This window comes from Perognathus longimembris, chromosome 20 (genome assembly GCF_023159225.1).
Source record: "Perognathus longimembris pacificus isolate PPM17 chromosome 20, ASM2315922v1, whole genome shotgun sequence".
In the NCBI taxonomy this organism is placed as follows: Eukaryota; Metazoa; Chordata; class Mammalia; order Rodentia; family Heteromyidae; genus Perognathus; species Perognathus longimembris.
Genome location: NC_063180.1, coordinates 16,235,175 through 16,303,015, shown reverse-complemented (window position 1 = coordinate 16,303,015; position 67,841 = coordinate 16,235,175). Strand labels below are relative to the sequence as shown.

General features: G+C 55.5%; 3 protein-coding genes across 9 annotated transcripts; all 3 read right to left on the bottom strand.

Moving 5' to 3' along the window:
• Positions 1–14,160: 14,160 nt before the first annotated feature.
• Hpn (hepsin) lies at positions 14,161–24,720 on the bottom strand. Of its 3 annotated transcripts, none has more exons than XM_048329779.1 (14): positions 24,578–24,720; positions 24,000–24,069; positions 20,987–21,088; positions 20,762–20,800; positions 17,970–18,099; positions 17,750–17,872; positions 17,604–17,644; positions 16,379–16,544; positions 16,108–16,298; positions 15,453–15,548; positions 14,902–15,044; positions 14,649–14,813; positions 14,215–14,294; positions 14,161–14,184 (listed from the first exon to the last, which is right to left on the bottom strand). In XM_048329779.1, the coding sequence occupies exons 2-13, from the start codon at positions 24,028–24,030 to the stop codon at positions 14,256–14,258; spliced, it is 1,266 nt and encodes a 421-aa protein (XP_048185736.1). In that variant the 5' UTR covers positions 24,031–24,069; positions 24,578–24,720; the 3' UTR covers positions 14,161–14,184; positions 14,215–14,255. The 3 variants fall into 3 exon arrangements, with proteins under 3 accessions (XP_048185736.1, XP_048185738.1, XP_048185737.1); XM_048329781.1 differs by having other exon boundaries at positions 17,970–18,094; XM_048329780.1 differs by lacking the exons at positions 20,762–20,800; positions 20,987–21,088.
• A 1,686-nt stretch (positions 24,721–26,406) lies between these two features.
• Scn1b (sodium voltage-gated channel beta subunit 1) lies at positions 26,407–33,374 on the bottom strand. 3 transcript variants are annotated; one of them, XR_007208358.1, is made up of 7 exons: positions 33,220–33,374; positions 31,763–31,929; positions 29,659–29,899; positions 27,855–27,996; positions 27,177–27,248; positions 27,032–27,080; positions 26,407–26,558 (listed from the first exon to the last, which is right to left on the bottom strand). XR_007208358.1 is itself a non-coding variant. In XM_048329787.1 (6 exons), exons 1-5 carry the CDS (start codon positions 33,257–33,259, stop codon positions 27,182–27,184), a joined length of 657 nt encoding a protein of 218 aa, XP_048185744.1. In that variant the 5' UTR covers positions 33,260–33,374; the 3' UTR covers positions 26,407–27,080; positions 27,177–27,181. The 3 variants fall into 3 exon arrangements, 2 of the variants coding, with proteins under 2 accessions (XP_048185744.1, XP_048185745.1); XM_048329787.1 differs by having other exon boundaries at positions 26,407–27,080; XM_048329788.1 differs by lacking the exon at positions 27,032–27,080.
• A 2,779-nt stretch (positions 33,375–36,153) lies between these two features.
• On the bottom strand, positions 36,154–63,919 carry Gramd1a (GRAM domain containing 1A). Of its 3 annotated transcripts, none has more exons than XM_048329761.1 (20): positions 63,849–63,919; positions 62,664–62,951; positions 51,641–51,851; positions 51,478–51,498; positions 51,127–51,211; positions 50,910–51,013; positions 50,703–50,798; positions 49,744–49,824; positions 47,326–47,438; positions 46,634–46,781; positions 45,889–46,087; positions 44,352–44,495; positions 42,885–43,003; positions 42,005–42,147; positions 40,505–40,608; positions 39,861–40,034; positions 39,671–39,758; positions 38,081–38,188; positions 37,866–37,986; positions 36,154–36,605 (listed from the first exon to the last, which is right to left on the bottom strand). In XM_048329761.1, exons 2-20 carry the CDS (start codon positions 62,921–62,923, stop codon positions 36,513–36,515), a joined length of 2,412 nt encoding a protein of 803 aa, XP_048185718.1. In that variant the 5' UTR covers positions 62,924–62,951; positions 63,849–63,919; the 3' UTR covers positions 36,154–36,512. The 3 variants fall into 3 exon arrangements, with proteins under 3 accessions (XP_048185718.1, XP_048185717.1, XP_048185719.1); XM_048329760.1 differs by having other exon boundaries at positions 46,634–46,784; positions 63,849–63,918; XM_048329762.1 differs by lacking the exons at positions 62,664–62,951; positions 63,849–63,919 and adding an exon at positions 58,163–58,345 and having other exon boundaries at positions 46,634–46,784.
• Positions 63,920–67,841: the final 3,922 nt, after the last annotated feature.

Genomic DNA, 67,841 nt, shown 5'->3' with positions numbered 1-67,841 from the left:
AAGCACTCTTGCCACTAGGCCATATTCCCAGCCCCTGCCTGGCTTTAATCTCAGCTCTGCCCCTGGGACCAAGCCTTCAAATCTGTCACCTAACACTGTACAGGAGCTACCAGCCTTGAAAGTGGCCCCTGAGGGTGGGAGCTACATCTGGCATCAAGACGGGTCACACTTCAGTTTACAGACGTCCATGGTCAGCCAGGTGCTGGCTGTCATCCCAGCTACTCAGGAGGCTGAGATCTGCGAATGGCGGTTCAAAGCCAGCCTGGGCAGGAAAGTCCGTGAGACTCTGATCTGGATCCAATCAACCACCAGGAAACCAGAAGTGAGGCTGAGGCTCAAAGTGGTAGAGCGCATGCCTTGAGCTGAAGAGCTCAGGGAGGGTGCCCAGGCCCCGAGTTCAAGCCCCAGGACACACCCACACGCATGCCAAAAAAATAAAAATAAAAAGGTTGGAAAGACAGCGTGTGCTCTTGACAAAGACCAGTTGGCAGCAGGACAAGGACAGGGGACGTGGACATTAGTCCCTTGGGCACCAGACAGGACCCATTGCCACAGCAAACATCACCCCAACCTGGGCCAGGCAGTGTCAAGAGAGTGGGAGGGAGTGAGAGGCACTGCCCTGAGCCGGGCACAGCCTCAGAAGCACCCGAGAGGTTGTGGTGTATGCCCTGGCGCTCATCCTGTCTGGATGAGGAGCCGGCCTGGGGGGCATCCCGGAGAGATAGGGGGTCCAGGAATGAAGGCCTGATTGAGTCAGCCTGACTCCCACTCTGAGCACAGCAACTAGGTAAGCCTGCCCCAGGCTGACTGTGGTCGGTAAGCAGCAGGTAGAATGACGCTGCGGGGAGGGCATGCAGGGGAAGAACGAGGCCTGGGGCAGCTCAGCGCTGGGCGCCTCCAGTGCTGCCTGGGAGGCCACGCCCCTGGCCTTGCTGGAGGGGTCACGCCCCTGCCCCTCCTGGGGAAGCCACGCCCCTAGTCCTGCTGGGGAAGCCACGCCCACGACAATGCTGGGGAGGCCACGCCCCTGGCCCTGCTGGGGAAGCCACGCCCTGACAATACTGGAGAGGCCACGCCCCTCGCCCTGCTAGGGAGATCATCCCTAACTCGACAGGGGATAGCCATGCACTGGACCTGACCCAGGGTGGACTGTGACCCTTCTGAGGCTGGAGTTTGCATGGAATTCAGGCCTGGCAGGGGTCCTGGGATTCCCCCCACCTGGTTCCCATTCATCTGGCTGAGGCTGGGCCACCCCTGGGGGTGGAAAGTGGGGTGAGGAGGGAGCCAGGAGACATGGTTTTAGGAGCTTCCTCAATGGCAATATTATCCCAAGCACCCGGATCCTATGAAGAGCTCTCAGTTCCTTCCCCCTCTCCTGAGCCACACCATCAACGGATGGAGAAACGGAGGCACTGCTTGGCAGAAGCTAGGTCTGGGAGAGCCAAAGGCAAGAGGCTGTGGAAGTCTGGCTGTGGAGTCCTGGGCCACCCTGTGGGAAATGAACAAGTCCGGGGCTGCCACGATGTGAGGAAGCTCAAGTGACTCAGCCAGAAGATGAGCTGAGAGCCCCAGGGGGCCCAGTGTTCAAGACAAAGTTCAGATTCCTTTTTTTTTTTTTGGTCAGTTATGGGGCTTGAACTCAAGACCTGGGTGCTGTCCCTGAGCTCTTTTGCTCAAGGCTAGAGCTCTACACTTGGAGCCACAGTACCACCTGCAGTTTTCTGGTGGTTAATTGGAAATAAGAGTCTCACGGAGTTTCCTGCTGGGGCTGGCCTTGAACCACGATCCTCAGATCTCAGCCTTCTGAGTAGCTAGGATGACAGGCTTGAGCCACAGGCGCCCAGCTCGAGGTATCAGGTTTTTGGTACCATTCCCTCCTTTCCATCCTTTTGGTCTCCTCCAGAGGACTGGGCATCGTGGGGCAGGCACACAGGCCCTGTCCTGCTGTCTTGAATCACAGACTCCATTAAGCCCTAATAAAATGGCTGTTATTCTGCACGGCAGGAATCCAGGGCGGTTTGTTTGGTCGCCATGGGGCAGAAGTGTGGCTCATTTAGTTAAGTGCGTTTATTAAAACAGCATTGCTTTTTTATGCAGGAATTACAATCCATCTCCCTGCCTACACTGCTATTTGAACATAACTCCACGATTATTCCCGCATATAAAATTAATGGTTTTCACAACCCTGGTTAATCACAGTGGTTGTTCCTATTTACAATGTAATTACCAAGGAAAGAGAAACTACACATTTCTCTCCCAAGGCTCCACGGGCGAGAGCTGCAGGCGCGGAATAAACACCGGCAGAGCCTGCCTTCCCAGAGGCGGAGGTAAAGGCAGAATGCAGATGACAGGCCTGCCTGTGCTCCTGACACTGCCAGGCTCACCCCACCAGTGACCCAAATGTCAAACTCAGGTTCACAGAGACGTGGCCTTCCCTGCGTGGGGTTGTTGTGCCAAGTCGCGAAACCACCACCATGAAGACCACCGAGACTCAGACATTCCGAAATGCAAAAGCAAGGCAAGGCTTTATTTAAGCGAGCTGCAACTCGGGCCTCGTCCTACTCACCGACACAGCGGAGGTTAGGAGGGAGCCCCGAGCTGTGATTACACAGGGCTTATAAAGGCAAAGAACAAGGTTACAACAATCAGGTGTTCAAGCAAGCAAGATTAGGATACAGGTACAAATCTGATTGGCTCAGGGTTCGATTCGAGGGGTGGTCAGAGTTAAGCATTCCCAGTGGTTAGAGTTCTAGACCGACTGGGCCCTAATGGGCTTGTCCTGGGTCTGCTCACAGGGCCTGCTTATCTCAGGTTCGCGTGGTAAAGTGGGGTTCGCGTGGTAAAATGGGGTTCATGTGGTAAAATGGGGCCTGACTTCAAAGTCTGGCACTTCAGGGTGGCTTTGAACCCCAGTAGCTAGGATTACATTCAGCCCTTTTTTCTTTTTCTTTTTTTTTCTGTTTTAGTGGAGATAAGTCTCCTGGTCTTTCTTGCCTGGGGCTGGCTTTGAACCACAGTCCTCAGATCTCCGCCCTCTGAGTAGCTGGGATTATAGGCGTGAGCCCTGGCCTCCAGGTTGGGTCTCTGTGTGGTTGAGGGGCTCTCTAGGAAGCAGGTGTTTTGGTGGATGAGGCCCTGGTATCTTTATCATTTAAAGGCCCGAGCTAAGCCTGCCACTGGCAGGAAAGTCTCCTTGAAGAACCAGAGTGACTTCATTTTGTGCATAGACTCCATTTTGTGAGAGCCGTTTCCAGTAAAAACTGCGGAATGCTCGGAGACAAGGCCATAAACACTCACCAGGTCGCCAGGTGGCTGGCCAGATGGCGAGTTAGAGGACAAAACCTGTTAGCATTTCCCTAGCCTCAGGTCCTCAGCTCCTCCCACTAGACCCCAGACCCACCCATACCTAATGAGCCACTCCTACTCACTGCCTAACTACTTCCCCTTTACCCCCAGAGAGAGAAGCTGCCACCTGGATAAGGTGCAGGTGCCAAGTAGCTCCCTCTCCCGTGGGAACTATGGCCCCACTAATAAACCTCCTTATGAACCTTCTTCTCCCGCCTGTGATTATCTCTGCATGGTCCTCTGGGATGACTGAAACATATGCTTTCAAAACCAAGTTCTAGGGCTGGGGATATAGCCTAGTGGCAAGAGTGCCTGCCTCGGATACACGAGGCCCTAGGTTCGATTCCCCAGCACCACATATACAGAAAACGGCCAGAAGCGGTGCTGTGGCTCAAGTGGCAGAGTGCTAGCCTTGAGCGGGAAGAAGCCAGGGACAGTGCTCAGGCCCTGAGTCCAAGGCCCAGGACTGGCCAAAAAAAAACAAAAAAAAAAAAAACCAAGTTCTGCGGTTTCGCTCCGAACCCTGAATGTAACCCACCAACTATCTTCACCCAACTCAGTATGCTGTAAATGTTATCCAATCCTGTAACTGTCTGCTTGGAAAGCCCTTAAAATTCCTAAGACTTATTTGTTTCATAGTATAAAAATGCTGTTGAACCGAGGCTCGGGGCCTCTTAGCGTCACTGGTGTGATGTGGGGGGCAGATCTGGCCAGCAAAAGCGGGCAGAAGCTGACTCCATCTCCACTATCTCCCCAGCCCCCCTGCTCAGAGGCCTGGGTAGATTTCCTCTCCCAGTAAACAATAGTACCCCCTACCCCGTCCCCCCAATATGGCTGGATTTCCCTATCCCACAACCACTAAGCTAAGAAGTCCCCGCCCTTATGAGAAATGAGCACACCCCTAGCCAATGAGCCAGAGGCAGAGCTTGCCCTCGAACTAACCGGCCAGTCAAGTGTAAGCCCACGAAACCCCACCCAATCACAAAGCCATTGTCATGGTTATCCCGCCCACTACCCTATTGTCAATAAAAACCCTGCTGAACAAGGAGGCCGGGCTCACGACCGCATGGCCGCTGCCATCGAAGGTTGTGGGTTTGTGGGACCAGCTCCACCTGAATTAAACGACTCTCTCGTCCTTGCATTGGATCGACTCCTTGGTGGGTTTTGGGTGTGGGGGGATTGTCAGCCTCCCACATCACCGGCTACCAAGTGCGCGGAGGACCGAGCTCGAGCTTGCAAATAAACGCCCTTTTTGCTGCTTACATTGGTCTTGGTCTCTGGTGGTCTTGTGGGGGTCGCGAGCTCGAGCATATCATTGGGGACTCATCCGGGATACCCCCCATAAGCCCACCCAGACACCCGACCAAGGGGTCATGGAAATCTGGCCAGTAAGATGAGGCATTGCCGATATGTATTTCTTGTTACCTTGTAAGTTTTGCTGCTTGCAGGTTTTTTTTTGTTTGTTTGTTTGTTTTTGGCCAGTCCTGGGCCTTGGACTCAGGGCCTGAGCACTGTTCCTGGCTTCTTTTTGCTCAAGGCTAGCACTCTGCCGCTTGAGCCACAGTGCCACTTCTGGCCATTTTCTGTATATGTGGTGCTGGGGAATCGAACCCAGGGCCTCATGTATACGAGGCAAGCTCTCTTGCCACTAGGCCATATTCCCAGCCCCTGCTTGCAGGTTTTGTATTTGGGGTTGGCGAAGAGTCTTGGCGGACACGCTGTAAGACTGCCGACGGGATCTGCGGGAGATGTCCCCAGACCCCCTTTTGGGTAAATTGCTCTTCAGTACAGACATTCTGGAGAAATCCGTTCGCAGTACCGTGTGCCGCGATTCAGATGGATGTTAAGTGTTTGGAGGTGTTTTGTGTCTAAGTGTGCCTAACCTCCGCCACGCTGGCGGGAGCCATTCCTCTTAGAATCCTCATTGGGCCGGCAACAGAGAACCCAACCGGCAGAAGACCCTCCCCTCCCCCCCCCCCACCCATACCTGAAACTGTTACTTTTCTTTCTAGATCCCCAACAGGAAATTTTCTTACTTTCATTTTTTGTGGCCTTCTTTCTTTTAGGAATAGCAATAGCCATATAAATGATTCCTGATTGGACTTTTGAAGACCCTGAGTCACCTTCCTCGTGTTTAATCCCCGGCCCACTAGAGCACCCAACAGCAATTCCCGGGCGGGTTGACCTTCAGTGTGCCTACCCCTTGATTTCCCCGTTGTTGTTCGTGACCCACGGCTGCTGGCACCGTCCCCCTTCTGCACGCTACTTTGTTGGGACTCCGGTTTCAATACTGAGCGCCTGGAGGAGGTGGCCGGCTTTGTTTTACAGGCACCTGTGCAACTGCATTTGGTGTCTGTGTGGGAAAGTAGAAGAGTGCTTTTACTTTCACCAGAGCTGGCAAGCAGCTGAATTGGACTAAAATTTTGTAGAATTTAGCATTAGGATTTCGTTAGAATGCGACAAACCCATGCTACATCCCTGACCGTGTTGACTGACCATTTTCCAGACGTCAGGGAAAGAGGACATGACTTGAGCGGAGGAATTGAGAGGAAAAAGTGACTGTCTGTGCTTCAGAATGGCCCACTTTTGGAGTCGGATGGCCTCCAGAAGGGTCTTTTGATTTGGAGTATACTCTTGAAGGTCAAGACAACGATCTTTCTTCCAGGACACCCAGATCAAATTCCTTATATTTCGGTGTGGCAGGACTTGATCGAGGACCCTCCCTCTTGGTTGGCCCCTTTTATACCTCCTCCGTCTGCCTCCACAAAAGCCTTGGTTATTAAGGAACCTGGGCAGGGGAAGAGAGCAAAACCCAGAGAAGCCCTCGGCACCCCCTCGCCCTGTTCTTCAAGGAGGTGCTGAGAACCTCCTCCTTTTTTCGGACCCCGCGCCTCCTCCCTACCTTCCGCCTCCTTTACCTCCAAATCCACTTGAGGGGGCGGGGGTTGTGAGAAATGCCGCTGCCAGAGGAGGAGGGATGGGGGAAAACCTGAAAGGACCAGCCGGGGTGAGGGGGGGGACCCCGAGGACATGCCCATCGTACTGACAGTCCACAGCAGCCGGACACAGCAGTGGCTTTGCCACTGCGGGAGATTGGGCCCCCAGATGACACCGGGGATCCCCGACTTCAGTACTGGCCCTTCTCCACCAGTGACTTGTAGAACTGGAAGACTCAGAATGCCAGATTTCCTGATAACCCCAAAGACTTGATTTCTCTTTTGGATAGCGTTAGGTTTACCCATCAGCCTACCTGGGATGATTGTCAGCAGCTGCTTCTCATTCTCTTCACCATGGAAGAGAAAGAGAGAACCCATAGGGAGGCCAGGAAGCTAGTCCCAGGAGACCATGGGCAACCCACTCTAAACCCTGATTCAATCAATGCTTCCTTCCCACTAAGCAGACCACCTGGAGAGGACTGGGATTACAACACGGCAGAAGGTTGGGAGAGGCTACGGGTCTATCGCCAGACTCTAATGGCGGGTCTCCGGGCTGCGGCATGCAAGCCCACTAATCTGGCCAAGGTATAGACGGTGGTGCAGGGAAAACAGGAATCGCCTCCTAGTTATTGAGAAAGATTAATGGAAGCCTTTAGACAGTTTACTCCTATGAATCCAGAAGCACAAGAAAACCAGGCAGCAGTAGTGATGGCTTTTGTTAATTAGGCAGCCCTGGATATAAAAAGAAAATTGCAGAAACTAGAGAATTTGGAAGGGAAAACCATTCAGGACCTGTTAGGGATAGGTCAAAGAGTTTACAATAATAGAGAGGCCCCGGAAGAAAAGCAGACAAAGGCTACTAGAGAGATGACTAAGGTACTAGTTGCAGCAATAGGAAGAAATGGGCCAGGACAGGGAGACAGAGAGAGACAAGGGCCTAGAGACCGTTTTCTCAGTCGCCAACCTGGAATAGGACTGCGTAAAGATCAGTGTGCCTACTGCAAGGAATCTGGCCTTTGGGCCAAGGAATGCCCCCAAAACCAAACAAGAGGACCAAGACCCGACTTCTACCAACCCCAAAGACTACCCATCTTAATGGCAGGAGCCAAAGAGGACAAGCAGGGGCGTCGGGGTTCCGACCCCCTCCCCGAGCCTAGGGTAACTCTAAAGGTGGAGGGGACTCCGGTGGAATTTGTAGTGGACACTGGAACCCAACATTCAGTTTTATTAAAACCACAAGGGAAATTATCAAAAAAGACTTCCTGGGTTCAAGGAGTTATAGGAATGAGCCAGTGTTTGTTTGTGGACTACCTGAAGAACAGTGGACCTAGGCGTGGGCCGGGTATCCCACTGGTTCACGGTCATTCCAGACTGCCCCTACCCCTTATTGGGGAGAGATTTGCTCAAATTCACTTTCAGCCCAAGGGCACTTCTGTATTGGACGCAAGAGGGCGCCCCATCCAAGTATTAACTCTCGCCTTAGAGGATGAGTACCAACTTTATCAGGAACCCAAGTCAATGTCTCCTCTTGCGGGTATGGACTTTTGGTTGCAAACTTACCCTGAGGCCTGGGCAGAGACTGAGGGAACGGGACTGGCAAAGCATAGGCCTGCAATTTTCATTAAATTAAAGCCTGGGGCAGACCCGGTGAGGGGTCAACAGTACCCTCTGACAACGGAGGCTTGGGTGGGGATAACCCCTCACATCCGGCGTCTGTTGGAATTGGGGCTACTGAGACCCTGCCAGTCAGCCTGGAATACACCTTTGCTGCCAGTCCATGAGCCCCAGTCAAATGACTGCCGACCAGTCCAGGATCTAAGGGAGGTAAACAAAAGAGTAATGGACATTCATCTGACTGTCCCTAACCCGTATACTCTGCTGAGCACACTGCCACCAGACAAGCAATGGTATACAGTTTTAGACTTAAAAGATGCTTTCTTCAGCCTGCCCCTGGCACCCAAAAGTCAGAAGCAGTTTGCCTTTGAGTGATCAGATGCTGAGAAAGGCATCAACGGACAACTGACCTGGACCAGGCTTCCCCAAGGATTCAAGAACTCACCAACCATCTTTTTTTTTTTTTTTGGCCAGTCCTGGGCCTTGGACTCAGGGCCTGAGCACTGTCCCTGGCTTCTTCCCACTCAAGGCTAGCACTCTGCCACTTGAGCCACAGCGCCGCTTCTGGCCGTTTTCTGTATATGTGGTGCTGGGGAATCGAACCTAGGGCCTCGTGTATCCAAGGCAGGCACTCTTGCCACTAGGCTATATCCCCAGCCCTCACCAACCATCTATGATGAGGCACTCCATGTGGACTTGGGTGAGTTCAGGGAAAAACATCCCGATTTAACCCTCCTGCAGTATGTGGATGATTTATTGGTTGCAGCTAAGACAAAGGAGGAATGCATGCAAGGGACTGGAGCCCTACTTGGGACCCTGGGAGACTTGGGTTATCGTGCCTCAGCCAAGAAGGCCCAGATCTGTAAATCAGAGGTAACTTACTTGGGCCACCTGCTCAAAGAGGGACACCGATGGCTCACGCAAGCCAGGAGAGACTGTGCTAAAAATTCCGAAACCTCAGACCCCACGCCAAATGAGGGAATTCCTGGGATCGGCAGGTTTCTGTAGACTGTGGATTCCTGGTTTTGCCGAGCTGGCCAAACCCCTCTATGAAGCCACTAGGGAAGGACAGGAGTTTCGTTGGACCAAGGGAATGGAACAGTCTTTTGATCAAATTAAGACTGCCCAGCTGTCAGCCCCTGCCTGGGACTTCCTGATGTTACTAAACCCTTCTACTTGTATATTGATGAGCATGGAGGAGTGGCCAAAGGAGTCCTAATCCAGTATTTTGGTCCACGGAAAAGACCAGTGGTGTACCTGTCAAAGAAACTAGATCCAGTAGCCTCTGGATGGCCTTGCCTAAGAATGATAGTGGCTACTGCCCTGATGGTGAAAGATGCGGATTATCTGGCTTTGGGACAGGAACTGCATGTTACCACGACACATGCGGTGGAAGGAGTGTTAAAACAACCACCAGACCGATGGTTCAGCAATGCCAGGCTAACCCATTATCAAGGCTTACTACTTAACCCGTCTAGAATTTCCTTCCAGGCTCCCACAGCACTCAACCCTGCGACTCTACTGCCAGACCCCGACCTGGAGAAGCCCTTACATGATTGTACAGAAATTCTGGCACGGGTACATGGCATCCGTGAGGATCTCAAAGACCAGCCTCTGCCTGACGCCAACCTCATATGGTTTACAGACAGGAGCAGCTTCATTCAAGACGGTCAGAGGTATACGGGGGCGGCAGTAGTGACTGAGACTGAGGTGGTTTGGGCGGAGCCCCTAGCTGTTGGGGCCTCTGCCCAAAGGGCGGAGTTAGTGGCACTGACCCAAGCATTAACGCTGGGGAAGGATAAGAGACTAACTGTACACTGATAGCTGTTATGCATTTGCCACGGCCCATGGAGCCATCTTCAAAGAGAGAGGGCTGCTAACAGTGGAAGACTTATCAAAAACAAAGGAGAAATATTAGCCCTAATTGCTGCCATATGGCTACCTAAGAAATTGGCCATCGTCCACTGCCCAGGACACCAAAAATCCAAAGATCCTGTAGCAAAAGGCAACAACTTGGCAGATAAAACAGCTAGGGGGGTCGCCCTAAAGAGAGATGGCATTTTAGCCATCAAACTCCCAGATCCTGGACCTCGGGCACTCCCTGCTGCTCCAAAATACACAAAACAAGACCTTGAGTGGGGCTGCCCATGACCCAGTGCCTTGATGGATGGTGGCGAGACTCTCGATGTCACGTAATAGTGCCTGAAGAATTGGGAAACAGGATTCTGTGGAAAGTACACCGTTCCACCCACATGGGTATGAGAAAAATGCAGGACTTACTTAGACATGCAAAAATAAGAATTAAGGATGCCAATTCAAAAATCCAACAAATGGCTACCGCTTGTAAGGTTTGCCAACTAACATACAGGTCACAACTCTGCCAACCCAGGAAACCGAATACGGGGAGACCGGCTGGGAGCCTACTGGGAAGTGGACTTTACTGAGGTAAAACCTGGCAAATATGGATATAAGTATTTGCTAGTTTTTGTAGATACCTTTTCAGGATGGGTAGAAGCCTTCCCAACCAAGCGTGAGACAGCCCAGGTGGTGGCTAAGAAGCTACTGGAGGACATTTTATCCAGGTATGGCTTTCCGGTTATGATAGGGTCAGACAAGGGACCGGCCTTTGTGTCCAAGGTAAGTCAGGGACTAATGTCTATACTTGGGGCAAATTGGAAACTGCATGGTGCTTACAGACCCCAAAGCTCAGGACAGGTAGAAAGAATGAATAGAACTCTAAAAGAGACCCTAACCAAACTGACCATGACGACTGGCGGGGACTGGGTAGTCCTCCTTCCCTACGCCCTGTATAGGGTACAGAATTCCCCTTATAAGTTAGGAGCCACTCCCTTTGAAATTATGTTTGGTATTCCTCCGCCTATCACCCCAAGCTTGTCTGAGCATTTGCTTGCAGAATTTCATGACTCTGATCTCCCTACAAGCACTGCCACAAGCCCACCAGCTCTGTACGAGACAGGACCCCCTCCTCAGCCGCACAGCTTCCGTCCGGGAGACTGGGTCTACGTGAGGAGACATCAGCAGGAGTCCCTACAGCCTTGCTGGGACCATACGTAGTGATTCTCACGAGGCCAACCGCTCTCAAAGTCGACGGAGTCGCCACCTGGATCCACCACTGTCACGCCAAGCCAGCAGACCCTTTCGCTGTGAGGATCGACTTCCTCCAGAACCCGGACTCTGAGCGGGGAGTCTCCCGAGCACCGAACAACCCGCTGAAGCTCAAGCTGCACTGCAAAAACCTGTAATTATGAGTTGGGCTTTTGCCCTGTTTGCTCTGCACTGAGACTAATGCGAAAAAACCCTCATTACGCTTACAATTGGACATGGGCTATTAATAGCCTAGAAACAGGAAAATGGCACATCCTCTCAAGTCACAGATTGGCCCGGACCTGGGGTGGTTTCCGGACCTTGTGTTTGATCTCTGTAAAGTGGCAGGAGAAGGATGGGCAGGTAAACGTGATGGACAGACCTGGTAGACATGCTCCTCCGAGGATAGAGATTCAGGCTGTGGAGGCTCAAGTACTTATTTCTGTGCCTCCTGGAGTTGTGTGTCATCAATTAAGTTCTGGCCAGGATGGACCCCTCCTAAGCAAGACTTCGTTAAGTTCTCAAGAGTAATATATATCAATGAGCATGGGGTCCAAAAAGTTCACCTTTCCAAAATTAAAATAACTTTTACAAGTATGGGGGAAAAAATGGGCCGGGGTGGGACAGCCGGAAGACGTGGGGACTCCGGTTTTATGAGCCCAATGGCCACCACCCTGGCCTCCTCCTTCAGTTAAGGCGAATGAGAGGTCTTTCACTACCCCCTGTGGCTGTAGGCCCAAATGGGGCATTAAATCCACCCCAGAAGGTGACCCTACCCCCCATCCCACCTTAAGGACCCCTAAAGGAAAGAACCTAAAGTCCACTCAGGCACCACCTGAGCTGCCCGACCCGCAGTATCAACCCCTAGACCTAGAACTCACCCCAAGGGATCCATGATTGGCTCCCAAGTTCTCAGAAAGACCATAAACACTCACCAGGTCGCCAGGTAGCTGGCCAGATTGGGAGTTAGAGGAGGAAAACAAGTTCTGCGATTTCGCCCCAAACCCTGAATGTAACCCACCAATTATCCTCGCCCAACTCGGTATGCTGTAAATGTTATCCAATCCTGTAACTGCCTGCTTGGAAAGCCCCTAGAATTCCTAAGACTTGTTTGTTTCGTAGTATAAAAATGCTGTCGAACAGAGGCTTGAGGCCTCTTAGCGTCACCGGCTACCGAGTGCGCTGAGGGCCGAGCTCGAGCTTGCAAATAAACGCCCTTTTTGCTGCTTACATTGGTCTTGGTCTCTGGTGGTCTTGCGGGGATCCCGAGCGCGAGCATATCATCCTGAGACTTATCTCCAACTAACACCTAGAAAACCAGAGTGGCTCTGTGGCTCGAAGTGGTAGATCACTAGTGGAGCAGAAAAGCTCAGGGACAGGGCCCAGACCCTGCATTCAAGCCCCGTGACTAAACAAACAAAGTAATGGCCTAAGAACCCATACGGAGTAAGCAAGCATTTTTCCCCACAGAGCGTCTGGTTTTCATTGACCCTAGGCAGAAAAACCTTTTCTCAGTATGGGGGAGGCAGCGCCCCCTGGTGACCACCTGTGACATTGAGACAACCTGTGTCTTCAACTAGGCCCCAGTGGCTCACTCCTGTCTGTCATGCTTAGCTACTTCAGGAGGCTGAGATCTGAGGAACCAGGTTCAAAGCCAGTCTGGGCAGGGAAGTCCAGGAAACTCAACTCCAGTGAACTAGCAAAAAGCTGGAAGTGGAGCTGTGACTCAAGTGGTAGAGCACTAACTAGCCTTGAGCCAAAAAACTCAGGGACAGGGGCTGGGAATATGGCTTAGTGGTAGAGTGCTTGCCTAGCATGAATGAAGCCCTGGGATCAATTCCTCAGCACCATATATATATAGAAAAAGCCAGGAGTGGCGCTGTGGCTCAAGTGGTAGAATGCTAGCCTTGAGCAAAGGAAGCCAGGAACAGTGCCCAGGCTCAAGCCCCAGGACTGGCAAACACACACACACACACACACACACACACACACACACACACACACAAACCTCAGGGACAGCACCAAGGTCCACAGTTCAAGTCCCAGGGCTGGCACCAAAGATAGATAGATGATAGATAGATAGACCGATAGATAGATAGATGCTTAGTGAATGTTTCAGAAAAGGCAGGGAAGTGGGTGGGAGGCTTCTCCTCAAGAAAAGCTGAGACCCCACCCCAAGCCCAGAGGGAGCAAAGGGCAGAAGGGGCTCCCAGAAATATCTCCCTTTTCTAGACCTAAGTTTTCCTTTGGACAACCTCCTAGCTTCAGGCTACATGAGTCTCTAGCTCTGCTCCCCTCACCTATAAACCCGGGTGACCGAGATTTGATGAGAGGATCACATGACTCCTCTGTCCAATGAGGGCTCATCATATGATCCAACGAGAGCGGGGCTCCTTGGATATTTTTACCCCCCTGGCCTATAAGCCTTGGAATTTACATGGAAGTGTGTGTATGGGGGGAAGGATCTGTTTCAGTTTTGGTGGGGGAAGCTGCTCCGAAACGAAATGGATCAGCCGGATGGTGGTGGCTCACGCCCTGTCATCCCAGCTACTCAGGAGGCTGAGATCGGAGGATGGAGGTTCGTAGTCAGCCTGGGCAGGAAAGTCAGTGAGACTCTTATCTCCAATTAGCCCCTGGAAGTGGTGCTGTGGCTCTCAGGAGAGTGCTGGCCTTGAGCGATAAAGCTCAGGGACAGCGCTCAGGCTTTGAGTTCAAGCCCCATCTCCAACCACAACAAAAAAGATCACTGAGCAGTTGGATCCAGCAGCACCTGAAGCTGGATCCAGGTGTTTCCATTGGATCAACCAGCTAAGAAGTGTTTTTCTCAAGTGAACAGGAATTGGGGGATCACGTGTGCTGCCTGATTCATGCCAGTCCCCCAAGTCTCCTCTTCCCTCTCCCCGGTTTCCACGCTGCAGCTGCTTACATCTGTGAATGCGAAGGCCACATTAATCAAAACTGTCTTTATTATTTAAACAGCATCCTGTCACCAGGGTCCCCTCAACAAGGGTCCCCCGGAAGGCAGAATAATATTTACACGTGGTGCGGGAGGCGTGGCTGGGCGGGCCCAGGGCACGGCGGGCCGCCACCGTGGCACACAGGAGCTCACGGGGGTCCTTGGGTCCGTCCACTGGGCTTGAGAAGAAACACGGGCCATCCAGGGCCCCGCGTGGCTCTGATCGCGTGTGGCCGGGGGCAGCCAGGCGTGGGCCGGCACGGGTGCCGGAAGCACGGGCAGCACAGAGACGCCGCGGGTCAGAACTGAGTCACCATGCCACTGGCTCCGGAGTGAGTCTGGGGAGAGACGGCTGCAAGCTGTGGCCAGCTGGGCGCCCCCTCCCCAAGCTCCACCGCCAGAGCCCCGTCTGGACTCCCTGGCCCCTCCGAGGCAGTGATGGGGTCTCCCCGGAATCTCCGCCTCCTTGTGAGACCCACACGCATTCTCACAGGGCCAGTGGCTCACCCTGTCATGGTAGCGACTTAGTAGGCTGAGATCTGAGGACCAAGAAACCAGCCAAAAGCCAGAGGGGAGCTGTGACTCAAGTGGTAGAGCGCCAGCCTTGAGTGAGAGAGCTCAGGGGCAGTGCCCGGGTCCTGAGTTCGAATCCCAGGACTGCCACGCGCTGGCTCCCACGCGGCCTGACTCACCTTGATGGCCTGGAAGATCCACTCTCGGAAGTCGATGACTTTGGTGTAGACCCCTGGCTTTTGGGCGAGGGCGCAGCCGGTGCCCCAGCTCACGATGCCGCACAGGCGCCAGCGTGGGGTTCGAGAGATGCTGTCCTCACACACGAACGGCCCGCCGCTGTCCCCCTGCGGGGAGCGGGAGCGCGGCTGGGGTGGGGGCTCCCTCCACCCCGAGACCGGGTACCCCCCCTCCCCGGCTCGCGGCCCCCCTCACCTGGCAGGCGTCCACGCCCCCCTCGGGGTAGCCAGCACAGAACATCTTGGGCTTGATTTGGTTTCCGTAGAAGTCGGGGCCGTTGCAGACATCGTTGCTGATGATGGGAACCCGGGCCTCCTGCAGCACCCGGGCCTGCTGGCCTGCGGGGAGGCGAGGCTGGACGGAGCCGGGGAGCCGGGGAGCCCCCAGAGCTGCCAGCCCACTGCAGTGCCTGTTCTTCTTGCCCGCCCTCCCTCCCTCCCTCTCTCTCTCCTTTCACTGACCCCAGGGCTGGCGCTCAGGGCGCGTCCTGAGCTTTCTCAGGACTGGCGCTCTACCGCTTGGGCCACAGCCCCACTTCCAGCCTTTCTCTTTCTTTCTTTCTTTTAATGGTTACTTGGAGATAAGAGTCTCGCAGACTTTCTTGCCCATGCTGGCTTTGAACTAAGATTCTCAGCCTGGGCTGGTTTCAAACCTCGGATCTCCGCCTCCTGAAGGGCTGCCGGCTCCCCGTCCTCCCTCCCTCCTTCCTTCCCGCGTCCTGCCCTCGCCAGCCGGGGTGGACTCACCGTAGAACTGCGTGTTTCCCCAGCCGGTCACTGTGCAGATCTTGCCGTCCACCAGGGCCTGGCCGGCCGCGGGGAGACACACGGGCTGGATGAATTCTGTGAGAGAGACCATGCGGGTCCAGCCCTGCGCTGACCACCACGCCCAGGAGAAACCTGTCCACACACCCTCCAATCCGCCCTCCCTCCCAGACATGGAAACTGAGGCAGGAGAACGAGCAGCCGGGAAGTTGGAGACAAACCCTGTATTAGTGAGTCACTTCATTGGAACATATGGGTAACACCTTCCTGGTTCTGAGCAAAGAATCTGCCTGTGTGTGTGTGTGTGTGTGTGTGTGCGTGTGCATGTGTGTGTGTGTGTGTGTGTGCATGTGGGTCCTGGGGCTTGAGTTCGGTGACTGGGCGCTGTCCCCCAGCTTTTGTGCTCCAGGCTAGCGCTCTACCCCTTGAGCCCCAGCTCTTTCTGGCTATTTGGTGGTTCACTGGAGATAAGAGTCTCACACACTTTCCTGCCCAGGCTGGCTTTGAACCGCGATCCTCAGATCTCAGCCTTCCGAGTAGCTAGGATCGCAGGCGTGAGCCCCCGGCGCCCGGTGCCTCCTTTCTGTCCTGTCTCGGAGCCCCCTCCCCCCAACAGAAGCGTGACTCCCCAGCTCACCCGTGAGGGGCAGGACGCCGGAGAGGTGGACGAGGGCAATGTCGTTGCTGTTCTCGCCGCTGTTGGGGTCTCGGAAGGGGAGGTAGCCGCCATGGTAGATGATGGCCTGCACCCCCAGGTGCACACCATGGGTGGACGCCTGGGCCACGGCTCCCGCAAACACTTTCCACCGAGCCAGGACCCGGTTCCGCCTGCCGGGCAACAGGAGGGACAGCTGGTGGCTGCCTGGGCACAGCCCTGCCCCCCCAGGGGGCGCGGCCCGGGCACTCACTCTGGGAAGCAGTGGGCAGCGGTCAGCACCCAGTCTCCAGACAGCAGGGACCCCCCACACAGGTGCGTCCCGTCGTAACGCAGGCTGACCTGCCACGGCCACCGGCCCAGGCTGCTGTCCTGCCCGCCCACGATGCGATCCACAGGCAGCTTCCTGCGGCCACAGTCTGCGCCAGAGGGGTGTGCTTAGCCGGGGTGGGGAGGCCGAGGCCGGGGTCTGGCCCCAGGGGACCTGATACCACAGACCCCACCCTGACAGACTAAGGGGACCCAGACCCCACCCTGAGCTAACTGAGGGGACCCAGACCCCACCCTGACAGACTTGGGGAACCCAGGCCCCACCCTGGGCAAACTGAGGGGACCCAGACCCCACCTTGACAGACTGGGGGGACCCAGGACCCACCCTGAGCTGACTGAGGGGACCCAGGCCCCACCCTGACAGACTGGGGGGACATAGACCCCAATCTGACAGACTGAGGGGACACAGACCCCACCCTGACAGACTGAGGGGACCCAGGCCCCACCCTGACAGACTGGGGGGACCCAGACCCCACCCTGAGCTAACTGAGGGGACCCAGACCCCACCCTGACAGACTTGGGGAACCCAGGCCCCACCCTGGGCAAACTGAGGGGACCCAGACCCCACCTTGACAGACTGGGGGGACCCAGGACCCACCCTGAGCTGACTGAGGGGACCCAGGCCCCACCCTGACAGACTGGGGGGACATAGACCCCAATCTGACAGACTGAGGGGACACAGACCCCACCCTGACAGACTGAGGGGACCCAGGCCCCACCCTGACAGACTGGGGGGACCCAGACCCCACCCTGAGCTGACTGAGGGGACACAGGGGGCCCAATACAGCCTTGCTGTGGGGGGGTCTCAGGATGAGGCAGCCCTATGTTTTTTGTTGTCGGTTGTGGGGCTTGAACTCAGGGCCTGAGCGCTGTCCCTGAACTTTTTCTGTTCCAGGCTGGTGCTGTAGCACTTGAGCCACAGCGCCACTTCCAGTTTTCTGGCGGTCAATTGGACATAAGAGTCTCGGGAACTTTCCTGGGGGGCTGGCTTGGAACAGCGATCCTCAGAGCTCAGCCTCCTGAGTAGCTGGGGTGACAGGCGTGAGCCCCCAGCGACACGCACAGCCCCCTCCTTGGGGGACCCCAGGGCCTCGGCTCTGTTGCGGGGACCCCAAGTCCGTGGGCACAGTGGCGGGGCCCGGGCTCACCTTGGCAGACAGTGGACAGGAAGCGGCCTCTGGGACAGTCGCTGCGGGGGGCAGGGGCGGCGGCAGGGAGGGACAGAACAGACGGCAATGAAGGCACGCTGGACGGCGAGGGGCGGGGCCCCCCGTGCCCCCCGCCACCGGCTCACCACACAGAGATGATGTCCAGCAGGCTCTGGGCGTGGGGCAGCCGGCCCTCGTCCACGCAGAAGAAGCCCCACGTGCCATTGGCACCTGCAGTCCTCACGTCCAGCTCAGAGTGGGCCAGAGACCTGGGCAAGGCCGGGATCCGCAAAACTCCATCAGGATCCAACCCCGCCCCCCCCCCCCCAAAAAAAAAACCCTCCCAGTCCTCCCGGGGTGCGGTACCTGAGGAAGCCCATCTCCTCGCAGCTGAGGCCCGCCACCCTGGCGTTGGAGCGGGAGGAGCAGAGCAGCCGCCACGTCCCCTCCATCCTGTCAAACACCGTGACGCGCGCGTCCACCGGGCTGACCTGCACTACAGGGCAGAAAGGGGGCGCTGGGGCCCAGGCCTGGAGTCTCCCCAGACCCGGCGCCTCGTTCCCCACTGGCTGGGGGCCCGGAGGAACCCTGGGAATATCCATGCTCTGGCATGGAAGAAAGTTCCAGATTTCCAACACGGTTCTCAAGCTTCCGGAAGCCGCCCAGCTTGAGGAAGGGTGCTCTGAGTCCCACGTGTTAGTAAGGCCCTTGTGATCCAGTTCACTTCTATGTTTTTCCCTTTGTTTGTGTGTGTGCGCGCATGCGCGTGCATACGTGTGCACGCGTGTGTAGGTGTGCGTGCATGTGTCTGTGTCTTAGGGCCTGACCTCAGGGCCTGGGCACTGTCCTTTAGCTCTCTCAAGGCTTGGTGCTCTCCCCCTTGAGCCACAGCTCCCTTCCCACAGTTTTGTGGGTTCACTGGAGGAAAGAGTCTCATGGACGCTCCTGCCCCGGCTGGCTTCAAATCTTGCTCCTCAGATCTCAGACTCTGGAGTAGCTGGGAATGCCCAGCTTCCCTTTTTCTTTTGCAGCCTGAAGACTGTTGACCATCCAAATGTGTAAATAAATAAATAACTGTATGGTTGGGTGTGGGTGGGAGGGGTGGAAAAAGCAGAAGAAGACAGAGGAGACAGAGGAGGAGGAGGAAGAAAAAGAAGCCAAAGGGGAAGGAGGAGGAAGAGGAAGAAGAAGAAAGCCAAGGACCAAGGGAGGAGTCCGGGAGCTCTTGGGGCAGCCAGTGGCCAGGCTGGCCGGCCCCTCAGTCAGTCCATCCCCCACGTCTCACACACACACACACACACACACACACACACACACACACACACACCCCGCGCCTCTCTTCACACATCCACCAGTGCCTGTGATCCAGGCTCTATTCTGGGCAGTGACCAAGGCACAAGAAGGAACAAACCCAAACCGCTGCTGGGGCTGAGCCTCAGATCCCCACGGGAAGGTGGGAGAGCAGGGGACAGAGGAGGGACAAGTCAGAAAACCCGGTCCTGCTCACCCCCACCGAGGCAGCTGACAGAGGGAAGTGGGGAGACAGGGGCCCAAACACAGACATTTCCTGATTGGAGGGATAATAGCAAGCAGCAGAGCCAGGGGAGGAGAGGGGAGGGGAGGGAGGGAAGGGAGGGAGGGAGGGAGGGAGGGAGGGAGGGAGGGAGGGAGGGAGAGAGGGAGGGAGAGAGGGAGAGGAAGGGAGGAAGGAGGGAAGGAAGTGGGGGGGAAGGGAGGGGAAAGAGAAAGAGGGAGGGAGGGAAGGCGGGAGGGAGGAGGGAGGGGAGGACGGAGGAGGAGGAAGGAGGAGGAGGAGCGGAGGGGAGGAGCAGGGTTGAGCTCTTAGAACTGGTCTCCAGCCCCAGGGCACAGGGGCAGCTGCAGCCTTGGTTTTGAGATATGGTCTCTGGAGCATAACCTCTTCATGGTTGGCCTCAAACCACCAGGGTCTTTTTTTCTTTCTTCTTTCAAGCAGGGCTTCCTCCGTACCCCCGGCTGCCTCTAACTCCCAAGCTTGGGCGCCAGCCTCCTAGGGAGTACACCCCATTCTTGGCTCTCCTCCAGTTATTTTTAAAAATCATGTTTCATGCCACTGCGTCTCACTTTTCAGTTCTTTCTTCTTGTCTGTATTATTTTAAGCGAGGTAGGAAGTCTGCTCTAGATCACCTGGTGTGCTTACCAGATCGGGAGATATTCTTAGAGCTGTGAAAACCCCAGAAAATCAAGGGAGGGCCAGGGAGAGGGGGGGTGCGGCTTCCGTTTTTATTGTGTGCCGGTCCTGGGGCTGGAACTCAGCCTTTTCACCCAAGTGAACCTCAGCTCCACTTCTAGCTTTCCTGGCATTTAATTGGAGCGAAGAGTCTCATGGACGTTCCTGGCCTGGCTGGCTTTGAACCGCGATCCTCAGGCCTCAGCCTCCTGACCAGCTATGGTTACAGGTTGAGCCACTGGCACTGGGCCCCCTGCCCCATTTGTAATGAAGAGACTAAAAGTCCACACTCACAGGCGTGGGGGAAAGTATCGTGGGATTAGGACCAGGGGCATGGCTCCACGGTGGAAAGCTGCCTGCCTAGCAGGTGTGGGCTAAGCACTACAGGATCGCATGTGGATGACACCGTACAGATACCTAATTAAGCAAAAAAAGGGACAAAACCGATCTGTGAACCAGGCAGGAAAGTCCGTGAGAATCTTATCTCAAATGAACCACCGAAAAGCTGCAACTGGAGTTGTGGCTCAAGTGGTAGAGTGCTAGCCTTGAGCGCAAAAGCTATGGGGGAGACCAGGCCCTGAGTTCAAGCCTCAAAACCAGCGCAAAACCCAACCAAACAAATATATATGTATGTATATGTATATGTGTATATTTATATATATACATATCTATGTACACAAGTAAATAAGTAAATATATGATAGAAAAATAAATGAATAAATATAAATAAGTAGGTAAGTGATTGATGACAGATAAATGAGAACTAGGAGAGCAGATAGATAGATAAAAACAACCAACGCAAAAGGGTACTGTGTGCCTGGCTCAAGCGACAGAGCACCTGCCTTCAGGAACACCAACAAAACGATGAAAATTCTCTCACGCACACACGCGCGCGCACACACACGTGCACACACACGTGCACACGCCCGCCTCCAGCCCCGTGTCCTCACCTGGGTACAGGGGCTGCTGATCAGTGCTGAGCAGGGTCACTGTGGAGAAGGTGGAGGTGAGGATGGGCCTGGGGGGCGGGGGGGCGGGCGAGGGGGGGGGAGGGAGGCCTAGCCGAGGAGAGGCCCAGCAGGGGAGGTGGGTGGGGACCCCCAGGATTGGGGGGGGGGGACGGGAGCGGGGTGGGGGAGTGGGGGGAGAAGGGCAGAGGCGAATGGTATCCTCACCAACAGCCCAGGCTGCCGCCCCGATGGCTGTGAGGAGCAGCAGCGTCCCCAGCGCCAGCGCAGCCACCTTGGGTCCCGAGCAACAGTGCACCCTCCGACCACCTGCAACAGACACCAGGCTGTGCAGCCGCCGCCCCCGGGCTCCGGCACCTGTGCCACCCAGAGGCCGAGGTCCAGAGAGGACTCAAGTCCAAAGTCGGCCCCAGCAGGAGAAGCACAGGAGACGCCATTTCCAAAAGAACCAGTAAAAAAAAAAAAAAAAAAAAGAAGAAGAATGAAAAAGCTGAGCTGGAGGCCTGGCTCGTGGGGCAGAGCGCCAGCCAAGCAAGCAGGCCCAAGCAGGTGCAAGGACCTGAGTTCAAAAGAAAAGGACAGTTCCGTCGGGCGAGTCAGCCAGATGCGGGTGGCTCACAATTCAAAGCCAGCCGGAGCAGAGAAGTCAAAGAGACTCTTTCCTTCGATTAACCTGCCAAAAGCCAGAAGGGGAGCTGGGGCTCATGTGGTAAAGTGCCAGCCTTGAGAGAGCAAAACTGGAGGACGGCTCCCAGCCCCCGGCCCTGAGCTCCTGCCTGGCTGACTTTGATCCTCCGATCTCAGCCTCCTGAGGAGCTAGGATGACAGGCGGAGCCACCAACAACAGGCTTCCTCTGAGTTTCAGTGAGCATCTTATCTGAGAGTCTCCCGTCCCGCACACGACGGTCAGATCTCACGACTCCACGCTTTCCCAAATCTCCCACGCACAGGCCTGTCTCCGCGGCCCTGACTCGGAGAGTTTGGCAGTCCTATGGTCCGACCAGCCCTATCTAACCACTGGGGAGCCTCTCCCTCAGTGCCCCAAGACGCAGAAGCCTGGTAATCTGCCTGTCATGTCCGACCTTTGTCCCTTCTTTACCAGAATCTTCCATGGTGCCCCAGTACCTTTGTTGTCCTCAGACCAAAATGGCTTTTAGAGATCTAAGATTTGAACTTGCTTCCTCAAATCCCCAAATAGCAATGTGGGTCACTAGCAGACATTTAATAGAGCTTCTGCAGAGAAACCCAAACCATGGAACTTGTAAAATAACCAGTTAGAGAGCCAGGCACCAGTGGTTCACGCCTGTAATCCCAGCTACCCAGGTGGTGGCTGAGATCTGAGGATTGAGGTTCAAAGCCAGCCTGGGCAGAAAAGTCTGAGACTCTTCTCTCCCATTAATTAGTAAAAAGCTGGAGGTGGAGCTGTGGCTCAAGTAGTAAAGCGCCAGCCTTGAACCAAAAAACAAAAAGAAAAGAGGGCAAGAGACCTGAGTACAAATTCTGGTACTGCCCTCACCACCACCCCCCCCCAAAAAAAATGATAAAATAAATAAAGCAACAACTAGAAAGACACATCACCAGTGCCATCTGGTGGAAAGACGCTGCTATACCTCGAACCCTCCAACCTTCCTGTGCAGCAAGCCAGGGTCTCCCCAATGTCACCTCCAGACACAACCAGGGCCCTCCAGACACACCAGCACCGGGGCACGTGGCACTCACCCTGCTCTTGGGCTGCCTGGCACACCCGACCTCCTTCCCGCCTGCTCTTGGAGTTGGGACTCCGCTCTCTCTTCCGACCCCAAGTCCCAGAAGCTTTGGGGGAAACTTGGTTGAATTTCCACTGCAGTAAGATCCACAAACTCAAAGCTGGTGGCTCATGCCTGTAATCCCGGCTACTCAGGAGGCTGAGATTTGAGGGTCATGGTTCGAGGCAAGCCCACGGCAAGAAAGACCATGAGACTCTTATCTCCGGTTAAGCAGCTTAGTGTTAAGGCACTATGGAAAAAGCTAAGGGACATGGCCCAGGCCCTGAGTTCAAGACCCAGTACTGATACATACACACAAAAAAAGAAAGGAGACCCAGAGAGGTGCAGCCAACAATGCCTACCACTGGGTCCAGGAAAACAGTCCCCAGGATTCCAGCCTCTGTCGCCCGCCTGCTCAGACAGCGAGGCTGGCAGCATGCCGGACCACAGCTCCATGATCTGGGGAGGGGGTCTCTGCAGCAACCAGGGCCAAGATGGAGACCCTCAGGAGGAGGCCGGAGATCTGTGCTAATCATTGCAGCCACGTTTAAATCCTCACACCAGCCAGCCCCGGGGCTCACACCTGCAATCCTAGCTGCTCAGGAGGCTGAGATCTGAGGACTGTGGTTCAAAGCCAGCCCAGGGAAGAGAAAAGAAAAAATCCTGGAAACTCTTTATATCCATTGAATCAGCAAAAAACTCAAAGTAGAGCTGTGGTTCAAGGGGCAAGGCGCCAGATTTGAGTGGAAAAACCTAAGGGATGGCTCCCAAGCCCTGAGTTCGAGGCTCCCTCCAGCTGGCCCAATCTTCTTCAGGAGGAAGATCCTCTGCAGCCCACACAGGGGCCTGAGACCTTGGCCGCAGGCCGCTCTGATGGCCTGATGGTGTCTAGAATGGAGGGGGTGGGTTCCTGAGCTTTTAGGACCCCCAAATCTACCAAACCCTGCATGACAACTCTGAATCATGACTCCTGTCATCCATTCTGAGCCCTGTGCGGGTGCCTGAGCCCCTCCATTCTCCCCCCAGTCTCATCCTCACTGGACCAGAGACGCAAAGCTACCTGCACAAAACCACACAGCAAAGAGCAGCACCAGACCCAAATGGAAACTGTGTTTTGCTCTAGAATGGCTGTCCTCCACCCCTGGCAATGGCAACAACGTCCACCACCACCACCACCCCCGTCTGCCACCCCACCACCTCCATCCCAAGTCCAACTGGGGGAAACTGAGGCAAGGTGCCAGGAAGGTCACACTGGGCTAGCAGAGGCAAGCCACACATAGAGAAAGTTTGGTTAATAGTTAATTAGGTACAGGAGACTTCAGATGGGGGGTGGGGATGAGGGTAGGAAGGGGAGTCTGGGAAATGGGGAGGGGAGAGCCCTTGGGAGTGGAGGGGCTGAGGACAGACACAACACCGGGGGAGGGTGCCAATGTCGAGCCAAGGTTGGGGTTCAGAAACAGGTAGGGGACACTCACCCTCCTTTTCCGCCATGTCCCGGACTTTCATTAATGATTCCCGGGCTGGCCTCCTGGGCCGGGGTGGGCCCTGTGGGGAGATGAAAGGGACGGGGGGAGGGTGGTTGGGAGGGGAGACAAGCCTGGGGGAGACTGGCCCAGCCTGTCTGGGTGTACCCCCCCCCAATTCCAGGCGTCCCTCTATTTAGGTTGTAGCCAGGACAGGCCTGGGTCATGGCCACAGCTTGGGGGCAGGTTCAAAGGTGGGACCAGCGAGCAGGCGCTGGGGTGACAGACCTTTTCGAGCTCAGGAACCCAAGCTAAACCTGGGGGGAGGAAGGGAAGGGGGCTGAATACCTGGATTCCTGGACCCCAGTGAAGGGTGGGCTTGAGGGGGACCCAGCTCCCCTGGAGTGAAGCGGGGAGTGGTGGGGGGAGCAGCAGGAGGGGAGGGGTCTCACGCTCAGTGACAGCTAGCAACTGGTGGGGGCAGGGGCTAGAGGCCATCAGAGCCCATGATTGGGGGGGGGGGGCAGGAGGTGGAGATGGGGTCGGCTAGGAGGGGTCTGGGGAGCTTGGAGGGGGGCTCTGGGCCTTACCCTGGGCTCCACCGGAGACAGTGCGAGGTGGAGATTAGTCTCCAGGCCTGGGCAGGAACATGGTGGCCCCCACAGAAGGCGTGCGTGGGGGCCGGGGAGGCGAAGGCCGGGACGGTGGGCGAGCGTTGGCAGCACAGGGCCGGGCGAGCACAGGGCCTGCTAGGCCCAGGGCCTCACCTGAGGAGGAGGGGGCGGGGAAGGGGCGGGAGGGGCTGGCCCCGGGATTGGTGACCGCAGCGGCCACCTGGCACGGGGGCGGGCTTACAAGAACAAAAAACCCGGGGGGGGGGGGGTGGTAGTGGTGGGAGGAGCTGGACGGGCAGGCCCAGTCCTCAGGCTTGCACAGGGGTTCAGGTGTGCCTGAGAATGAGCTGGGGTGAGGGGCTTCCCCCAAAGCGGCAAGAGTCAGAGAGGTAAGTTCTAGAAGCACATGCTCCCCGCCCTCCTTCCCCCACTGCTTCTGTAATCAGGCCTAGCCCCTGGCCTGTGCATTCCCAACGGCCTCCCCTTGTGGATCACCCCGTCCTTCCCCTGTGCCCAGCCCCGCCCCACCCCCAGCCCCTTCCTAAAAGTCACGGGGCTGACCAGGTCAGCCCGCTCTGCTCTCCTCGCACTGACCTCTGGGGCCCAGAAGGTCCTCCACTGGGGGAGGGAGGGGGAGGACTTGGCCCGGAAAAGGTGACAGAGAGCGCCCAGGGCCAGGCCAAGTCAAGTGGCCGGAAGGGACTGAGGCAGATGGCAGTACACTGCCCAGTCAGCGGGCCAAGAGCCGTCCACGGCTGACCCCAACACACACACGCACACACACACACACACACACACACACACACACACACCGTGGGCCAAGAGCCGTCCACAGCTGAACACACACACATGCACACACACCGAGGGCCAAGAGTCATCCACGGCTGAACACACACACACACACACACACACACACACACACACACAGGGCCAAGAGCCCTCCATGGCTGACACCCCCCACCCCCAACACACATACTGCAGGCAGGCCAGGCTCCTGCAGTCACACTCTAGTGTTCAGCTGGCTGGGGCCTTTCTATGTGTGTGTATAGCGGGGAGGGGGGACTGGGACTTGTCCCTCAGCTTTTTTGCTCAAAGATGGTGCTCTACCACTTGAACCATGGTTCCACTTCTGGCTTTTTGAAGATTCACTGAAGAGTCTCACGGACCCTTCTACCCAGGCTGGCTTCAAGTGAACTTCTCAGATCTCAATCTCCCAAGTAGCCGGAATTACAGGTGTGAGCCAACACACCAGCAACCCTTGGCCTTAACGGCTCTCTCTTTTTCCTCCATCTCCTTTCTCTCCCTCCCGTCTTTCCTCTGGAGACCCCCACAGAACTCCTGTACCTCGTCAACTGCCTCGTCCCCCATGGCACCCCCGGGCTTCAGAGCCACCTCTGGGACACCCCCCCCCCCCCACTGTGCCTCCTGACGCACACTGCTTATCAAGGTCTCAGGAGGCTGCGTTCTAAGGATCACGGTTCAAAGCCAGCCTGGGTAGAAAAGTCTCTCATCTCCAATGAACCAACCAAACGCAGAAGTGGCGCTGTGGCTCAAGTGGCAGGGCGCCAGCCTTGAGCAGAGAAAGCTCAGGGACAGCGTCCAGGCTGTGAATTCAAGCCCTAGTTCTTGCACACAAAAAATAAAGCTGAGATTTTTAAGGACATAGGATGAGAGCGAGGGAGAGAGAGAGAGAGAGAGAGAGAGAGAGAGAGAGAGAGAGAGAGAGGAGAGAGAGAGAGAGGAGAGAGAGAGAAGGAGAGAGAGAGAGAGGAGAGAGAGAGGAGAGAGAGAGAGAGAGGCACAAATCAAGTCCAAGAATCTTTATTTCCAGAACAAAACTACTTCTGTAAAGAGAGACGCGGCCCCTTGGTGGGCTCAGACCAAGGCTGGTGAGAGGGCGGGATGGTGGGGGCGCCAAGGCAGGAACGCATCACAGGAAGGGGGACCCCAGGTCCAGCTGGAGGAAGCGGGAGAAGGAGATGATGATAGGGGTCCAAGGAATGGGAGGGAGGAGGAAAGGCCCAGAACCTTCTGTCCTAGTCCTGGCCCATGCCAATCCCCTTGCTGGGCAGGGCCGGGGAGCAGGGACAAGAAGGGGCTGGCCCAGCAGTGCGTGTCTGGAGCGGCCAAAGTGTGCAAATTAGCAAGAAGAGGGGTGCGGAGCCATTGGCCCCCCCATACACACCGCCCCGCTGCCCTTTCCCCCACGGGCAGCAGAAGCAGGGGCTGGGGATGTGGCCAGTATTGCTTTACCCATCATGCACAGCGGCAGGGGTGGGGGGCGGGAGGGCGACGGGGCAGGAGGAAGAAGGCTGGGTGAGGGGTCCCCTGCCCTCCCACCCTGGAGGCTCCTTGGCAGATTTCTGAGGCTCATGGAGGCCCAGGGGAGGCCAACCCCCCTCCATTGTGTATGTGGGGGGCAGGCTGTACCCCATGTTGGCATTAGGGCTGGCTCCTCCTTGAGGTGGCAGCCCAGGCCCTAAGGGAAAGGGAGAGATGAGGGGGAATTAGGGGACCGGATGCCCCTTCCCAGACGCCCCACGCACTCAGCCCCACGCCCGCCTGCCTGACTCACCAGGGCTACTGAGCAACCTGGACAACAGTACAGTTCTCTTTGCTCTCCGAAGTGATGGCTAAGTATTCCGAGCTGGGAGGAAGAGAAAAAGACCCAAATCACAGCACATTCATAACCCAGGCTCCGAAATGGGGGAGGCTGCTGCGGGGGGGTGGGGGGATGGGGGGGGAGGGGAGGACCCCGAGGAACCCCGAATGCAATGCTGGGCTTGGGAACTGGGCCAGCGACTCACGCCTGCCACCCAAGCTCTTCAGGAGGCTGAGATGTGAGGATCATGGTTTAAAGCGAGCCCCAGGCAGGCAAGTCCCTGAGACTCTCATCTCCAATGAGCCACCAGAAAGCTGCACAAGGGGCACTGTGGCTCAACGCAGTAAAGCGCCAGCCTTGAGCAAAACCACCTCAGAGATAGCACCAAGGTCCTGAGTTCAAGTCCCAAGACTGGCACAAAAATAAATAAGTCATCAAGGGGAAGGGGGGCTGGGAGGACCACACACAGCAGACCCTCCGGCCACCTTGGGACGGTGGGTATGGGACTCCACCTCTCCTTCCGGGACTCTCTGCCTCCTCAACTGCAGCCAGCTGCATGTCTGGTGCCCGGGTGGGCGGCCAGCCGGCCTCCTGCCTCCCCATCCCTTCCCCACCCGGCTCACGCACCCCTGCTCCACACCCCTGACTCACGCGTTCTCCTGGGCCGCGGCCTCCGTGGCCGCTGCGATCTTCTTGTAGCAGTACACCATCTCAGCCACGAGCCAGATGGTAAGGACCACGATGAGCACGTACATCATGATCTCAGACACAATGGACGCCATGTCTCTGTTGGCTGGGGCGCGGGAGGTGGGGGGCAGAGGAGGGAGAGAGGCCCAAACTCAAGGACACACCACCAACAAACCTAATGTTCAGCGTGCACGCTGGGCGAGCTTGGACCAGCCACTTGATGTCTCTGGGCCTCGCAGGCACATTAAATCATCCTGCCTACTGCCCCGTTACCATGGTGATCAGGATGATTGACAACCAGCCTCCATTAGCCTGGGAGTGGGGGGGGGGGGGCGGTGTGACCTCAGCCTGTCTCCCCGTGTGACTCCAGGAAGTATCTGTGTGACTTTCGGGGGCAGTCTGCCAGCTGTGTGATGCTGGGCAGGTGACACAACCTCTTTGCGCCTCTGCTTTGCCAACTCTCAAAAAATAAAAATAAAAATGTGTATAACCCCAATAGTTTCTCATCCAAGTATGGTGAGAATTAAATCCGCTTTATGAACCCTCAGGATAAAGCTGGGCACTGGTGGCTCGCGCCTGTTAACCCAGCTACACTCAGGAGGATGAGCTCTCAGGATTGCGGTTCAAAGCCAGCGTAGGTAGGAAAGTCTGTGAAACTCTTATCTCCAGTGAACCACACAAAAAGGCCAGAAGTATGGCTGCGGCTCAAGTGGCAGAACGCTTGCTTTGAGAGCAAAGGCTCAGGAAGAGCGCCTAGGCCTTGGGTTCAAGCCCCAGCATTAGCACCAACACAGAGCGGGAAACATGGGGAGGGGAGGGGGTTGGGGGGAGGGGCAGCCCCCTCCCCCCAGGCCGGCAGGAAGGCGGGGCAGCGCAGGTGCCCGGATGCCGGCTGTACGGGCTGCTGGCCCCAGGGACTCTGCCAGGACTCTTCGTTGGCTCTGAGCCTGGAAACGGTTCCCTGAGTCTCTGAGCCAATGGGCCCTGGAAAATTCCAATGTCTGCCCGTCAGAAGATGGGCGCCGGTGGCTCATGCCTGTCATCCCAGCAAGTCAGGAAGCTCAGACCTGAGCACCCCAGTTCAAAGCCAGCCCGGGCAGGAAAGTCCGTAAGATTTATCTCCAATGGGCCAGCAAAAAGCTGGAAGTAGAGCTGTGGCTCAAGTTCAAGCCCCAGAACCAGCACAAAAATAAATAAATAAATAAATAAATAAATAAATAATAAATAAAAATACGCCAGGAAAACGGCCGGGAAGGTTCAAAACCACTGCACACTGTTGGGCGCTGGTGGTTCACGCCTGTCATCCTAGCTATTCAGGAGGCTGAGGGCGGAAGACCACAGTTCAAAGCCAGCAGGAAAGTCCAAGAGCCTCTTATCTCCAGTGAACCACCAGAAAACCAGAAGTAGAGCTGTGGCTTTGGGGGCGAAAGCTCAGGGACAAGTGCCCAGGCCCTGAGTTCAAGACTCACGACAATAAAGAAAAAAAGCTGCACCCCAGAGACCCCATATGACTCTCAAACGGCAAGTTGACAGCAGCTGGTACCCAGCCCTGTGCTTCCTCCTCAAGCATTGCCGAGGACGGCCTGGGCAGTGCTCAGAGACAGCAAGCACTGGCAGAAAGCCACGCAGTCCTGCAACCGCAGCTCAGCCACCCAAACCCTCACCCCCAGGCTCCCCCCTCGACCTCTTCCGATCTTCTCTCCCCAGCCCGCCCTCTGCCTCTCTACACGCGCGCAGGCACGCATGCGGGAGGCAGAGCCAGCCACACCTTTATCCACCACCTCCAGATGGATCTTCTTGACCACGGTGGTGTTGTGCTCGTAGTTGTCGAAGAAGAGCAGGCGGTAGACATGACACTCATAGTCACCGGAGTGGTTGTAGGTGACGTTGGTGATGAAGATGGAGAGGTCCTGCAGGTCCTTGGTGCCCCGGCTGCCGTTCCACACTACCCGGCCCTCAAACCGCTCATCGTCCTCCAGCTGAAACACCTCGTTCTCATAGCGCAGGATCTGGGGTGCCCGAGGGGAAGAGAGGAGGGGGACACTGCCTGTGGCTGTCTTTCCCACCCATTCCCTGACCCCCCCCCCCCATCTTGTCCCCTGATCTGACTCACGGCACACACGTTTATACCCTAGGTCCAGGACACAGCTACCCACACTCAAACCCCTTTGACTCTTTCTCTCCCCAGCCCCAGCTGCTAGACTGGTACTGCCACAATGCAATTCAAAAACACAAGCCAGGGGGCTGGGGATATAGCCTAGTGGCAAGAGTGCCTGCCTTGGATACACGAGGCCCTAGGTTCGATTCCCCAGCACCACATATACAGAAAACGGCCAGAAGCGGCGCTGTGGCTCAAGTGGCGGAGTGCTAGCCTTGAGCGGGAAGAAGCCAGGGACAGTGCTCAGGCCCGGAGTCCAAGGCCCAGGACTGGCAAAAAAAAAAAAAAAAAAAAAAACCACAAGCCAGGCCACCTGCAGCTCACGCCTGTAATCCGAGCTACTCAGAAAGCTGAAATCTGGAGGATTCCAGTTCTAAGCCAACATGAGCAAAAAAAAAAAAAAAAAAATCCATGAGACTCCATCTCCAATAAAGCCTCAAAACGCCGGGCTGGAGGCATGGCTCAAGTGGTATAGCACTAGCCATGAGCCAGAGAAAAAGCTCAGTGAGAGCAGGAGGCCCTAAGTTCAAGACCAGGAATCAACACACATTAAGAAATAAAAATAATGGACTGGGAATGTGGCTTAGTGGTAGAATGCTTGCCTAGCATGCATGAAGCCCTGGATTCAATTTCTCAGCACCACATATATAGAAAAAGCTGGAAGTGGCGCTGTGGCTCAAGTGGTAGAGTGCTAGCCTTGAACAAAAAGAAGCTCTGGGACAGTGCTTAGGCCCTGAGTTCAAGCCCCAGAACTGGCAAAAATAAATAAATAAATAAGTAAATAAAAATAAAATATACACATTGTGCAGAAGATGTAAGAAAAGTTTTACTTTTGTTCTATGATGACAATGTAAGAATTATTTCATTTTTATGTCATCCTGGGGCTTGAATTCAGGGCTTGGGCTCTGTCCCTGAGCTTCTTTTGCTCAAGGCCAATGCACTACTTGAGCCACAGCGCCACTTCTGATCTTCTGGTGGTTCACTGGAAATAAGGGTCTTACAGACTTCCTGCCTGGGCTGGCTTTGAACTGCCATCCTCACATCTCAGCCTCCTTAGTCACTAGGATGGCAGGTGTGAGCCACCAGTGCTGCCAAAGATGGTTTTACTGGTGCCAAACAGTTCCAGTGACATTTCTTTCCAGCCAGCCAGATGTCATACACTGAAATATTCAGAGACCACTGCCACCCCACCATTACAGAAGAGGAAACTGAGGCTGAGACTTTGTGAACTGCCCAAGGCCACTAGCGGGTCAGAATCGGAACCAAGGTCACTCAGCAGAGATGATTCTTCTTTTTTGTACTGGGAATCCAATGAACCCAGGATGTTGCACTTGCTAGGCAAGCACTTTGCCACTGACCCACATCCCAGGCCTTGATCCTTATTATTTTATGTTATTAAAGCAACACTGGGCACCAGTGGCTCATGCTTGTTGTAATCCCAGCTACTCAGGAGGCAGAGATCTGAGGACTGCAGTTCAAATCCAGCCTGGACAGGAAACTCAAGGGAGATGGATTGCTAATGAACCAGCAAAACGCCAGAAGTGGAGCTCAGGCTCAAGTGGTAGAACACCAGCCTTGGATGAAAAAAGCTCAGGGACAGTGCCCAGGCCCTGAGTTCAAGACCTAAGACTGGAGCAAACAAAGAAGCAACCATCTTCCTAAGCTGGAGGTCCTCACACACGCCCAGCCTGTGGGGGCCAGGCCCCAGCCACACCTTGACGAAGTCTTCTGTGCCCTTCTGGCGGAAGGTCCACTCGGTGAAGGTCTCGGCGGTGGTCTCGCTGCGCCGCTTGCAGGAGATGCACAGGATTTTGAAGGTCATGCCGTACACGGCCTCCGTCTCCGAGTCCACCTCCACGCAGCCGCCCCAGGCCGAGACCACTGCAGTCACAAGGGTTCGGGTCAGCTCACGCCTGCCAGCCTAGCTACTCCAGAGGCTAAGACCAGAGGACTGCCGCTCACAGCCAACCCCGGTAGGAAAGGCCAGGAGCCTCTTAGCACCCATGAACCAGCAAAAAGCCAGAAGCGGAGCTGTGGCTCAAGTGGTAGAGCACCATGCTGGAGCAGAAAAAGCCAACAAAAAGCCCGCAACTTAAGCCCCATGACTGGCACACATACAAAAATAAACAAAAGCTCTCTTCCTGCCTTGCCACTTCCCCTCCCAGTTCTTTGGTTCCCTCCCTCCCCCCCCCCTTCTCTGCCATCTTCATGTGCCCTTCCCTACCAAGGGGCTAATCCTGGGGCTCCAGCTCCAGACCCTCCCCTCTTCCCTGGTCTCCAAACTGCCATCCCAATCGGATCCCTAATGTTCCAGGTTCAGCTCCCCCCCCCCACCTCCTTGAAGTACACCCACATATTTCTGTTTGGGGGGGTCTTTCCTGGCTCAGAGTCCCCTGATGGGGAGTTTCTCAGTCTCCCTCTCTTTCTCTCCCCCCCCCCACCATCCCCTTGGCAATGTCTCTCCGATTTTATTGACTCTTATTTATTTACTTGCTAGTATGGAGACGAGGCCTGGGCGATGCCCCTGAACTTTTCCCCTCAAGGCTGGTGCTCTACCGCTTGAGCCGCAGCTCCACGCCTGGCTTTGTGGTGGTCGCTGGAGATCCGGGCTAGGCTGACCCGCAGGCCGGGGCTGTGGCTTCCCCCTGGGGCCTTCTTTGCCTGGGCCTCGACCTGCCCATCCTCCTCCTCCCTCACCTCCCCGCTCCATCTCCCCCCCTCCCAACTTTCCCTCGGCAACTCCGCTCCCGTCTCCCAGGGTCTCCGTCTCTCTGTGTGCCTCTGTCTGTCGGCCTCGCTCTCAGGCTCTGCACCCCAATCTCCCTGAGGAGAACTCGGGGGGCGCTGGCCCGGTCCTCCCTCCCTCCCCCTCCCTTTCCCCCCCCCCTCCCCCTCCCCCGCAGTCACCTCTGGGCCGCGATGGGGGTTCGGGCCCGCAGCCTTCCAGCCGCCCTCTCCCCGCGCCCCCACTTCCCCTCCCCGCGCCCCGAACTTCAGAGTCAGACTCGGCCGGGGTCCGGGTCCGGGTCCGGCGCCGGGGTGAGGGCGCCGGGGACGCGGCCGCCCGAGGTCCCGAGTGCGAGTCCCATCCCCCCCAGCCCGCCCCCGTTCCCCCCCCCCCCGTCCGGTCCCCCCGGCCTCCCTCCCCCCCCCCCGGCCCCGGCCCCTCACCTAGCGCGGCGCCGACCACCCAGGCCAGCAGCGCCCCCATGGCCGCGGTGCGGACGGGCGCGGGACCCGCAGGAGGACGCGGCCGCCGCGCAGCAGCTGCGGCTCTGGGACCGGCAAGGGGGGGGACGGGGACGGGGGGGGAAGGATGGGGAGGGGACGGGGACGGGGACGGGGGAGGACGGGGGGAGGACGGGGGCCGCCCCCCCTCCGCTCCGGTTACCGCCGGGGACTGAGCCCCGGGGCCCGGGCCCGGGGCATGGCGGCCGGGCTGGGTCGGGCGCGCGGCCGACGGCGGCGCGGGTGCGGTGCGGTGCGGTGCGGTGCGCGGCGGGGGCCGGGGCCGCGGGGGGGGGGGGGCGCGGGTGCGGGGCCGGTGCGGGGATCCGGGGCCGGCGGCGGCGGCGCAGTGCGGCGTCCCGCGGGGCGGCGGGCGGGTGAGTCACCGCGGGGGAGGGCGCGGCCGCCCCGCCTTTGCCGCAGCGGCCCGGGAGGCGCCGCCCGCCCGCCGCCCGTGGAGCACCGGGCTCCGTGGGCGCGCGCGCGCGTGAGCGAGCGGAGGTCCCCTTCCCTGTAGGGGGGGCTGGAGGGGTCCCTGCTCCCACCCCGCCCGCCCCACCCCTGACATCGAACCCATCTAAGAGGGGTGGGGGGACCCCAAAAACAAAATGATGGAGGCCCAGCTGCGGGGGGTGGGGGGGGCGGCCCTCCGGGGCTGTGTGCCCTGCCGGCCTCCCCGCGCTCCCCACCCCCATCCCTGGGCCTGCCCTGACTCCCCATCCCCATCCCTGGTCCCGGAGCCTACATACTACACAGCAGGAAAAACTATCCGGGTCACCCCCACACGCCCCAGAGGTCACTGTGGACCTCGGAGGTGCCCCCATTCCCAAGGTGAGAAGGAGGCCTCCTGCCCCCCAGCGCAGAAGCGCTCGCCTGCTGCTGGGCCTTTGCACAACCTGCCTGAGCTTGGGCTGCCCCTGGGTCCCCCTGTCACCTCTCAGAGCTCTAGGAACCAAGATCCCCATTGTCATTCAGGGTAGAGGGTGTCCTTCTCGCTCACTCCTCTTTCCTTCCTTCTTTCCCTCCTTCCCTCTGTAGGCCCAGCCGGCCTGGAACTCTTCCTCTTCCTGCCTTGGTCCACAAAGCCCAGGAGCTTCTGGTGCTGGGATTACAGCCTGCACCTCCACTCCTAACTTATGTTCTTCTACTGGCTTTGCTGCCTGCCCTGCAGCCCGGGGTATTGCCAGACTGCTGAGGGGTGAGGCTCCCAGCGCCCTGAACTTGATTGAGGCCCCCTGGCTCCCTCAACCCCACTTCTATGTTCCCAGTCTTCCATCTTCTCTTTCTGTGTCAGTTATGGGGCTTGAACTCAGGGCCCTGGGCGCTGTCCCTGAGCTCTTTTGCTCAAGGTGAGTCCTCTACTACTTTGAGCCACAGCTCCACTTCTGGTTTTCTGGTGGTTCACTGGAGATAAGAGGCTCACGGACTTTCCTGCCTGGGCTGGCTTTGAACCACAGATCCTCAGATCTCAGCCTCCTGAGTAGTTAGGATGACAGGTGGGAGCCACCAGCCCCCAGCCCCATCTTTCATTTTCTGAACCCAGAAACTGAGTGTGGGGAAGGCCGTCCCTTCCGCAGGGCCAGGCAGCCGGCTTGGCGTGGATGTGGACGTCCAGCCCAGTGCTGACGGGGGTAGCTGTCCTCCTGGCAGGACGCAGTTGGCAAGTACACGGTGGGGGAAGTGAGACTCTCAGCTAGCCAGGGCTGGATGCGTTACCTTCCCAGAATTCTCCTGGCCCAGCCTGGCCAAGGGCAATGGACCCAGCATGTGGGGGAGGGGGAGGGATGGCAGGCCCCCGGGGCAGGCAGGGGGCCCGGTGCCAGGGACACCAGACACCCTTCTAGCTCAGGCACTTAATCCAGCACCTCCTGAGCTGTGAAAAACAACCCTGAGCATGAACCAGACCTTTCTTTAGGGTGGGGTGGGGGATGGTAGGTGGAGGAACAGCTTGGATAGCCTGGGGGTGGGGGGGAGATCCACTTCCTAATAGCCCTCTGGGCTGGAGTTCACCAAGCTACTGACATGGTGCTGGTTCATCTTCTCTTCTGGGGTGTGTGTGGGGGGCATTGATCACTGTCCCCAGTTCACTGGCATGGGCAACTGAGGCACACAGGGGGTAGAAAGCTGGCTCTACCTCCCGCCCCGCCCCCCGCCCCCCCCACCCCCCGCCATCACCAGAGCTCCTCTTGCTTCCGTCCAGTCCTCTCCAGTGCTCTGCCTCCAAGCCTTTCTTACAAGATGGGTGCCATAGTGCACACCTGTAACCCCAGCTACTCAGGAGGCTGAGACCTGAGGATTGTGGTTCAAAGCCAAGCTGGGGCAGGCAAGTCTGTGAAACTCTTTATCTCCAATGAACCAGCTAAAAAGCCATACGTCTCTCATGGACTTCCCTGCCCAAGCTGGCTTTGAACCTTGATCCTCAGATCTCAGCCTCCTGAGCAGCTGGGATTGCAGGCGTGTGTATCAGTGTGTGGCAGAAGTAACATATTCTTAGTACTGAAGCTACTGGGAAGTCATGATGTGTAAGTTTCTTTTTTTTCCCTCTCAATTTCTCTAAGATAAGCTTAACTTTTTGTGAGTCTGTTCTGGGCCTATTATCAGGTGCCACATTTATTCACACAGGCCTTGAATTATTCAAGCCTTGAATTTCCACAATTGCAGTTTTCTTTTTCTTTTTCTTTTTTTTTTTTTTTTTGTGCCTGTCCTGGAGCTTGAACTAAGGACCTGGGCACTGCCCCTGAGTTTTGTTTTTGTTTTTCTTCCAGGCTGGTGCTCTGCCACTTTAACCACAGCCATCCCTTCTGGCTTCTGGCTTTGAACCACGATCCTCAGATCTCAGCCTCCTAAGTAGCTAGAATGACCACAAGCAAAGCCACAGCCATTTCTAAGCCTTTATTAGAGCTCTGTGGGCTCCAAATAAATATAATACATTATTAAACCCAGAGCTGAGGGACACAAGTATGGGTGGGGGTTCCCCCAGCCCCTCCAAACCCCAGCCAGGTAAAATAAGTTAGTCAGGAGCCTGCCAAAGGCCAGGCCAGTTCTCCAACTGGGCGGATGGCTGGACTTGCATTCAGTTCTGTGGCCCCCCCATCTCTGGCCCACCACAGTGGGGCCACCGGGAGGGGCGGGCAGGAGATTCCCGGCCCTCACACTGGGCCAGCAGTAGTGGCCGGGATTCACTGTGTGTGTCCGTCTGTCCATTTTGGGGGTGATGGCGGTTCGGCTGGAGGTCCTCAGGAGAAACCGTCATCCGTCTGCGGCTGCGAGTCAAATGGTGGCTCCGAGACTGAGATACCCTGCTGAAGTTTCTCCAGGGAGAATTTCATCTGGGGGGTGGGGGGACAGGGGAAGAAGAAGGGAAGGGGGGAGAGTGGGGATGAGGTCACCCCAACACTCTTTGGATAGCAAAGTCATCCTGCTCCCCTCCATCTTCCCAAAGGCAGCAGAGGCTGATGGCCCACGCCTGTGATCCTGCCCCTCAGGAGTCTGAGCTCTGAGGATCGGGGTTCCGAGCCAGCCTGAGCTGGAAAGTCTGTGAGACTCTTCTCTCTCGCGGAGCAGCAAAGAGCCACAAGTGGAGGTGTGGTGGAAGTGGAGCACTAGCCTTTAGTGAAAAAGTGAAGCAAAAGTGTGAGGCCCTGCGGTCAAGCCCCAAGACTGGACATGTGCCATGCCGTGCACACACACACACAATCACACACATGCACATACACACATGTACACACACACACGCACACAAGGTCAGCTGTTGATCTGCAGCTCAAATCTTTGCTATTCTTTTTTTTTTTTTTTTGCCAGACCTGGGGCTTGGGGCCTGAGCACTGTCCCTGGCTTCTTTTTTGCTCAAGGCTAGCGCCACTTGAGCCACAGTGCCACTTCTGGCTTTTTCTGTTTATGTGGTACTGAGGAATCGGACCCAGGGGTTCATGCATGCTAGGCAAGCACTCTACCACTAAGCCACATTCCCAGCCTATCCCTCACTTTTCTTAAATTTTGTAGATTAAAAAAAAATTTTTTTTTTTGGTCAGTCATGGGGCTTGAACTCAGGGCCTGGGCGCTGTCCCTGAGCTCTTTTGCTCAAGGCTAGTGCTCTGCCACTTTGAGCCAGTGCCACCTCTGGTTTCCTGGTGGTTCATTGGAGATAAGAGTCTCACGTTGGGCTGGGAATATGGCCTAGTGGCAAGAGTGCTTGCCTCCTACACATGAAGCTCTGGATTCGATTCCCCAGCACCACATATATGGAAAACGGCCAGAAGGGGCGCTGTGGCTCAGGTGGCAGAGTGCTAGCCTTGAGTGGGAAGAAGCCAGGGACAGTGCTCAGGCCCTGAGTCCAAGGCCCAGGACTGGCCAAAAAAAAAAAAAAAGGCACGCACTTTTCTGTCCCAAAGGGCTTTGAACCACAATCCTCAGCTCTCAGTCTCCTCCACAGCTGGGACTACAGGTGTGCCCTATGGGCACCGGGCTACACGCATTCTTTTATGTCTCTCTAGGAAAATCACCCAACAGGGATACTAATTCTTGTATTTTCCAGCGAAGCATGGACGCAGCGGCAGCCCGGTTCCCGTGGCTCCCACGCCAGCCCCTACCTCATCCAGGAGCTCCACAGAAGCTCTGAGAATCTGCCTCCACTTGTGCACCTCCACGCTGTGGAACTGCTTCTGCAGGGCCAGGATCTCAGCCCACTCCGTGGCCGTCTGGGGGAATTTGCTGCGTGGGATGGACAGAGGGCTCAGCTCCCTGCCATCAGCTCCCTGTGATCAGCACCCCCGCCCCGCCTCCCCACGCCCCTCGCCCTGCTCACCCCTTGGCCAGAGCCAGGCTGTGCCAGGACTGGAACGTGTGAGCCGTCCGCTCCAAGGACCACAGACGGTAAAAGAGGAGCACGTTGAGGGCGATGAGGACGATGAGGCTGAGGATGGGGAGGAGAGGAGAGGGCTGTGGGGAGGTCCTCAGCCCTCCCCCAACCCTCAGGACAACCAACAGCTCAGAGAGGGTGAGGTATTTGCGGGGGCCACACAGCCCATAAGCAGAAAAGCCAAGGTTTTCACCCAAACCCATCTGGGGGTGGGGGTGGGGGGTGGGAGGGAGACGGGGCTGAAAGGGTGGAGGATGAAACACACCAAGGGGAGTGAGGGAGGGGGGACCCTACCTCACACAGATCCTGGAGTAGCAGCAGGGGGGAGGGGAGAGACAAAGAAGTGAGCAGCAGCCAGCCCTCCTCCAATCCCAGGGGCAGATTTGAACCAGTAACCTAGTGAAACTGCTGGTCTTGGGAAACTGAGGCCCAGTGAAGGTGTGGGTGCAGCAGGGGTGGCTGCACCCGGGAATCTGACTGGTGCCCCTTCGAAGGACTCTGACTTTGCCAGGCACCCATCAGGTACCAGTATAAATAACCCCAGCTCCCTGGGAGGCTGAGATCGGAGGATTGCCATTGGAGGAAGCCAGCCCGGGGAGCAAATTCTGTGAGACTCTTTTATCTCCAATGAACCAGCAAAAAGCCTGATGTGAAGGTGTGGCTCAAGTGGTAGAGCACCAGCCTTGAATTTAAAAAAAAAAAAAAAAAAGCTTAGAAAGGATGCCCAGGCCCTGAGTTCAAACCCCAAGACTGGCACTAAAAAAAAAAAAGAAGAAAGAAAGAAAAAGAAAAAAGTAAAAATGGCCTAATTTGGGGGCCTACCTCTCTCCATTCACCTGGGTGGTTTTTTTTTTGTGGGCGGGGGAAGCGGTCCTGGGGCTTGAACTCAAAGGCTTGGGCGCTGTCCCTGAGCCTCTCTGTGCTCAAAGCTAGTGCTAGTGCTCTACCACTTGAGCCACAGAGCCTCTTGTGGCTTTTTTGAGTAGTTTGTTGGAGATAAGAGTCTCACTGGGACTTTCCTGCTCGGGCTGGCTTTGAACCTCGATCCTCAGATCTCAGCCTTCTGAGTAGGATGACAGGCGTGAGCCACCAGGGGCCCAGTTCACCTGGCTAATTCTGCATGCTGAGAACCTGTTCCTCTAGCCCTGGGTTCTAGACTAATAAGCCAGGCTTCTCTGGGTACCCCCGCCCCCTTCTCCTGGCCAGATCTCTCATTGGCTGGCACTCCAACACCTGAGCTATGCCTCTCCAACCCACTTTTTTTTGTGTGCCAGTCCTGGGGCTTGAACCCAGGGCTTGGATGCTGTCCCTGAGCTTTTTCCTTCAAGGCTGGTGCTCTACCACATGAGCCACAATGCCACGTGTACCCGCTGATCTCTACCTTCTGCAGGACAAACGGAGCAACTACTCCCTATGGCGCTCTGCTGGGTGTTTGCAGCAAGCCATGAGGCCAGCAGCCTCTCTTCCCACGTGAGCAAAGGCCCAGAGAGGCCCAGCATTTATCCAAGGCCACACAGCCCAGCTGCTGGTACTCACACAATGCTGATAAGAAACAGGGCGCTGGAGATGCCTGCCCCAGGGCCCTGGTCTATGGGTGGTTCTGCGAAGCGGGAACTGAGGGAGCCTAGGGGAGAAAACAACTCAGGGTCAACACTGCCCCCGACCCCCCCAGGTCCCTCTGCCTCCCCACCCCCCAGGGCCTCCATCTGTCCTGACTGGAGCTCACCCGAGGTGTGCATGCCAGCCCGGGCACAGGGGTCAGTGTCTGGGTGCTGGGGTCCGTCTCCATGTCCCCTCCAGCTCAGGGGCCGCTTCCGCCGCCGGAGACCAGACAAAAGCCCCCGGGCGTCCTGGCCACCTTCCTCCAGGGACAGCTTCTCCACCTTGGCCAGCTCTCGCTCTGTGGTTATGAGAGGAGAGAGGAAAACCCCACGTTGGCTGCGCAGAGTGGCTCACACCTGTCATCCTAGCTACTCAGGAGGCTGAGTAGATTTTGTGGTTTTACAGCCAGCCCGGAAAAGAAAAGTCCATGAGACTCTTATCGCCTAGGAACCATAAAAAAAAAAAAAAAAAAAAAAAAACACAAAAAAAACCCCAAAACCTTGGGCTGAGAATATGGCCTAGTGGTAGAGTGCTTGCCTCACATACATGAAGCCCTGGGTTCGATTCCTTGGCACCACATATATAGAAAAAGCCAGAAGTGGTGCTGTGGCTCAAGTGGTAGAGTGCTAGCCTTGAGCAAAAAGAAGCCAGGGACAGTGCTCAGGCCCTGAGTTCAAGCCCCAGAACTGGCAAGAAAAATAAAATAAAGAGATGTCTGTCCCCAGCAAGGCATTCCCCTTTCCCCCAAGCTGGTCCATGGCTCCCTACCAAGATGGTGGAAGTATTCTTCAATGCCACTCCAGGTATTCTTCTCAATGAGCGACTTCACCAGGCTCCACGGCTGCTTCCGGTAGCGGATTTCTGAGGACACCCTGGCAGCACAGAACAGGGGGGACCGAGTTCAGGACCTGGGGGTGAGGATGGGGGCGTGTTCTGTTGACCCCTCTCCTCCACCATGGTTTTCTGGGGCCTCAGCATCCCTCTTCTCCGGTGCCCACATGCCTCTTTCCCACCTGGCTGCTGACCCCCTGCAATCCTATATGGGGATCAGCAATGGTTCAGTTCAATGGATTCCCCATCGCCTCCCAAGTTGGCCAAGATGGCAGCTCCATCTCGCCACAGCTCAGGACAGATGAATGACCATGGTGCTGGCCCCCACACCTTCCTACAGACTTACCACAAAGCCAATCTCAGCTGGCTGTCAGCTCAACTTACAAAGTTAACCAGAATCCAACTGTGGTTCTGTGCGTATTCATGTGTGTGCGTGTGTGTGCGCACGCGTGCGCATGCAAGCACCAGGTTTGGGGCTTTAACTCAGGGCCTAGGTGATATCCCTGAGCTTTTTCACTCAATTCCACTTCTGGCTTTTGGGTGGTTCATTGGAGATAAAGAGTCCCATGGACTTTCCTGCCTGGGCTGGCTTCAAACCACAATCTTCAGATCTCAGCCTCCTGAGTAGCTAGGATGACAGGTTGGAGCCTCCAGCACCAGGTTTACACCATCATTTTCTTACCAGCCAATTCCCCACTGTTAAGTCTGAGCCCTCTGAGACTAGAGATTTTTGCTTTTGGGGTTTTTTTTTTTTTTGGCCAGTCCTGGGGCTTGGACTCAGGGTCTGAGCACTGTCCCTGGCTTCTTTTTGCTCAAGGCTAGCACTCTGCCACTTGAGCCACAGCGCCACTTCTGGCTTTTTCTATATATGTGGTGCCGAGGAATCAAACCCAGGGCTTCATGTATACAAGGCAAGGACTTTACCACCAGGCCATATTCCCAGCCCGAGAGACTGGAGATTTTGTCTCTAGGGTCTGGAACATGTGGATCACCTAGTAGATGCTCAATAAACAGCTGAACAAATGAATCTCTCACTTGAGAGCACATCCTCCGGTGGCTTCAGCACCCAGGGCAGATGGGAGGCAGGCTTTCCTTGCCATTCAGAGGGACCCACCATTCTTTTTATTTTTGTGCTGGTCTAAGGGCTTAAACTCAAGACCTGGATGCTGTCCCTGCATTAGTTGTTTTTTTTTCTTCTTGTGCACAAGGTTGGTGCTCTACCATTTGAGCCACAGCTCCACTTCCGCCATTTGGCTGGTTAATTAAGAGACCAACCCAGGCTGTCTTTGAACCATGATCCTCTAGGCCTCAGCCCTCCTGACTAGCCGGGATTATAGGCAGGGGTCACCTTGCATGGCTGGGTTGGGAATCGCTGGGGGCGGGGAGAGCAGGGCATGGGGTGTTGGGGCCTGGGGAAGGAGCCTGGCTGTGGCTCACCGCAGCCGGGCCTTGTTCCGGGCCAGGCCCAGGATGCAGTAGCGATGCACGGTATAAAAGTAGTCCTGGTAGGGAATGCCCTGCGTCAGCACCTGGGAGTCCACCACGCACCCGCCCGCCTGCGGGCCCCTGCGGAACAGCGTCTGCAAGGACGGAAGGGAGAAGGCCAAGGTCAGAGCCAAGCCACCCAAGCCATCGCCACGCAGCTGGCCCCGCCCCTTCCAGGCCCCGCCCACCACAGCCCAGACAGTACCCCAAGGCAGGCCAGGCCACCCCTGGCCCCGCCCACCCGTTCTGGCCCCGCCCATTCTTTCTGGCCCTGCCCCTGCCAAGCCCCGCCTACCCCAGCCCAACCAGTAAGTACCCCAAGGGGGACCACACCACTCCCTGGCCCCGCTCACCCTGGCAGGTCCCACCCCTGCCAAGCCCCGCCCCACCCCAGCCAGGCCACCCCTATCCCTGTCCACCCTATCTGGCCCCGCCCACTACGTCTGGCCCCCACCCCTGCCAGGTCCCGCCCACCCCAGCCCAGCCAGTAAGTACCCCAAGGCAGGCCAGGCCACCCCTGGCCCCACCACCCTATCTGGCCCTGCCCACTCTATATGGCCCCGCCCCTCAAAAGCCACGCCCACCCCAGCCCAGCCAATACTACGACTGGCCAGGCCACCCACCCTACAAGGCCCCGCCCACCCCACCTAAGCCATCACCCTACTGATTCCAGGCCACCCAGCCAGGCCCTGCTCACAGTCGGGCCTGCCCACCCCATCCAAGCCCTTGCCAGGCAACCTCGCCAACCCCGCCCTCTCCTGGCAGGCCACGCCCACCCCAGCCATCACCGGGCCAGGAGGCCAGGCCCCTCCCTCCCATCGGCCCCGCCTACCTGGGTCTCCACCACAGAGGCACTCTTGGGGCCCAGAGGGTTGCTGATGGGGATGGTGTAGGTCAGGACCCTGCGCTGATGGCACTTGGTGTCCCCGCTCCAGGGGTTCAAGGTCACGTCTGGAGAGGGGAGAAAGGAGAAAGGAGCAGAATGAGAAAATATTCTCTGTTCCCTTGCACCCATGCTGCAGGACCCTGGGCCTTTTATTTTACTTTTTTTGTCTGTTCTGGGGCTTGACCTCAGGGCCTGGGCACTGTCCTTGAGCTCAAGGATCTACCACTTTGAGCCATGCCACCACTTTGAGCCACAATGCTACTTCTGGCTTTTTGCGGTTCTCCCACCTTCCTGCCCCAGCTGGCTTGGAACTATGGTCCTTGTATCTCAGCCTCCTGAGTAGCTAGGATGACAGGTGTGAGCCACTAGTGCCTGGCAGCCTTTAGTGTTTTTGGGGGTGGTCAAACAGTCCTGGACGCTGTCCCTAGGCTTTATCACTCAAGGCTGGTGCTCTACCAGCTGAACCATAATTCCGCTTCTGGCTTTTTTGGTGGTTCACTGGAGATTAAAATCTCATAGACAGGGCTGGGAATATGGCCTAGTGGTAAAGTGCTCGCCTTGTATATAAGAAGCCATGGGTTCGATTCCTTAGCACGATGTACACAGAAAAGGCCAGAAGTGGTGCTGTGGCTCAAGTGGCTGAGTGCTAGCCTTGAGCAAAAAGAAGCCAGGGACAGTGCTTAGGCCCCGAGTTCAAGCCCCAGGCCTGGCAAAAATAAAAAAGGAAGAAAGAAAATCTCATAGACTTTCCTGCCTGGGCTGGCTTTGAAACATGATCCTTAGATCTCAGCCTCCCGAGTAGCTGGGATTACAGGCGTGAGTCACTAGCACTAGCTAGAACCTTTAAACATGAATGATAGTTCTGGCTGAGATCTCCCTCATCCCAACATTCCTGGTCCCTCCAGGGTCTACCTTACCCAACCCTCAATCTCAGTTTCTTTCTCTGAATGAGTCCTGGCTTTCTTCAGCGCACCAGACCAGAGACAGTGGACCACCTTTCCCTAACCCCTCACCCTTATGGGGGACCCCTCCACACCCTTATGGAGGACTCCCTTCTATTGCTCCCTAGTGGCCCCATATAAAACTACAGGATATAAGAATAGCTCTGTGAGCCGGGAGCTGGTGGCCCACGCCTGCCATCTCAGCTACTCAGGAGGCTGAGATCTGAGGATCATGGTTCAAAGCCAGCCTGGACACCCAAAAACCAGAAGTGGAGCTGTGGCTCAAAGTGGCAGAGAAAAACAGCTTGATCCTTGAGCAAAAGAGCTCAGAGACAGTGCCCAGGCCCTGAGTTCAAGCCCATGACCAACCAAGGGAAAAAACAAAAACAAAAAAACAGTAGTGTTGTGGGACCCATATATATATGTATGTACCCCAGCACAGTGACTCCTCAAGGAAAGCCCACGCGCTGACCTGTAAACTTGCACTGCTTCAGGAAGCCCTGCAGGAAGGGCGAGTCGGAGAAGAGCATCTGCTGCAGTCGCTCAGCACCCACGTGGAAGACGGAGTTGATGAGGAGCCGGCCAGAGAGGTCAGGAAGCAGGGCGGCCAGGTCAGCTGGGAGACACACACCAGGGGGAGGGGGGCCCCTCAGGACTTGGGGTTGCATTCGTCCCTCTCTCTGAGCAGACCCAACTTCCTAGAGCACAGAGCACTGCCCAGCCCCATTGGACACAGGATTGGCTGAAAGTGACCACACTGTCCCTCCGGTCAGCCAATCAGAGCCACATCACGGTGGTGGTTCTGGATGGGAACACATACACACACACACACACACACAGACACACACACACACACCAGCCAATCACTTTCATGTGATCACAGGGGTGGCCATGGTATTGGACCAAAAGTGTGGGTGTGACCCAGGCCGGGCCAATCAGCTACTGTGATTGGATCAGAATTGGGCTCTTTCTCCAAGTTGAACCAATCAGCCAACTCTAGGGGGTATGGTTTTGTTTTCCGGTTTTGTTTTTGGCTACAGCCACTGGCAAAAAGCCCAGGGCTTGGGCTTGCCCTGTCCTTGCTAAAATTGAAGGTACCCAAAAATTAGATGGCACAGAGAAAATAAAAGCAATATAATAACTGGCTCAAGAGCTTTATGTATACTGTGCGAATTCATTTGCTTTTCTTAACATTCCTATGGATGGAACTATTGTTGTTGTTGTTATTATTACTATTATAATTATTATTTTCTGGTAGTGGGTCTTGAACTCAAAGCTTCACACTCTTGCTTGGTTTGTTTGCTTAAGGCTTGTGGCTCTACCACTTGAGCCACATTTCTGCTTCCGGCTTTTTTTGGCTGGTTCACTGAAGATAGGAGGCTCCCGGATTTTCCTGCTCAGGATAGCTTTGAGCCATGATCTTTCCTGAGTAGCTAGGATTACAGGTATGAAAAACCAGTACTCAGCCATGAGGTAGGCATTATTAAGGGCTACTTCCATTTTTCTTTTCTTTTCTTTTTTTTTTTTGCCAGTCCTGGGCCTTGAACTCAGGGCCTGAGCACTGTCCCTGGCTTCTTTTTGCTCAAGGCTAGCACTCTGCTACTTGAGCCACAGCGCCACTTCTGGCTTTTTCTATATATGTGGTGCTGAGGAATTGAACCCAGGGCTTCATGTATGCGAGGCAAGCACTCTACCACGAGGCCATATTCCCAGCCCTCCATTTTTCTAGATGAGAAAAAAAAAAATCAGTTTTCAGAGAGGTTAAACCGTGTGCCCTCATCACAGAGTGAGAAAGATACACAGCCAGGATTTGCACCCGGCATCTGCCGCTGCTTCTGTGTTCTTCCTCTTGAAATCAGAGCTCAGGACAGGCAGGCTGTTGACACGGCTACCTGAATGCTACCCCTGCCCATTTCTCCCCATCCTTGCCCCCCTCCCCTTCCCCCTGAGTCCTTCGAGCCCCGGTTTAATACGGGTGATTGAGAGAAGGACATGTTTCCACGCCTCACCTTCCTCCCCTGTAGATGAAGAAGAATTGCTCGTGTCTGTCAGCAGCTCGTCTCGGGGCAGCAGATCCAAGGGGCCCAGCGCGCTGGGGCCCTCGGGTGGGGCGGGCTCTGTGCTGGGGGGCTCTGTCACCGGAGTCACTGTCTGGCTGGAGGAGGCGTCTGGCTGGCTGTCCGTCTGCTCCTCCTTGTCTTCCTCTGCCTGCACAAAAGCCAACATTGGTCCCTTCCAGGGGCCTCCCCGGCCCCCCCTTGTGCCTTAGCTCCTTTCTTCACCCCCCCCGCCCCCGGCTTTCTTCGTGCTGGTACTGGGGCTAGAACTCAAGGCCTGAGCAATGTGTGTCTCAGCTTTGTTGCTTACCGCTGGCACTGTCAGCATATGAGCCAGACATCCCCTTCTGGTTTTTTTTTTTTTTTTGGTGGGGGTGGGGTGGGGTTGGTTAATTAGAGGTAAGAGCCTTGCAGATTTTCCCACCTGGGCTGGCTTTGAACCATGGGATCTCAGCCTCCTGAAGCTGGGATGGCCGGCATGAGCCGCTGGCAGCTGGCTCCTTCCCCTGGGTTTTTGTCCATGTCTTTTCCTACCTATGTTCATTTCCCTGGCCCATCTTCCTATCTCCACGCCCCCCCTTCCCTGCGTTCACCAGCTCCCCCCCCCCATCTCAGTGATTCTCCCCTGCTCCAGCCTCTTTCCCTCACTGGGCTCACTCTCCCCCATCCCCTGCCACCCCATCAGTGGTCTGCTCACCCCGTGGTCCGCATCGCTGCTGGCTCGGGAGAGGTTGGGGGTGACTCGGCCGCGACGTAACCCCACCGGGCTGGGCTCCTGGCTGCGGTCGGGGGCCCCCGAGGGGGCGATATCACTCAGAGCGATGACATCTCCCACCTCCTTGGGGCTGCTGCAGGGGGAAGAAGGAAGTGGGACCCCTGCTTCCTGGAGATACTACATAGTGCACGTGCATGTGTGTGTGTGTATGTGTGTATGTGTGTGTGTACCAGTCCCGGGGCTTGAACACATACCGTGGGTGCTGTTCCAGCTTTTTGCTCAAGGCTAGCACTCTACCACTGGAGCCACAGCGCCACTTTTGGCTTTTCCTGTTTATGTGGTGCTGAGGAATTGAACCCAGGGCTTTAGGCATGCTAGGCAAGCACTGTACCACCGAGCCACATTCCCAGCCAAGTGCTAGTCTTGAGCACAAAGAGGCTCAGGAACAGCACCCAGGGCCTGAGTTCAAGCCCCAGGACTGGCCAAAAAATAAAATAAAATTCTCCTAGACATTCCTGTCTAGGCTGGCTTTGAACTGTGATCTTCATATCTCAGCCTCCTGAGAGTTAGGAGGAGAGGTGTGAGCCGCCGGCCCTGCACAGCCTCTGGAGCCCGACCGGGACTGTGAGAAGTCTGCACACAGCCCTTCCCCTCCCCTCCCCATGCCAACTCACCCCAGACCGTTGAGCTGCAAAGGGCAGACATAGTCCTCGTCCTCGCTGGTGAGGCCCAGCTCCGATCCGTAGCACTGATGCACCAGGTGCCACAGTTCCCGGGGACTCAGCGTCTGCACACACAGGACAAGATGACCGAAGTTTAGGTTTGGGTTTTATTTGTTTTTCCGTCTTTTTCGGCCCAGGCCGGAGTTTTTTCAAGCCAGGTTGCGGGCCCAGTCCTTTGTCCCAGCAGTTCCCATGGTGTCCACAAGGGGGCAGCAGACCTCCTCGGCCAGAGCATACATGGAGACCCAGGAAGGGAAAAGCCAGGGGTTCAACTCTGAGATGCCAGCGCAGTCGATACTTTTGGGGTGCCCACCATCCCAAGGCCTAAGCCGTCATGTCCTGTGCCCCGATGTCACCCCAACTCTTCCTGCAGACATCCTCAGGACCCCCAGGGGCTCTGGCCAACTACAGTCAGAGTGGCAGGATGACAACAATTTAAACCGTCAGTAGCAGCTATAGCTCCAGGTACTGAGCCCTTAGTAGAGCAGGGAGAAGGCGTTTCCCAGACGTGTTACCTTGCACGTGTTCAAAGCACTAGCAAGTTCATGAGACTCTCCAATAAACTACCAAAAAGCACAGAGTGGATCTGTGTGGCTCAAGGGGTAGAGCACCAGCGTTAAGCAAAAAAGCCAAGCAAGCCAGGCGCAGGTGGCTCACACTTGTCATCCTACCTACTCAGGAAGCTGAGATTTGAGGATCACAGTTCAAAGCCAACCTGGGCAGGAAAGCCCGTGAGACTTGTCTCCAGTGAACTACCAAAAAAAGCCCAAAGTGGCATGTTCTTCTTGATATGCGAAAGTTACGTCTAAAACACACTGGGACACACTGGGACACGACAAACTACACAGGATTTTAGATATTCACATGCAGTGAGACCAAAAGAGGACAGGCTAGGAGAGAATCACAAAGGCGCATACCCAAGCACCTCTTCATATGTATATAAGATGATTTACATACTGACATGAACTCCCAAGATAGGAAAACAAAGGACTTCTTTCTTAATTTGTGTTTTCTTTTTCTAGAATTTTTTTTTTCTTGTTGTTGTTGATTTTGTTTGTTTTTGCCAATCCTGGGGCTTGAACTCTGGGCCTGGGTGCCGTCCCTGAGCTTCTTTTTGGTCAGGGAGAGCACTCTACCACTTGAGCCACAGCGCCACTTGTGGCCTTTTTGAGTAGTTCATTAGAGATAAGAGGCTCATGGAGATTTCTGCCCCGGCTGGCTGGCTTCGAACCATGATCCTCAGATCGCAGCCTCCTGAGTAGCTAGGATGACAGGAGTGAGCCACCAGCATATCTTTTTCTTTTTCTGATGACTCTATCTTCTTTACCTTACATATGATGCGTTCCCATGCACTTCTGTGGGAGGGGAGGGAGGGGGCACAGAATCCGAGGGAAAAAGGATGAAAAGGTACAGCGGTGGAGTGAACTGGACATTGATGAAATTGAAGCAGGGGCTGGGAATGGGGCTTAGCGGTAGAGTGCTTGCCTAGCATGCATGAAAGCCCTGGGTTCGATTCCTCAGTACCACATACACAGAAAAAGCTGGAACTGGAACTGTGGCTCAAGTGGTAGAGTGCTAGCCTTGAGCACAGAGAGGCTCAGGGACAGTGCTCAGGCCCTGAGTTCAAGCCCCAGGGCTGGTAAAAATAAAAAAAAAAAAAGAAAAGAAAAAGAAAGTGAACTATACAACTCATGGGTAGACATGGGAAGGAATGGAAGAGAGTGAGGAAACAGAGGACACAGGGTGAAAGGAAATGCACTTACTACCTGACATATGTGATGTAGCCCCACAGTATATCAACTCTACAATAACAGCATTTTTTTTTTAAGCTAGCCAGGCACTGGTGGCTCAAACCTGTCATCCTAGCTACTCAGGAGGCTGAGATCTGAGCATCAGGGTTCAAAGCCAGCCCAAGCAGAAAAGTGTGAGACTCTTAACTCCAAGGAACCACCAGAAAACCGGAAGTGACACTGTGGCTCAAGAGGTAGAGCGCTCCTAGGACAGCATTATGCAAACTTGTGACAAATATAGCTAAAGGCTTTTGCTAAAATAGAGTTGTGCCATCAAAAAAAACAAAACAAAACAAGGTAGAGCACTAGCTAGCCTTGAGCTGAAAAAAGCTCAGGGACAGTGCCCAGACCCAGAGTTCAAACCCCACCACTGACAAAAAAAAGAAAAACAGGTAGAGCTGTGGCTCAAGTGGTAGGGCGCCAGCCTTGAGAACAGAAGGTTAAGGACAGCATGCCGATTCTGAGTTGAAGATTGAGGACTGGCACCAAAAAAAGACCAAAAAAACAACAACCCCAGAAGTTCCTCTTGCCCCTGAGGCCGGGCAGCACAGTCCCTCTGCCTCGACCTTACCACACCCACCTTTTCCAGCAGCGCATTCTGCCAGAGGCGGAAGATGAGAAGGAAGCAGCGGTCACGGGCCCCAAAGGAGGTGAAGAAATGCTGCAGAGGAGGGAGGGGGGGGACACACGGCAGGGTGAGGGGAGACCTCCAGCCCCAGACAGCCCTGCATCCATCCGTACCCCATGCAGCCCTCCCGCTGAGGCTGAGCCACCCCCCCCCACTCCCCCACCCCCCAGGTGAGGAGGATGTGCAGGGCCTCCCTCAGACCACGCAAGCCAGGCTCAAAGCCAGCCCGGGAAGGAAAACCCGTGAGACTCTGATCTCCAATGAACCACCAGAAAAGCCGTAAGTGGAGCTGTGGCTCAAGTGGTAGAGCCCCAGCCTTGAAGGAAAAAGCTCAGAGACAGCACCCAGGCCCTGAGTTCAAGCCCCATGACCAAAAGGGGAAAAAAAAAAAAGATGCAGTCGCTCCGTGGGAGAGCACTTGCCTCAAACCCAGGCGCAAGGCCTTGGGTTCCATTCCAGCACTGTAGATGGAAAAAAACGGGAAGGGGGTAGAAAGGGAAAATCAAGGGGATGGAGCCTCGGGGAATGGAGGCTGCTGAGGGGCAGGGCAGGGGGTGCCTGAGGTGCTGATCTATGGGAAGGAAAGGTTTTCCAGTTATTATTATCCCCGGTCCTGATGGTTTCTGTTTTGGCCTTTTGGGGCTTTTTTCAGGCCTGGGAGTTGAACTCAGGGCCTGGGCGCTACCCGGGAGCTGCTTTTGCTCAATCAAGGCTGGCGGCTCTGTACTTTGAGTCTCACAGCCTTTCCTGCCTGGGCTGGCTTTGCACCGCCGTGCTCTCGATCTCAGCCTCCTGAGGAGCCACGAGCCACCAGCACCGGCCTGATTCTGATGCTCTGGGGTGAGGTGGGGCCAGACGGAAGGCCGGAGAGGGGCAGAAGCCAACCCCCCTCCCCCGGCCTCGGGGCTCACCTTCTCGCTCTCCGTGCAGATCTGGATGGCATTGGGGATCAGCTTCGCTGTCTTCTCCTTCTTCAGACACGTCACTTCCTTCAGCTGGATGGAGATCTGCAGCCAGGAGGTCAGAAGCCGCCGGGATTTCTAGCACCCCGGCCCCCACCCCCCATGCACCCCGCACCCCCGAGCGCCCTCTCCTGGTCCCCGACCACCCTGGCTCACCGTGGTCTCCCAGCGGAAGATGTTACTATAGAAACAAATCCAGTTCTCGGAGAGGTAGAGGCGGCCCTGCAGCAGAATCTCGCGCTGCAGGGCACAGGAGTAATCTGCGGGCAGGGAGGGGGGGGGAGAGTCAGGCAGGGCCCCCCCCCCCACCGACGGCCACGGCCGAGGCAGCCCGCAGACAGGCCAGCAGGGCCTGGGGTCCCCCGATTCTCACCCACGATGAGGCGCTCGGCTTCGGGAAGCTTGCTGAACAGTTTCCGGAAATCTTCATTGCGTTGTTTGTACGTGGGGCTGAGCATCTAAGGGAAGTCAAGTCTGAACCCCAACCCGGTCCCAGAGCTGGGCGCGGGGAGCTCACGCCTGTCACCCCAGCTACTCCGGAGGCTGCGATCCGAGGATGGTGGTTTGAAGCCAGCCCGGATGAGAAAGTCTAGGGTGTGTTCAATCCTGGTCTGCTGACCTGTGAACCCGCTCCGCCACTGACTCCTGTAGTCCGGGACCCCCAACCTGCATGGGGCACCCAATCCCCCACACCCCCGGCACCCCCTCCTGCCCAGATACTCACACTGTACCAGCTCTGCATCTTCTGCAAGAGAAAGAGGGGGTCAGGGTGAGGCTCATGCCCCACCCCCCCCGCCCCCCCATCCCCCATGACCCCGGCCCCCATCCCCCCACGACCCCAGCCTCCCACGCCCCCCCATGCCCCCCGGCCTGGCTCTCAGGCCCACCTTGCTGTTGCGGATGAAGTTCCGGCCGCCCAGGCTCTGGGCGCTGGGGGTTCCCGGGACCCCACTCTTCTCCGAGGAGCTATCTGACCCTTTCTCCACCATATTGCCTGCTTCTGGCTCTGCAGGGGGCCGGCTGGGGGGCAAAAGCTGCAGCCGCTTCCGGAGAGATGGGGAGCTGTTTGGGGTGCTCCGACCAGAGTGGGGCGTGGTGCTGTGGGCAGGCAAGGAAGAGGGTTGAGGGGGAAAACAGGTTTGGGGGGGGTCAGGCTCACCCATCTATCACCCCATGAATTCCCCAGCTACCTACCCACCATTCACTCAACTATCCACCATGCATCTACCCACCATCCGTCCATCCATCACCATCTGTCCACCATCCATCCACCCACTCGTCACTCACTCACCATCTATTCACCATCATCCATCCACTACCACCATCCTATCCATAATCCGCCAGCACCCACCCACCCACCCACCCACTCATTCTTCCATCCATCTACCCAGGCATCAATCCACCTACTTACCCATCCATTCACCTATCCATCTACCTACTCACCCACCCATCCATCCACCTATCCACCTACCCGCCCGCCCACCCATCCATCCACCCACCGGTCCATCCACCCACCCATCCATCCATCCATCCATCCACCCATCCATCCATCCATCCATCCACCCATCCACTCATCTATCTGTCCATCCTCAATCCATCCATGTATTCCCTCACTCCTGAGTCCATCCGCTCTATCTCATGTCCTTGCTCTGCAATCCCAGAGCAGCTTCCTTAATGTTTCTGTGCCACTGACACTTCCTGAGGAGGCCAGGGCAGGACAAGCCCTGGTCCTCATCTGGCTGTCTCAGAGGGATCAAGTCAACACAGCTGCTGTTTGTTTCTTAAAAAATAACGTACCTGGGCTGGGGATATGGCCTAGTGGCAAGAGTGCCTGCCTCATATACATGAGGCCCTGGGTTCAATTCCCCAGCACCACATATACAGAAAATGGCCAGAAGTGGCGCTGTGGCTCAAGTGGCAGAGTGCTAGCCTTGAGCAAAAAGAAGCCAGGGACAGTGCTCAGGCCCTGAGTCCAAGCCCCAGGACTGGCCAAAATAAATAAATAAATAAATAAATAAATAAATAAATAAATAAAATAACGTACTAGGGGCTGGGAATGTGGCTTAGTGGTGGAGTGCTTGCCTAGTATGCAGGAAGCCCTGGGTTCGATTCCTCAGCACCACATACGCAGAAAAGGCCAGAAGTGATCCTGTGGCTTAAGTGCTAGCCTTGAGCACTGAGAGACTTGTGGACAGAGCCCATGCCCTGAGTTCAAGCCCTAGGACTGGAAAAAAAAACCTTACTAATTCACTCATACAACATATACCTATGAAAGACTTTAACTCAATTACTCAAGCTAACTGGTTTGTTTTTTTTTTTGGTCTTTTCTATTTTAGTAGTGGGGAATTGAACCCATTAAGCTAAAATCCTAGTTCTCTTATCTCTCTCTCACACACACAAACATATACATGTATTTATTTTGCCAGTCCTGGGGCTTGAACTCAGGGCCTGAGCACTGTTCCTGAGCTTCTTTTGCTCAAGGCTAGCACTCTACCACCTGAGCCACAGCGCCACTTCCAGCCTTTTCTGTTTATGTGGTACTGTGGAATCAAACCAGGGCTCCATGCATACTAAGCAAGCACTCTACCACTAAGCCATAGTCCCAACCACATACACATTTATATACATATATATACATATAAGATATATGTATATATGTGTATTCATGTATGTGTGTATATATGTATGTATGTCTATATGTGTAGATACATGTGTGTATGTGTGACTAGGGTTTTATAAGTCACACCTCAGCTTCTGGCTTTTTGGTGGTTCATTGGAGATAAGAGTCTCAAGGACTTTTCTACCTGAGCTGAAGGTCTGCGTGATCTTTAGGTCTCAGCCTCTGAGTAGTTAGCTAGGATGACAGGCGTGAACCACGGGCACCGCCTGGCCCAACTCTATGTACTTCACATGAGTGACTGAATAAACGGTAGTGCTGGCCAGAGGGCAGTGCTGGCCAGAGCCGGCAGGAGCAGAGACCATCAGATACCATGCCTGCCCTTGGAGAGTGCAGAGGCAGACCTTAAACAAACAGAACACTCAGAGATAACTGTGCAAACACCAGTGTAACAAGGGCTACTGGGTGAGACTAGGGAACTTGAAAGAGACCTTGCTGACTCCTTATCAGGAGCCTTGTCAAGTTCTGTGCCATTAATGTTATCATTCCTTAACCCTGTGCACTCCATACCGTTCCCATCTCCAGTTAAGAGAGGGAAATGATGCCGGGCATTGGAGCTCATGCCTGTAATCCCAGCTACCGAGCAGGCTGAGATCTGAGGTTTGCCGTTTGAAGCCAGCCTGGACAGAAAAAAATCCATGAGACTTATCTCCAATGAACCAGCAAAAAGCCGGAAGTGGTGCTGTGGCTCAAGTAGTAGAGCACCAATCTTGAACAACAACAAACAAAATGAAGGTAAGAAAGCTGAAGGGGGCTGGGGATATGGCCTAGTGGCAAGAGTGCCTGTCTCATATACATGAAGCCCTGGGTTCGATTCCCCAGCACCACATATACAGAAAATGGCCAGAAGTGGCGCTGTGGCTCAAGTGGCAGAGTGCTAGCCTTGAGCAAAAAGAAGCCAGGGACAGTGCTCAGGTCCTGAGTCCAAGCCCCAGGACTGGCAAAAAAAAAAAAAGAAAGCTGAAGGACAGCGCCTGGACCCCGAGTTCAAGCCTTACCACTGGCGCACACACACACCACACACCACAAAACAGCCACTGGAAATATATAACTCAGTACTAGAGTGCTGACCAGCATGCCAAAGATCCTGGCTTCCATCCATCCACAGCGGAGCAAGAAATAGATGAATCCATTAAAGAATTAATGGAAGAAATGCAGATTTTTTTGAGTTCTGTTCCCCCCCCCCACACACACACACCAGCTCCATCAGACACTGGGGCCCAAGAGACTCTACTCAATGTTCAAGTGGAAAGAGGCAGAGACAACCGGAAGCAGAGATGGCTCCTCTAGCCACAGTCTGCAGAGGCCTCCGAGGGCGAGGTTCCCCGAGCCAAGTGAGGACAAAGAACAAAGTTGGCAAAGAGAAGAAGACAGCTCCAGGTTCAGGAACACCAAGTTCAGGGCCAGAGCGGAGCTTGGCAGAGTGGAGGAAGCACACAGCGGCCGGCGCCAGGAGAGGAGGGGAGAAGAAGGAGGGGAGAGGGCCACAGGGCGTCCGGCTGCTCACGCCGGTCATCCCAGCTACTCAGGACGCTGACATCTGAGGATCACGGTTCAAAGCCAGCCTGGGCAGGAAAGTCTGTGAGACTCTGATCTCCAAGGAATCAGCAAAAAGCCTGAAGTAGAGCTGTGGATCAAGTGGTAGAGCACTAAGCTTTGAACAACAACAACAAAAAAAAAAAAAACCAGGGAGAGTACCCTGGCCCTGAGTTCAAGCCCCAGGACTAGCACAGGAAAGGAAAAAAGGAAAAGGAAAAGAAAAGAATGAGCTGGGCGCTGGTGGCTCACACCTGTCATCCTAGCTACTCAGGAAGCTGAGGTCTGAGGATCATGGTTCAAAGCCAGCCGGGGCAGGAAAGTCCGTGAGACTCTGATTTCCAATGAACCACCAGAAAACCAGAAGTTGACAGAACACGAACCTTGAGCAAAAAGAAACTCCGGGATAGTACCCAGGCCCTGAGTTCAAGTCCCAGTACTGGCACAAGGAAGGGAGGAAGGGAGGGAGGGAGAAAGGAAGGGAAGGAAGGAGTAGGGAGGGAGGGCCTCAGGCCACAGGCCTGTGAACCCCAGTTTGGAGTCTGGCTTCACTGTCCCCATGCCTCACTTGGTCTCTGGCCTGAAACACAGCCCTGCTCTTTCTCTGCCAGCCCCAGGTCTAGGGCCAAGGCCACCCAGGGCAGGTTCAGGCCCTCACACCGCCAGGTTTTGCTGTTGTGCAGGACTAGGAGGAAGTGTGTTCAGAGCCCATGCAGGAGCCCCAGGGCTGCCAGCCTAGGCGGGGAAGGGAGGGCCGGAAGCGGTGGCAGGGCCAGGACCGTTAAGGGGCGGGGATGTGGAAGAGAATGGGGTTTTGCCAGAGCAGTCACCTCAGGCTTCCTGGACCTAGCAACAGTTCCCCTACCAGGCCGGGCCAGGCCAGAGAGGGGCAGGTGCAGACACCAGCGTGCAAGAAAGAGCACCATCCTATGAAATCAAACTTCTCTGCCTGGTGCTGGTGCACAAGCCTGTAATCCCAGAGACTCAGGAGGCCCAGACGCAAGGATCATGGCTTAAAGCCAGCCCGGGGAAGGAAAATCCATGAGACGCTTTATTTATTTCCAGGGAACCAGCAAAAAGCTGGGAATGGAGCCGTGGCTCAAGTGGTAGAGCCAGCTTTGAGTAGGGGAAAAAAAAAAGAAAAAGAAGGGGCAGCATGTGGCTCTGAGTTCAAGCTGTAGGCAGGACAGGCACAGAATAAAATTTTAAAAAATAAGGACAGAGGATCTCAGGCCCAGATGGTACCTCACAAGGTCTACACACACACACAAAGAAAAGCCGGGGTGCCCCCACAAGGTCACCCCTGGGAAATTTCCCACAAGGATGGGAAGAGAAGAACGATCAGAGCTTTTCTAAACTGCACGCATGCTCACGCACACACATGTATGAGACACCTCTGTGTCACAGGGAGACCCACAAGCCATATGGATTTTTTTTTTTTTTTTGGCCAGTCCTGGGCCTTGGACTCAGGGCCTGAGCACTGTCCCTGGCTTCTTCCCGCTCAAGGCTAGCACTCTGCCACTTGAGCCACAGCGCAGCTTCTGGCCGTTTTCTGTATATGTGGTGCTGGGGAATCGAACCTAGGGCCTCCTGTATCCGAGGCAGGCACTCTTGCCACTAGGCTATATCCCCAGCCCTGGATTTTTTTTTAATATGCACTTTTCTGTTTCCTTCCTTCCTTTCTTTCCTTTTTTTTTTTTTTTGGCCAGTCCTGGGGCTTGGACTCAGGGCCTGAGCACTGTCCCTGGCTTCTTTTTTGCTCAAGGCTAGCACTCTGCCACCTGAGCCACAGCGCCACTTCTGGCCGTTTTCTATATATATGGTGCTGAGGATTTGAACCCAGGGCTTCATGTATACAAGGCGAGCACTCTTGCCACTAAGCCATATCCCCAGCCCCATATGGATTTTTATATATGACTAAATGGGAATTTCTGAGGTAAGACACAGGCACCCAGGTAACTCACAGAGCCTGGTGGGGAGCACACACTCCACAGCCGTGATGTTACACACACACACACACACACACATACAGGTGCACGTGACTCATGACCTGCCACACAGCCACAGTTTTGTGTGTTTTTTTGGTGCTGATCCTGAGGCTTGAACTCAGGGCCTGGGCGCTGTCCCTGAGCTTTTTTGCTCAAGGCTAGTGCTCTACTACTTGAGTCACAGTTCGACTTTGCGCACATTTGGGGTGACTAATTGGAGATAAGAGTATCACACTTTCCTGCTTGGGCTGGCTTTGAACCATGATCTTCAGAGCTCAGCCTCCTGATTAGCTAGGATGTTTCAGACAGGAGCCACCAGCACCAGTAAGGTTCCTATTTCTTTTAAATAGATCCGTGCCCCCTTTCTGGCTTTTTTTTTTTTTTTTTCTGGCTCATTGGAGATAAGAATCTCAGACTTTGCAGCTGGGGTTGACTTTGAACCACAATCCTCCAGATCTCAGACTCTTGAATAACTGGGATTACAGGTGTGAGCCACCGGTGCCCGGCTTTTAACGGGTGGAATTAATGATACAAGACAGATACAAATAGCCCAGGGCACCCCAGACAGACAGACAGACACAGATCGACTCCATCTAAGCCATCATCAGACATAATTTTGTACTTGGGAGCCACACATGGGGGTGGGACGCGTCTCACACACCCACACGTGCACACACACGCACACGCACACACAGGTAATTGAGTCTAATCCATCAGACCAGGGTAAATTACACACCCACCCCGGTGCCATCGCCTGGGGCAGACCCACAGAGGACAACAATGGAGACCCACCCCGCCCCCCCTCCGCAGCCAGGGTGGGTGGGTGGGTGGAAAGGGGCCTCCGGCCTGCCTGGGGGTGGGGAGCCATGGTCCCCCCCACCTCCGTCCCTCCAGGTGCCCGCCCCCAGCTCTCACACCTGGGATTCCCCCTCGAATGCCGAGGCTGTGCCGCCCAGCGCGGGCGCCTGGCTGCCCCCCCCCCCCCCACCTGCACCGGCACCTGGGGTCGCCCCGTCCCCCTGTCCCCCCCACCCGGGGGCCCTCCCCCCGCCTCCCGGTCTCCTCCCCGGGTCTCCCGGGAACCGCCCCCCGATTCCCCCCAGTCCCCCGCCCCCCGATCCCCCCTAGTCCCCCGTCCTCCTTCCCCCCCCCGTCCCCCCTCTCCCCCCCCCGCCCGCCCTCCCCTCCCCCCGGCCCCCGGTCCTCACTCGAACATGGATGCAGCAGCAGCGCGGGCCGCGGCCCCGGGAGCGGGCAGGCAGAGCCGGGGCTGGCGGGGCTGCGGGGCTGCGGGGCTGGGACCCGCGGGCGGCCTCACCCGGCCTCACCCGGCTCCGTCCCGGCCCGACCCCGCCGCGCACAAAAGGCCCGGCGCCGCCGAGGCCTGGGCCGGCGTCCGCGACTCCGCGACTCCCCGGGCCGGAGCCCGCCCCGTCCACGCGTCACGACGCCGCCCCCTGCCCGGGAGGGGCGCGGGGAGGCCCGGCCGGCGGGAGAGGCTGCCGGGAAGGGGGGGGGGGAGGGGGGCGGGGGACGACAGGGGACAGAGACAGACAGACAGACACGCAGGGAGACAGACAGACAGACAGGCAGATAGGCAGGCAGGCAGACAGGGAGACAGACACACAGGGAGACAGATGGACAGGCAGACAGGCAGGCAGGCAGGGAGTCAGACAGATGGACAGGCAGACAGACAGGCAGGCAGGCAGGCAGGGAGACAGACAGACAGACAGGGAGGCAGGGAGACAGACAGGCAGGCAGGCAGGGAGACAGACAGACAGACAGGGAGGCAGGGAGACAGACAGGCAGGCAGGCAGACAGGGAGACAGACACACAGGGAGACAGATGGACAGGCAGACAGGCAGGCAGGCAGGCAGGCAGGGAGACAGACAGACAGACAGGGAGGCAGCGAGACAGACAGGCAGGCAGGCAGACAGGGAGACAGCCAGCCAGGCAGGCCTGCTCACAGACAGAAAAGCAGACAGGCAGACTTGATTAAAACTAAACCCCACTGGTTGAGAATGCGGCTTAGCGGTAGAGTGCTTGCCTAGCATGCATGAAGCCCTGGGTTCCATTCCTCAGCACCACATAAATATAAAAGCCCAGTAATGGCACTGTGGATCAAGGGGGTAGAGTGCTAAGCCTTGAGCAGAAGAAGCTCAGGGATAGTGCCTAGGCCTTGAGTTCAAGCCTCAGGACTGACAAAAAACAAAAACAAAAGAAACACTAAACCCCAGTGGTGTCACCCGGCTGGGTGTCTGTCCCTTAGTATCCAGCAAAGGTCTTCATTTGGGCGCATGCCCCTAGCCTGGGGACCCTCCAGTATCAAAAAGAACCTGGGAACACGCCCATCATCCTACCTACTCAGGAGGCCGAGATCTGGAGGATCAGGGTTCGAATCCAAGCCTGGCTAGAAAGTCCAGGAGACTCTTACCCCCAATTAATCAGCAAAAAGATGGGAGTGGAGCTGTGGCTCAAAGTGGTAGAATGCTAGCCTTGAGAAAAAAAGGCGGGGGGCGGGGGATAAACCTAGGCCAAAATGAGGGAAGAGGTGACAGTATTCAAAAAAAAAAAAAGTACTCATTACCTGATTTATTTAATTGCAACCCCTCTGTACATCACCTTTACAATAAAAAACAATAATAATGAAATAAATAAAGCAAGCCTGTGCTGGTGGGCAGCTCATGCTTGTCATCCTAGCTACTCAGGAGGCTGAGATCTGAGGATCCTGTTTTGAAGCCAGCTTCTTATCTCCAACTAACTATAAAAAAAAAAAAAAAAAAAAAGCCAGAAGTGGCGCTGTGACTCAAGTGGCAGAGTGCTAGCCTTGAGCAAAAAGAAGCCAGGGACAGTGCTCAGGCCCTGAGTTCAAGCCCCAGGACTGGCACAAAAATAAAAAAGCACCTTTCCTCCAAGGCCCTTTCTGACTTGGCTACCTCCTCCTTGCCACACACCCCCCTCGCTCATTTCCCCCACTAGGCCTCTAATCACCAGTCATAATCCCTGCCCCTCACTGCAGGACTGGAGCCCAGGCCACCTCTTGTGCAGAAGTTCTCCCCTCACTTTTCCCTTGGCTGCCTCTACCCCTTAAGCCTCCTTTTCACTATCTTCCTGGGTCCCAGTGTTCTCTTTATATACTTCCCTTTGCCTGATTCTCTCTCTCTCTCTCTCTCTCTCTCTCTCTCTGTGTGTGTGTGTGTGTGTGTGTGTGTGTGTGTGTGTGTTAGAGCTTTTTCACTCAAGGCTGACGCTCTACCACTCAAGCCACAGCTCCACTTGCAGCTTTCTGGTGGCTTCCTTGGAGATCAGAGTCTCGTGAGCTTTCCTGCCTTGGCTGCTCTGAGTCACCGTCCTCAGATCTCAGCCTCCTGCGTAACTGGAATGACAGGGGTGAGCCACTGGCCTCTGGCAAACGTTTGCCGATGTGGAATTGCTACAAGCAGAAAGAAGATGCATTGTTATTCCGGCCCGTGTAGAACCTTCCTTTCTGCCAGTGCCCTGAACCTAGCACTTCCTCTCTCCTTGGGGCTAGAGGGAAACTAACACTTTGAGCCACAGTGCCACATCCAATTTTCTAGCGGTGAGAGATGAGAGTCTCCACAGACTTGCCTGCCCAGGCTGGCTTTGAACCGCGATCCTTAGATATCAGCTGCCTGAGTTAGCGAGAATGACAGGAGTGAGCCACCTGTACCTGGCTTAAGCTTTCTTATTATTTTTTCAGTTTCGATTTGTTTGGGCTTTTGAGGGACAACAGGAAATACTTCTCACGTGGGGCGCACATTTACAAACCGAATGGCAAGATGGGAAATTGCAAGAGGCCACCCTGGCTCTCACCGGCCCCCTTCATGCAGTTGCTCGAATTTTATCCTCATTGCTTTAGAAATAAACTGGGAGGCGTGAGCGGGGCGCTCCTGACATCACAGCTACTCAGGAGATTGCCGTATGAAAAACTCGGGGTTCAAAGCAAGCCCAGGGCAGAAAAGTCCCTGAGAATTTGTTCTTTTTTTTTTTTTTTTTTTTTTGCCAGTCCTGGGGCTTGGACTCAGGGCCTGAGCACTGTCCCTGGCTTCTTCCCACTCAAGGCTAGCACTCTGCCACTTGAGCCACAGCGCCACTTCTGGCCATTTTCTATATATGTGGTGCTAGGGAATCGAACCCAGGGCTTCATGTATACGAGGCAAGCACTCTTGCTACTAGGCCATATCCCCAGCCCTTGTTCTTTTTCTTGCCAGTTCTAGGGCTTGAACTCAGGGCCTGAGCACTGTCCCTGGCTTCTTTTTGCTCAAGGCTAGCACTCTGCCACTTGAGCCACAGCACCACTTCTGGCTTTTTCTGTGTACCTGGTGCTAAGGAATCAAACTCAGGGCTTCATGCACGCGAGGCAAGCACTCTACCACTAGGCCACATCCCCAGCCCTCTTGAGACTTTTATCTGCAATGAACCACAAAAAAAAAAAGTTGGAAGTGGAATGTGGTTCAAGTGGTAGAGTGCCAGCCTTGAGCAAAAAAAATAATAGGACAGTACCCAGGATTGAGATCAAATCCCAGGACTGGCACAAAGAAATAAAATAAAAATATGGCTGGGAATGTGGCACAAGAAGTTCAAGGATAGTGCCCAGGCCATGAGTTCAAGCCCCAGGACTGGAATTTTTTTTCTCCCAGTCATGAGACTTGAACACCTTGAACTTGGGTCTTGGGTACTGTCCGGAGCCTCTTTGTACTCAAGGCTAGCTCTTATTTTTGGTGGTGGGGGGGCAGTCCTGGGGCTTGGACTCAGGGCCTGAGCACTGTCCCTGGCTTCTTTTTGCTCAAGGCTAGCACTCTGCCACTTGAGCCACAGCGCCACTTCTGGCCGTTTTCTGTATATGTGGTGCTGAGGAATCGAACCCAGGGCTTCATGTATAGGAGGCGAGCACTCTTGCCACTAGGCCATATTCCCAGCCCTCAAGGCTAGCTCTTGAGCCACAGAGCCACTTCCTATTTTTGGAGATGAGAGTGTCAGAGGGACTTTTCTGCCCAGGCTGGCTTCAAATCCTCATATCTCAGCCTTCGGAATAGCTCAGGTGACAGGAGTGAGTGGGTGCTTTGTGGCCTTTCTCTACAGTTTGGAAAGTCCGGGCGGGCAGGGGTTCCATCCTCTGCCTGGTCTAGCTCCGCTGACCTCGCAATTGTGTATCTCAATGCACATGCTCTGTTTCTGTTTTTGTTTCTCCTAAGACTGAGACTCAAACTCAGTATCTGATGCTTTTGCTGATTGGCTGGTGCTGTTCCACCTGAGCCACGCCTCCAGCCCACTTTGTTTTGTTTTTTGTGTGCCAGTCATGGGGCTTGAACTCCAGGCCTGGGTGCTGTCCCTGAACTCTTTTACTCAAGCCTTGCTCTCTACCACTTTGAGCCACAGCTCCACTTCTAGTTTTCAGGTAGCTCATTGGAGATAAGAGTCTCATGGACTTTCCTGCCCCGGCTGGCTTTGAACCATGATCCTCATATCTCAGCCTCCTGAGTAGCCAGGATGACAGGCGTGAGCCACCGGCGTCTGGCTCATTCTCTGGATTAATTGTACATCTACTTCCGATCAGGCTCTGGTGAGGTATCCACTGCCCCCCCCCCCCCCAGTTTGGAGAATGACAGCCACAAGGAACCCATCCTGTGACAGAGAGAGGGGTGGGGGGCACAGACCATCGTGCCCTTCCCACCAGCCAGGCCTGACCTGTCCCTGGTCCTGCTCTTCGGGTCTGAAGTCCTCCGTCTCTTCAGGCCTGGGGGAGCTGGGGTGTGGGGGGGTGAGTCCCCATCACTGGAGGGTGTTATCTGAATGACAGGCACCTCCAGGAACCCCCAGAGCTCAGACACCAGGCCCTGGGCACTGCTGCCCTCCACTGGCTGTCCGGGTCGGGGAGCAGCTGAGTTCTGGGTGCTGCCCTGGCCCCCGGGGGCTGCCCATGGCAGGAGTGGCAGGAGCTCAGCCATAAGGTGGGTCTCAGTGGCAGGGTCAGCCCTGGAGGGGCGGAGGAGAAAGATGAGGAGCTCAGAGGCAGGGCCTCACGCCTGTCCTCCTAGCAACTCAGGAGGCTGAGCGCTGAGGATCCCGGTTCAAAGCCAGTGTGGGCAGGAAAGTCCACGAGACTCTTATCTCCAATGAACCAACGAGAAGCTGGAAACGGAGCTGGGTACAGCACCAAGAGTACAGCACCAGCCTTGAGCAAAAAATAAGCTCAGGGTCATCACCCAGTTTGGGGGGTGACAGAGCTTTCCCCCTCTCCCAACATCTCCCCCTGGTGATTCTCGACCTCAGGCTCCCTGGCATACTTGCTCTCGAATGGCTGGGCAGGACCGAGCTCAGGGCTCACGCACAACCCGCTTGTCAAGCACCAACTGCCGCCTTTAGACTGGCATTTATTCTCAGACTCTCAAAGGCCAGGATCCCCTTGGTTATCCTCATCAGAGGGCCAGGAGTCAGCTAGGCTTCAGGCCTGGGCTGGGTGGGCCTGAGCAGGCCTCAGAGGCCAGGGGCCTAGGCCTAGGTAACCACCCGCTGAGCACACAGCAAGGCGGAAGCCAGGACTTCTCCTTCCTGCTGACTGAGCCATTTCCCCTCCTGAGACAAAGGCCCGAGGCCCGGGCAGCCCGGAAGGAAGCGTGGCTGCTTCCTGCATCGGTGTCTGTGAGGTCAGAAAGCACCTGGGGCTCCGGAGGCCACCGCAGAGCCTGGCTGTCCTCCCACCGGGACACAGCCAGGGCTTCTGGAATGCAGCTGCCCAGAGAGGAGGTAGAGAGGCACATGGGGACCCCCCAAAGGTTCCCCCCCACCCAGCCCCATGCCTAGAGAAGACCCTGATGCTTACAGGCGAGACCTGGAAGTGACCCAGCCCCTCTGGGAGCTCGGAACCCCTACCTGTTGGATTCTTCTACTGTCCTTGGGGAGTCCAGTGTCTAGGCCTGAGGCGGGAGGCCTGGCCCTTCCTTTCCCTCTGAGTCTTTGGCAGGGCCAGCAGGCATGACCTTCAGGCAGGAACAGCCTGCGAGGCTGGAGTCGTGTTACCTGTGGCCAGCTGTTCCTGAGAGAAAGCGGGGGGGGGGGGGGGGGGGCGGCTCTGACTAACAAGGAGCCCAGGAGCCCACCTTGTCGCCCCTTCCCCCGGACCCTAGGTGTCCAGCGGTCGTCCCTAAGTTAACCCCTAGCCAGACACAGCATAGCTCCGGCTGCAGCAATGCTCGTCCAGTGCCGGCGGCTCACGCCTGTCATCCCAGCTACTCAGGAGGCTGGGATCTGAGGGTGGTGGTTCAAAGCCAGCCCGGGAAGGAAAGTCCAGGAGACTCTTACCTCCTGTGAACCACCAAAAAGCTTGAAGTGGGGTGATGGTGGTAGAGTGCTAGCCTTATATACAAAAGAAAAAGAAAGCTCAGGGACAATGCCTGGGCCTTGAGTTGAAGCCCCAGGATCACGAGTGTGAGCAGCTAGGGCTGGGGGTGTGGCTTAGCGATACAGTGCGCGCCTGGCATGCATGAAGCCCTGGGTTCGATTCCTCAGCACCACATACACAGAAAAAGCCGGAAGTGGCGCTGTGGCTCAAGTGGTAGTGAGCTAGCTGTGAGCACAGAGAGGCTCAGGGACAGAGCCCAGGCTCTGAGTTCAAGCCCCAGGACCTGCAGGGGTAAAAAAAGCCAACAAGTACGAGCTGCCAGTGTCCAGCAAGCTAAAGTCTTCTTAGCTTTCTCTCTCTCTTAAATTTACTAGCATTGGCACGTCAAGTTCCAAAGAGAGGGGAAAATTCAACAATGAGAATTTGATAGGCAGACCACAACCAGTATCTCATTACATCTCTACAAATATTCCATAATTGTCCCCAAACAGGAAGTCTGAAGCACCTGTTTTCTCCAGCGCTGCCCATAACGCAGTGCTCCGCCTGCATCCAGGGTCCCTCCGTGTCCACAGGGGGGCGCTGGCGGGGTGCTTTGGAAAAGTTCCCTCCCAGTCTCAGGATCCCTGTCTGACTAGTCATTTCAATGGGGCCCTGCCTGGGACTCAGCCACAGAGGACAGAGTAGGCAAGTGGACCCAGAATGTTTTGTAGAGAATCATTAAGAATTAGAGTGGGAGCTGGGGATATGGCCTAGTGGCAAGAGTGCTTGCCTCGCATACATGAGGCCCTGGGTTCGATTCCCCAGCACCACATATACAGAAAATGGCCAGAAGTGGTGCTGTGGCTCAAGTGGCAGAGTGCTAGCCTTGAGCAAGAAGAAGTCAGGGACAGTGCTCAGGCCCTGAGTCCAAGCCCCAGGACTGACCAAAAAAAAAAAAAGAATTAGAGCGAAGGAAGTGGCGCTGTGGCTCAAGTGGTAGAGTGCTAGCCTTGAGCTGAAGAGCTCAGGGACAGTGCCCAGGCACCCCTAGTTCAAGCCCCAGGACTGGCAAAAAAAAGAAAAGGAGAAAAAAAAGAATTCTACCAAAGAGCCTGGTGCCGGTGGCCCAGGTTCTTGACAGGCATGAGCTACCTGCGCCAGGCTCGGGTTCTTCTTTTAAGATAGGATCTTGGGCTGGGAATGTGGCTTATTGGTGGAGTGCTTGCCTAGCATGCATGAAGCGCTGGGTTCGGTTCCTCAGCACTACATACACAGAAAAAGCCAGAAGTGGTGCTGTGGCTCAAGATGCTAGCCTTGAACAAGAAGAAGCCAGGAACAGTGCTCAGGCCCTGAGTTCAAGCCCCAGGACTGGGGAAAAACAAACAAACGTAGGATCTTGCTATGTTTTGTTTTGCCTAGGTTGTCATCCTTGAAATGTGATCTTACTATCTCCACCTCCCACAGAGCTGGGTTTACAGGTATGATCTACTGTATCAGGCTTTGCCTGCTCCACTTCTGGCATAACTAGGGGATATCAGAAAGAAAAAACAAAAGTCAAAACCAGGCACCAGTGACGCGCTTCTGTAATGCTAGCTACTCAGGGGGCTGAAATCTGAGGATCATGGTTCGAAGCCAGTCGGGGCAGGAACTTCCATGAGACTCTCATCTCCAAGAAACTACTCAGAAAAGGCTGAAAGTGGCGCTGTGGCTCAAGCGGTAGAGCACTAACTTTGAGCAGAAGCAGCTCAGGGACAGCACCCAGACCCTGAGTTCCCAGGAATGGCCAAAAAAAAAAAAAAAAAAGTGAAAGTATGGTTTAGGAGGAAGGGCTGTGAACACGAAGCCGGAGTCCGCAAGAAGGTGAGAGCCCAGGCCACGGCCCTGACCTTAGGCTGCGCCAGCACAACACAGCAAGCCGGGCTGGCTGGATAAACCAGCAGCGTGGTGGCATGCACAGGCTGGCATCTGGCATCTGGAAGCTTCCAGAAGCTGGCTGGCTCGGAGGTCTGGGACCAGGGAAACAGTTCCATAGGAGCCAGCCCTCGCTCTTGTGTGGACAGGAAGCCGCCTGATGGTGGAGGGGGAGGCGGGCTGCTTTTAAAGCTTCTTTCCGCTCTACACCGCAGGGGCCCACAACAGGTGAAAAACAAAAAACCCACAGTCAGACACGGTCCTCTGACTCCGGAACTTTACTGTAAACCTGGGAGGTTTTCTGCCAGAATAAAAGACCTCCCTTCTTCCTCTCCCACCAAATAAAAGGGCTCCTTGGTCATTTGGTACTAAGCAAACAAAAAGGGACACAAACATCAGATAGATTTAGGGGCAGCAACCTGAGGTCTTAGATGCATGAAAAAAGCAAACAAGAGGACTGGGAATGTGGTTTAGTGGTAGATGCTTGCCCTGCATGCATGAAACTCTGGGTTCGATTCCTCAGCACATATGCAGAAAAAGCCAGAAGTCGTGCTATGGCTCAAGTGGTAGAGTGCCAGCCTTGAGCCAAAAGAAGCCAGGAACAGTGCTCAGGCCCTGAGTTCAAGCCAGTCCTGGGACTGGCAAAAAAGAAAAAGAAAGAAAGAGAAGACCAATGTCTATCCTCAAAATAAGTTTTTTTTTCCCTTGCAAATACTTCTTGTTTGCAGAGGAGTCATTTTCCCAATTTTTTTTTTTCCTGGCTGGATTTCTTTCTCTAAGAAATCCTTAGCCAGGTGCTGGTGGCTCATGCCTGTCATCCTAGTTACTCAGGAACTGTGGTTTGAGGATTGCAGTTCAAAGCCAGCCAGGGTAGAATAGTCCCTATGAGACTCATCTCCAATTAACTACTGAAAAACCAGAAGTGGCTCTGTGGTTCAAAGTGGTAGAGTGCTGGTCTTGAGCAAAAGAGCTCAGGGATAGGACTCAGGCCCGAGTTCAAGCCCACAAAATGACAACAACATAAAGGACATCTTTGCTCTGTTCCCAGAGAACCAAAATCCTTCTGGAAAGCAGGCAAGGTAGGAGGGAGAAGGCTGATCTTCTTCCTTTCATCTTCTTTTGTGCCAATGGTTGAAGTGTATTGAGGAAGTGGAAGACTTAGAGACAATGATATAATCCCTGTGTGACCATTTCTTTTCCTTTGTGTAGGTGTGTGACAGTCCTGGGGCTTGAACTCAGGGCCTGGGCACTGTCCCTGAGCTTCTTTTGCTCAAAGCTAGCGCTCTACCACTTGAGCCATGGTGCCACTTCCGGCTTTTTCTGTTTCTGAGGAATGGAACCCAGGGCTCTATGCGTGCTAGGCAAGCACTCTACCGCTAAGCCACACTCCCAGCCCAGCCACAGGTTCCTACTGTAGGGACTGAGGTAGGTTTGCAGGCATTCCCAGCTGTGGCTACCCATTGGGTTGCCAGGGGAACTCTGGGCAGTCCAGTGGCACCCCACATCAATAAAACCAGAAAGTCTGGAGAGAACACTGAACATTGAACAGGAACATTGAAAGCTCTTTGTGTGATTCTAATTCTAACCTATAACCAAGGTTGCAGGCGGAACCAGAGAAGTTGAATGCCCTTGAC

Coding starts and splice junctions, on each gene's coding strand:
- Gramd1a (XM_048329760.1), bottom strand. CDS start 62,923: ATGGCTGAGCTCCTGCCACTCCTGCCATGGGCAGCCCCCGGGGGCCAG. Junction 51,852..62,663: donor AAGAGCAGGACCAGGGACAG/GTCAGGCCTGGC, acceptor GCCTGCCCACAG/CACCACGCCCCACTCTGGTC. Junction 37,987..38,080: donor AGCCTGGCTCTGGCCAAGGG/GTGAGCAGGGCG, acceptor CATCCCACGCAG/CAAATTCCCCCAGACGGCCA.
- Hpn (XM_048329779.1), bottom strand. CDS start 24,030: ATGAAAGTCCGGGACATGGCGGAAAAGGAGG. Junction 18,100..20,761: donor TCAGCAGCCCCTGTACCCAG/GTGAGGACACGG, acceptor TCTGCCCTGTAG/TGCAGGTCAGCCCGGTGGAC. Junction 14,295..14,648: donor GGATCTTCCAGGCCATCAAG/GTGAGTCAGGCC, acceptor GTCTCTCCCCAG/ACTCACTCCGGAGCCAGTGG.
- Scn1b (XM_048329787.1), bottom strand. CDS start 33,259: ATGGGGGCGCTGCTGGCCTGGGTGGTCGGCGCCGCGCTAG. Junction 29,900..31,762: donor GCACAGAAGACTTCGTCAAG/GTGTGGCTGGGG, acceptor CGGGCACCCCAG/ATCCTGCGCTATGAGAACGA. Junction 27,997..29,658: donor TCTGGAGGTGGTGGATAAAG/GTGTGGCTGGCT, acceptor CCCGCGCCCCAG/CCAACAGAGACATGGCGTCC.